The following is a 72089-nucleotide window of genomic DNA, read 5'->3' on the forward strand; positions in this document are numbered from 1 at the left end:
ACGAGGGTCCGGGGGCAGCGGGGTCTAGGGGTGGCAGCCCCTAGCAGGGTCCAAGGGGCAGAGCCCCTGGCTGGGGTCGAGCTTAGAACTTAGAAGGATGAGACTTTTTCTTCTGCTTACCACGGTATTTACTGACAAAGAGTGTCTTATCTTGAAAGCGGGATACGTGATTCCCAAGGACATGGTTGTCATGCGATCACCACGATCAAATGATATTTATGTCTTAAATATGAATTCTAAAGTATCAACGTCTATCGAAACATGTTTTGTCTCCAAAGCAATCGAGAAGGACTCTATTCTATGGCATCATAGAATGGGTCACATATAAGTTCGCAAGATGAATTATTTAATGGCTAATGACTTAGTTGAGGGTGTCTCGTTGAAGAATTTTAAGTTATCCGATCACTACGTTGCATGCAAGAAGGGCAAGCAGAAGAAAAAGTCTCATCCTTCTAAGTTATTTAATTTCCATTAACTATCGTAACACATTTTCCATTAGGATTTTAAATTATTACTATTATTATTTAATTCGCTAACTCAACGTTCAAGGTCTTACTTGTAATTAATTCATTCTTTTCTAAGTCAAGGGACTGTTCTGTCATTCTTTCAAAGTTCTAATTCGCTATTCAGTCCTTAACGAATGGGAGTTCATAGCGAATTAAGCATTATAATGAATCAAGCATTATAACGAACTGATCCTTACACGAACCAGACCTTAGCGAAATGGGCTAGTTCGTTGTTCTTTTCCTTTAACTAATCTGGACGCGAACTAAGGTCAGTTCGCTATGCTTTCTTTAGCGAATCACTTGGCGAATCACCCCTGGTTCGTTAACGAAACAGGGTTAGGGTTTCTTTGACATTCTTAAAATACTCAGCCGCCTTTCCAGCGCCGTCTTTCCGGCGTCGCCGCCGGAAAACCGCCAACACGCCGGAAAAACGAGTTTTAACTCGTTTTTCACCGTTTTTCGCCCCGTTCGATCCAGATCCGAGCTAGGGTGACCCCTAAGCTCATCATAGGTTCGGTTTATACCCGATTCCACCAGGATCTCGTGACTTAAACGGTTTAACAGTGTCAACTCGTCGTTTCGTGACCATATCTAACGGGTTTAAGCTAAAACAACATCATACTGTCATTACCTTGGGTCGGTGCTCGGTTTCCTTCTTGGTTTCGGTTTAGATAGGGAGCGAACTAGAGAGAAAGCTTAAGTGTGTGTTTTGGTGGTGTAAGGGATATGTGTAGAAGTGAATTAAATGGGTGATTAATGGTTTATATAATTATGGATCATGGGCTTAAGCCCATGGTCTTTCCTTCTTTCTTTCATAACCCAAGTCCATAACCCATACCCATACCCATTTACCCAACACTAGTCCAACTCATATTCTATTTATCTAAACCGACAACGACCCACTATAAATTAGACGAAATTTATTTTATTAATATAACCAAAAGTAGGATGTTACATTTGAGTTTGATAAATCATGGCTATAAGTTTTGAACCTTGGATCCAATGACTTATGAGGAGTTGCATGTACAATTGGATGAAGAGGCAGAGGATTTGAAGAAGAAAAGAGAGAAACAAAACAGAGACAATCAAAAGTTACTCAACTACCTAAGACTTCATGGTTTCTCATAAAAACAGCTGAGTCACATGAAGTTCGAGCAACTAGAGAGTGTCAGTAATTCAATAAAAGAGAGAATTGAAAAGGAGGAGTTTGAGAATATGAAAAGGAGAGAAAGAGATCAAGAGGACAAGATTGAAAAACTTTACAAGAAGTATGGTGGTAAATGCAAAAATCTGATTGATCATGGAATAGAGATTAATGTGGTAAAAAGTTCAAGCAAGAAAGATGTTGAAACACATTTTAAAAGGATCTCAAGGAGAGTACAGTTTGAAACATTCACCAGTACAAAGAAACCAAGACTAATGACTTTGACTGAGAAAGAAAAGAAGGCATGGGAGGATGAACAAGTGAAGTTATTTGACAGGTTTATGGAGGCAAGGGGTAAAGGAGAAGAAACAAAGAATTTGAGCAGAAAAGAAAAACTTACTATGTATTAGTCTGAGAATGCTAAGTTTGATCAAGAAAAATCTAAATCTTCTAAGGCTCCTCCCTTGATGACTGTGAAAATAAAATCAAGACCTTAAAAGGTTTGATGTTGAGTAAAGGCATGGCTGAAGGGGTGTTTGGCAACTTGGGTAAAATCCAATTAAAAGACTTATTTTATTCTGAAAAAGTTGAGTGGAAAAAGTTGGAAGCTGAGGAGAGGATGCTACTGAAGTTTCAGTGTGGACCAAGGGGTGAACCTATTCAAGCACAAAGATCTGTCCATGTTGGTCAAACTGATGATGAAGTAATGGTCATGATCACTACTATGGCCAAAGAAGGAGAAAATTATCTACAGCTGGTCATGTTGCCAAAAGAGAAGATCATTGAAATGTTTGAAAAGTATGGGCATGTGAGAAGGCCAATTTCAAAAAAAAAAGTATACTTCTAGGCCTTCCACTGTAAGTGTCCCAATCTCAACCACTAGAGCCTCTCATCAATGTCAACAAAGGACACCAACTGAAGTGGACCTACCCAAGAGGCTATACTTTGATGCAAGAACAGATTCTTTGAAAGTCATAATGAATAGTGGTGAACTGAGACACATAGTATTCAAAGATGATTTCCTGGACTTTAAAAAGGAACAATTGGAGGAGATGGCAACTCTGAGCTTGTATGACTACCAAAACAGGTAGAGTTTTGCATGAAAACAACAAAATGAATTATCCAAACATTTGAGAGATCAATCAAGGAAGGGGTTTCCTATGCTAAACAAGAAGAGGAAGTTGGAACTTTCCGAATTTGAAAAGAAGAAGAGGCAAAGAAGGATGATGGACATAATGCTTACTGAAGCTTCTTACAAGCAGAAGACAAAGTACACAAATCCTCTGGCCAACCTAAAGGAATGTTTGAATATGAGGCGGCAGATGACAAGGCCAAATCATGAAGTCCAGAAGAATGGAATGATTACCAATATTGTTTTTGAACCACATGATCAATCCGTCATTCTTAGAAACTCAGATGGACTAGCCCTAGGCATCATACAACACGATACTAATCTTGAATTTCTCCATGTGGAGGATCTGGAAGATATAATCAGATGGACTCTGCCCTTCCAGCATCCCCACCACAGGGAGATCTTCCTATTTAAAGAAAAGGCCGCGACAATAAGATTGGACAAAAGCAGGGAAGCCTCAAGCTCTAGAAGATGAAGATTCTATTTATAGATTAGGCTTGATGTGTAATGTCCTTGAGACAGAACTATAAGTTGTATGATATGCAATTTTATCTTTTGAAAATTTGATGTGTATTTTTGATAAGTGTATGCAACCTGATAGGTGTTTTGGTACAGCTGAGGATGTTCCAATCTAGGGGAGATTGTTGGGATGAGAAAAAGACTAAGGAAGATTGGAATCTTCTCAACCTCCCTGAAAATGGCTAAGTATGGAAACCGAGCAAACTTAGGCCTCCCAGCAAGCTTTTACTTGGTCTAGCAAGGTATTTTGCTATCCCATCAAGGTTATCTTCTGGAATTCCTCTTAAGTGATAGAACGAGCAAGGTTCACTTTGTCTAGAAAGGTTGTTCTTCAAAGTCAAGCAAGGTTTATTTCATAGTAAACTCTTGACTAAACCAAGCTAAAAACCAAGTCTTTTGGTGGATCTAGCAAGGTTCATTTATAATAAGCAGTGGTCCCAGCATGCTTGAAGGAAGTTGATAAAGAAATTACTTAAGGACTTATATCAAGCTAGGTTCAACTCAGAGCAGGCTACAGTATCACCATCACACTTGGGTTTGTTCAAATAAGTTAACAAAAGGTTGAAAGGATCTCTGAAGAACAAGTTTGCTCGTAGGACTTTATCGAGCAAAGTTTGATATGGTCAAGAGGAATGAAGTCTGCTAGATGAATATTTTCTAAGGAAAATATTCTAAGTAAAGATTGCCCGGAGAACTGTTCCCCAGCACACTTAATGGTTACCAGGTCTGCTCGCTAAAGACAAAAGCTGCAAAGCTTGCCCGAAGACCTGTTTACACTTAGAATGTTTTGTAATACGTTTGAATATGTTTTATATCAATCATTAGGGTTTCTAAAAAGGGAATGTCAGGAGTCAGGGCATGCCTATAAAAGGAAACTTTTAGGGCACGCCTATGACAACAACGGACCAGAGAGAATGTCGTGATTTGACGGCTGTCTCCCTCCTGTACGGAAAGCTGCCGTAAATCCTGATATTTCACATTTAAACCCTAATTGATTTTCATTGTATCCTTCACAATATATATGGAAATCTTTTGAGTTATTGTGTGTGTTTTTTACTTTCATGTCCGTTAAGCAACATTTAGAGTATTATTGATTTCGCCTTTAATATTCTATTGTTCTTCCCAAATATAGTAAGTCGTAACCTTCTTGTCAACACTTATGTGTGGGTTACGACAGTGAGTGATTGAGCTAGTGAGTGAGCTATTATGAGACCGACAGCCATCAACATAACTAAATAAATTGTTTGTTACTAGAACCGGTTCTAGTAAAGCCTTCCAGTAGCCTTAGTTGGTTGGAGACAATGTGAATCCAAGCTTGTGGGAGTTATGAGTGGTCTTGTCGATTTGAGAGAAGGCTGCAATAAGAGCCATTGTTGTGTGATTATGATCAGGAAAAAAAATATAAAAAAAAAACAAGAAGAAAGAGTTGGGTATGTATGGCGGCTGTTTAGGGTTAGGTTATTATACCAAGTTAATCTTGGTCATCAGTATATTGTATTATTGTGTAATGATATTCAAGATACAAGGGACATAAATAAGAAACATATTTACACTCTAGACCCCCTATTATAACATAACATAAATATAGTCTAATAAAGCGAGAACACGAACAATCTTTATGATTTTCTTTTTCGAGTTTATAGATAGTTTTTTCACCCTAATATCAAATTCCACCAGTTCACATATAAGTCATTCATTCAAGTTACCGGCCTAGCATCAATACCTTCGAGTTTCAGGTTCGGTTACTTAATTGTAAGACTTAATTCATGATAACAATGTTTAATCATCTACATAGACATAGGTTAAATTGTTCGTGTCGCCAACCTAGAGCACGCCATATACTAGCACACCAATCGTCTGATCTAACTAAACTAACTTGGGTAGCCGGACATGATCAACTGAAAATCAATAACATCAAAACAAATACAAATCGCATGCCTACACCATTAATACACAATAAATATCACTCAAGTAAGCTGGACACTCGATATGCATTGTAAGTATTCGATTAGTTAATGGTTACATAGATAACTTATATTGATTGACTAAAATCATACAACTTGTCTTTTCCCAAATTAAAAGCCAAGTATGTTGAACTAAAACTGCATAACATATTATAACTCATTCGTCAGTTTTCACAAACACGACACAATAATCATCTTAAAATATTATTAAAGCAATACAATGTTCCACATGACATTCAACTAGGGTGTCCACATCAATACCACATCATTGCCAAGTCACTTATTTCCTTTCTTATTATTGCCAAATCATCTCAAAACCTTTTTCTATTAAATCAAAAATACTTGACGAAGACGGGATTCGAACTTAGGTGTGAAACCAAGATAAATGTTTTAAGAAAATTCCCTCTAGCCATTCCACCAGGCTCTATTGATGTCTTTCTTCTAGAAAAATAAACATATATATTTAGACATACGGTGTGGTATACACGTGCTATAAATGAAAAACTGAAATTAATCATAAAAAAATTAATCCAATTTATTCAATGCTTCAAAATCAATAAAATACAAAATCTTGAGAAAATAATAAACAAATGTATATCAACCCAGAAAAGAAAAAACTCATATTATATATAAAAATTTGTTTTATATTTATATATATATATATATATACACACACACTATTATTTATTACGTCATCCGGGTCAATATCCGGTCCGTCCTCCATGGTCAGTCCGACCTGTGACGTGGTAAGAAGTCCGAGTCGACATCCGGTCCAGGTTTAGAAACATTGCATACACCATATTTAAACCTTAAGATTTTTCAACCCTAATAATTTTAATCTCTCTCTCTCTTTCTCTCTCTCTCTCTCTCTCTCTCTCTCTCTTTCGGCTTATTACCTCCACCATCTCCTATATTCCGGTAATGTAAATGAGGATTAATCGTTTCTCGGTAAAGTTATTTTTTATACTCTAATGGCCAACAATGTTACATGATTTACCTGTAAGGTTATATCTTTTTCTGGTAAGGTTTTATATTTATTTTAAGTGTTATATGATTTTGCTATAATCTCTTTAGGTTGTATATCAAAATCCAAGATTGAATTGATATTTTGAAGTTATTACGTTTTTCCAGTAAGGTTTTATTTGCTACTCTAATGTCCGATTATCATATTTTTTCTTATTTCATTTACAATTGTTTTTTTTTCGTTTTTGTTTGTATTTATATTAATTATTATATGGTTTTCTTGTAAACTCTTTAGGTTCTATATCAAAATCAAAGATACAATAGAGATTTTTCCAATTTCGTTTTTCCGGTAATGCGATTCAAATATTCTAGTTATCAATTAGAACATCAATTTTACATTTGTTTACATAATTCAGATCTTCCACAATTGAAAATTAAGTTATTATGCGATATTAATATTAATATTTAATTTTCGCATATTTCAGGTTATGTCCCCAATTTGATATAGCTAATTTCATGGATTAATGATTTGTTAATAAGATTTCTTATTTTTTGTTTAATATTGATGTATATTTTTGTTATTATTCATATATTTATGTATTTTTTACAATTCATGTAATTTATTTGATTTTTATATAATCAGTCATATATTGTTGTCGGTCAAACTCCATTTAATATATTTTAATCATTTTGATTCATTTGAAATTTAATATCATAGCCAATTAATTCACCGATGTCAACGCAATTTAAAACATTATTATACTTTTCAATATTATCGTACTTTACATTTTAAAATAATACATATTTAATATGACATTTTAGAAACCGATTTTCACCATTCAAATTCGGATTCTCACCATTTATATGAAGTTTACAAAAATATGTTATATAGTTTGACTTTCACCAGTTATTCAAAAACCAAATTTTAATATTTGACCATTTCATAATTGTTCAATATTCATGACTTAAATAAAAAAATTAATTTTAATAACCATTTCTAAATATTTAAAGTTATTATAATTATCTATATATTAGTTTAATTATAATTAATTAGTGAAATTAGTATAATAAAAATTTATTGCTTCGATTAACTTAATACATTTAACTAAAATGTTATTGAATCGTATAAAATAAAAGTATAATTAAAAGTAATTTATAATAAAATATACCTTTATATATCTATTTATTTATTTATGTTGAAATAAAACTCATGTTATTTCAATCAATAATTAAAAAAGACATTTATTTGGCTCGAATGTCAGTCGTATGTTTATCAGTGACTACTTTTTTCTTCCTATATATTTGTTTCGGTCAAAAAATAAAAACTAACTTTTGATCAAATTAGTGCGTGAGGCTAGGTGCTAAATGGTAAAAATATTGAACACGAGGATATGATCACGAGGGAAAAAACCCTTGATTATAATAGTCTTCGTTTCGGTCAAGAGTTTACAACTTAATCCTTAGTCGAATTTGCTTCGGTTAAGGATTATGAACGTAACTTTTGGTCGAATTAACGCTTGATTAATATGATCGCCGGCACAAAAAACCCCCCGGACGGTAAAAACTATCATTGTCAAGTTTATTAATATCAAAAATGGGTGATTACAGAGGTTGGAGCTGATAAGTGATCGAATACTAAGTGTTACAGAGATTGCTAGTAAGCTAGATCGTGAAAAGTGTGTGTGACCTACTGATATTATCAGCTCAATATATAACAAAAGATTACAACTGTTATCCCGAAAAAATTCGGAAACCCTAGACTAAGTCTTCAACAAGCCGTTAGCTTCCACATTTGTCGGTTGACGAAGTTCAAGTTATATTCCGTTGCAATCCACGTTCTCATAAACATATTTAACACGTTATCTTATCTGCAAAACAGTTAGATAATATAGGATAATTGAATTAGTCAACGTACCTTCCTCAGAATAACCGCTTGAGTCAACATCCTTAAGTTAAGCTCAATTCCGAGGATAAAAATCCACACCCAACAATTGCCCCCAATTTTTACTGCGTGACAGCTGTAAAAATTTTAAATTTCAAAAATAATGATATCTCTGATATGTGAAATGACGTGCGCGGGAATCGAGGAGACTCTACAGCCGTCCTTCTAGGTTATAATTAAAGCCATTTCCCAAATTCTTCACCATAATCCTCTTCCACCGATATCAAATTCAGGTTAGTTCTCATCTCCGTCTTTTTAATTTCTTGAAATTCTTCTTTCGATCTTGACAAAAATTATGAGGAAAAGAACCCCTCGAGCGCTCAAACCTTTTCCTTTCAAAACCTCGGAAGATTTCGTTGATCAAGCCCTAATTTCGGCCACCGACAAAGATCAATGCCTTTTTAAAGATCCTGACATTAGGTCTCTAAAAGATTCATGTCTGTTGCCCGTTGACGCCGTCATCAGACCTTACGACTCTCGAGTCAAGGCTGACTTTTCTTCAAAAACCTGGGTTTGCTTTTTCTATTACCCCTTTTCGATTGGCCTTTCGTATCCGTTTCCCCCACTTATCCAAGAGTTCTTCGATGTAACCGGCTTCTCGTATTCACAAGTCATGCCAATGGTGTGGAGGGTTTTGACAACAGTTGACTGTCTGAACAAAACCCGTGGACTATCTATTGGTGTGCCTGAGCTTACCGCAACTTACAACCTTCGAACCCACGGATCCTTTCGCTATTGTCTTCAATCCAAGTCCAACTGTGTTTATATGATTCCCAAGGTGTCCGGTAGTGACCCTGATTGGAAAAAATACTTCTTTTTCGTTCACCGGGATTCTATTCCTGACGGGAACTTGCCTACCAAATGGGTTCATAAGGGTAGGAAAACTGTAGGTTAGAACTTCTTTTTGTAAACGATTTACTCTAACATGGTTTTTTTTTACAGTGGTTTTTGAGGATTTGATAAAGCTCAGGAAGGATACAGAGAAATGGCTTAAGGCGTTGTTCAAGGTTCCGGCAGAGGAAAGGGAATTTTGGTTAGAGGAAGAAACAGGAGAAACAAGCGCGGTTGCTGAGAAACCTGCTGAGAGTATGACCTCTCGTAAGTGTTTTGGGGATTTTAGGTTTTCCAGGAATTTTGTTATCTTGAACATAACTTGATGAATCATTGTGTAGGGATGACGAAGCCAAAGTCTTTTAGCTTGGTGGATTTGGATGATTTTATTGAAGATAGGCCTGTGGTGAAGCAAGAACATTCTAAGACGCTTTCCCCTTCGGTGAGAATCCCAACTACTCGCCAAAAAAGTGTTGCACAAAAGAAGAGGAAAGCCAACACTTCGGCTGAAACTGAGCCCTTTGCTGATATGACCACTTCCGATGTTGTAGAAAAGCTTCAAGCTCTTGCTAACTTTCTTGGAACAGTAAGTAATTTTTGCTTATCCTGAAAATAGTAATCTGCAGAAAAACTAACATTAATCTGGGAATAACAGAAAACTGAAAGTTACCGTCAGATGTCTCAAGATGCCGAATTGTCCAAGAAAGAGGCTGAAGCCAAGCTCGCCGATCTCCTGAAAGCTATTAGCATTAAGGACTTACTGCTCAAAAAGAAGGAAAAAGAGATTTCGGATCTCAGAGCCTCATTTGAGTCAGAGAAAAATGAGTTTCTTGAAGATGCTAAGAAGTGTGCAGCTGCTAGCATTCTGGAGTCTATGATCAAGATGTCTGAGGAGGTACAAGCGAAGGGTCATGTGATGGCGTCTTGTAATTCTGGAGCTTGGAAGAAGAAACTCAAGGTGCTAAGGGGGGAGAATATTGAAGAGGATGAGACGGCTGGGACTTCCGGAGTGATCAAGGATGATGGAACTGGCGAAGGTATGAAGGAGACTAAGGCTGGGGAGACAAAGGATTTGGAGAAGAAGGAAGGTGATCATGCTGAGGGAGGAAAGGCTTGAACCTGGTTTCCAGGTGGTTTTTATGTGTTTTGAATGTTTGTTTTGAACAATTTCTGTTATGGTCATGTAAGGATAATGACGTATGCTCAGGATAGTGGTTTGGGTGGAGGGATCCTGGTTCAGGGCGAAGCCCAAACTGTCTTTTACTTTTCTGCATTAAAAACAATTATGATAGTTCCGGTGGATGGGCTCTGTTTTGAGTGAAACCCGGAGTATCTTTTTTCTGCATAATAATATTAGTATAACTTTTTATGACTTATATCAGATGCTTTTTACTTTTTCTGTTTTTAGAAAAATCTAAGTGTCATGAAAAATCTCTTAGTAATAGTTTAAGTTTTATTAGCAAACCAATATTAAGTCATAAACTTTAAATAATATGAAAGATAAAATTCTTGCAAATAGTAAATCATACCAGAACCGTGCATCAACTAATTTGAAAATTGTCCAGACCGTCTTATCCTTGCAATAAGACCACCGTTTAGGATATTCTCCTAATCCTGAGGATATAGCAATAGGATTGTGACATGAGCATTATCCTGAAAAATATTTTTAGAAATTCTGGCGACAAGGCCTAAATAATCTGGCGACAAGGCCTAAATAAACTGGCCCAAGGCCTAAATAAACTGGCGACAAAGCCCTTCAGAAGAGATGTAAATCTCTTAAACCTTAAGTAAGAACTGGCGACGAGGCCCTTTAGAAGAGATGTAAATCTCTTTAACCTTAGATTATGGTACGTCTACCATAAACTTGTGATTCAAACCAATAGCCGAGGATAACGAGGTAACAAGTCACTATATTTCATGTGCTGGCCCCGCCTCTCAAACTAAGGCCGAATAAATCGTGCGCTACAGGCGTCTTAAGAAGAGATGAAGATCCCTTAAACCTCAAGATTCAAACCAATAGCCGAGGATAACGAGGTAACAAGTCACTATATTTCATGTGCTGGCCCCGCCTCCTAAACTAAGGCTGAATAAACGTGCGTTACGAGCGACCTTAAGAAGAGATGAAAATCCCTTAAACCTTAGAAGAGGTGAAAACCTCTCAAACCTTAGCAATAAGCTGGCGACAGGGCCCTTAGAAACTGGCGACGAAGGCCTTGTTAACTTTATTCCATATGAGAATCACTCATATCTACAAAACAGTCAACTCTAAGTGAGGGGTGGGTGTTAGCCTTGCTAACACCCCTCCGATGCTTAAGTCGGTACTTTGTTTGAAGAATAATAATATTAAAAGTGAATAAAAGTATAAGTTTGAGTACATACCTTGACTGTTTAGTTTAACAGTTATCCTCGGGATAGAAATCTTACATAAAATATTTTTTGATATGTATAGCATTCCAAGCCCTTGGTAGTAAGTCACCATCCAAAGTAGACAACTTGTATGCCCCCTTTCCTGCTTCCGAATCGATCAGATAAGGACCTTCCCACTTTGGTGCGAGCTTCCCATCCGTAGGATTGATAGTATTTTGAAAAGCTTTTCGGAGAACCAAATCCCCTTCTTGAAACCTTCGAACTCTGATATTCTTGTTATAGGACTTTGCTATCTTCTGTTGATATGAAGCCATTCTGATCTTTGCCAACTCTTGGAGTTCTTCTACTGCCTCTAAATCTTCAAGTAGGCTACGAGTGTTATCTTCAGGATTTTGATGAGTGACTCTGGCTGTCGGGATAACCATCTCTGAGGGGATAACTGCTTCAGCTCCAAACACTAATGAGAAAGGAGTCTGACCAGTAGAATTCTTAGAAGTGGTTCTAGCTTCCCAAAGAACAAAAGGTAGTTCCTCGGCCCACTTTCCTTTCTTAGACCCCAACTTTTTCTTCAGGTTATTGATAATGATTTTGTTTCTTGATTCGGCCTGTCCATTAGCCTGAGGGTGGACAGGTGTTGATGTGATCATCTTGATTCCCCAACTGGCACAGAAGTTAGTTGTTCTCTTGCCGATGAATTGCAAACCATTGTCACATACTATCTATGCCGGGATCCCAAATCTGGTCAGGATATTGCGCTTGATGAATGATATAACTTCTTTCTCTCTGACTTGAACAAAGGCTTCCGCTTCGATCCACTTCGAGAAATAATCTGTCATAGCCAACATAAAGACTTTTCCTCCTGGAGCTCTTGGTAATTTCCCCACGATATCCATCCCCCACTTCATGAAAGGCCAAGGGGATATAATAGGATATAATGGTTCTGCTGGCTGGTTCAAAATGTTGCTATGTCTTTGGCATACATCACATTTCTGAGAATAATTCATAGCATCCCTCTTCATCGTTGGCTAGAAATACCCCGTCCTCAGGATTTTGGAGAATAGAGCTCTGCCCCCAGTGTGGTTCCCACAATCTCCATCATGGATATCTTGAAGAACTTCTTAAGCTTCTGCCTTCTCCAAGCACCTAAGATATGGTCCTGCAAGAGATTTTCTGTATAATATATCATTCATTATAGTATACGGGATTACCTTTGTGCGAAAAGCTCTTGGGTTTTCACCCTTGGGGATAACTCCATCCTGAATATATTTCCTGATTGGGATAACCCAAGAATCTTCATTATCCTCAGGATTCTTGACTCCCACATCTTCGTTATCTTTTGATATTTCATTGACACCTTGCTCTTCTATTGCTGGGCTCAGGATGTGTACGATAGGGATCTTGACACCTTCTGGTATCCTGAAGGATGAGGCTAAATATTCCAGGGCGTCTGCTTCAACATTCTCTTCCCTAGGTACCTGCGAAATATCAAATATTTCGAAACACTTTGCTAGTTTTTTGACTAGCTCTAGATATTTCATTAGTCTTTTCCTCTAACAGTATATGAACCATTAAAATGATTAGTTAATAATAATGAATCAACATGTACTTGAATAAACCTGATTTTCATGTCGATTGCTAGTTGTAATCCTGCTATCAAAGCTTCATATTCTGCCTCATTATTTGTGGCTTGAAATCCGCAAGATATGGATTGAGGTATAATGTCCCCCTGTGGCGATTTCAGCAAAATCCCGAGACCTGTTCCTCTAACATTTAAAGCACCATCAGAGTATAGAGTCCACTTATCTTTTGTTTCTTCAAGTTGTTGGACTTCCAAGTCTGCCTTTTCTTTAAGCTCACTGGTGAAATCAGCCACAAAATCTGCTAATGCTTGGGATTTGATAGCAGTCCTAGGTTCATATGTTATATCATATGCACTTAGCTTTACTGCCCATTTTGCCATTCTACCTGACATTTCTGGTTTTCTCAAAACAGACTTAATAGGATAGTTAGTTTTAACACATATAGGGTGAGTTTCAAAATAATGTCTAAGTTTAGTAGATGCCATAATAAGGGCTAAAATTAATTTCTCAAGATAAGAATACCTGGTTTCAGCATCCAAAAGAATTTTACTTACATAATATATGGGGTGTTGTTGACCTTCGAGATCCTTAGCCAAAACTGTACTTATAGCATTATTTGATACAGCAAGATATAGAGATAGAGATTCACCTTCCTCGGGTTTTACCAGTAGAGAAGCAGAAGAAAGATAAGATTTTAAGGATGCTAAAGCTTCCTCATGCTTACTGGTCCACTCGAACTTCTTGTTTTTCTTCAGGATATCATAAAATTCTTTGCACTTTTCTAAGGATTTGGATATGAATCTGTTGAGTGCCGCTATCCTGCCGGTCAGCCTTTGAACATCCTTAACTAATTCTGGGGATTTTAGATTCAGGATAGCTTGTATCTGTTCCAGACTCGCCTCTATCCCCCTTTTGGTGACCATGTATCCCAAAAATTTGCCAGCCTTCACTCCGAAATGGCATTTCGAAGGATTCAGCTTCATGTTGTATTTGTCGAGAGTATCAAATGCTGTCTTGAGATCTTGAAGGTGATCTTCAGATTTCTTGGACTTCACCACCATATCATCAATATAGACCTCCATTGTGTCCCCCAGTTGCTCTTTGAACATCATGTTAACTATCCTCTGATAGGTTGCACCTGCATTTCTAAGTCCAAAGGGCATAGAAATATAACAATAAATACCTGTGGGAGTCATGAAGGCCGTATCTTCTTGATCTGAGGGCTCCATCTGGATTTGCTGAAATCCTGAGGATGCGTCCATAAATGTCAGCATCTCATGACCAGCTGTAGCATACACCATTGAATCAATGTGTGGTAGAGGGAATGGATCTTTAGGACAAGCCTTATTCAAGTCTGTGAAATCTACGCAAACTCTCCATTTGCCTTCATTTTCTGTACAACCACCACATTTGCTAACCATCGGGGATATTGAACTTCCATAATCATTTTTGCCTTCAAGAGTCTTTCTACTTCCTCTTGAATGATTATGTTTCTTTCAGGTGCAAACTTTCTTCTCTTTTGATGGATTGGCCTGAAAGAGTTATCAATTCCAAGTTTATGTGTTATAATATCTTTGGAAATACCTGTCATATCTTCATGTTTCCATGCAAATGTTGATAGCCTTGACTTGAGGAAATCGAGCAATTTTGACTCAATATCCTCGGGAATGCTAGTTCCTATCAGAACTTTGGCTTCAGGATCCTCGGGATAAAGAGGTACTTCTTTAATTTCTTTTTCCCTGGCCTCCATTACGCCTCATGCTGGCTTCTGTAATAGCTACGCCTGCTGGGGTTTGGCAGTACACTTCATGGAAGAGGTGTAGAAATTCTTGGCGTCTTGTTGGTCACTCATGATTTTGATAACTCCCCACGGACTTGGGAGTTTTACACATTGGTGATAAGTGGGGGGAACTGCTTTCATATCATGTATCCAGGGCCTGCCTAATATAATATTGCAACAAGATAAACAGTCAATAACACAAAATTTTTGCATTTTATTTACCCCTTCGACATATATTGGGAGCTTAATCTCCCCAATAGTGTTTTTAGTTTCTCCACTGAATCCAACCAATACTGAGGAACTAGGGACGATCTCATCATCAGGAATATTCATCTTTTTCAGCACATCTAATTGAATAATGTTGACAGAGCTTCCGCCATCTATGAGGATCATGCGTACATAATGGTTAGTCACACATAAAGTTATTACCAAACTATCATGATGAGGATCCTGAACATCGGCTTTATCACTTTCATCGAAGGATACAATCCTCTCTTGAGTAAGAATAAATGTCTTTGTTGGCCTGTCAGCCACTTCTAATTTTCTTTGGTCAGCATTTCTCTTTGCAGCAGAATAAGAGGTTCCACAGATGTCGGATCCTCCGGATATAAACATGATTGTTCTTGCATCCATTGGTGGAGGAGTTGGCTTTTCAGGAATTTTCTCGGGATCTTGCTCTCTTCCCTTCTTCTTGCCTAGTAGTTCTTTCAGGTGGCCCTTGCTGAGAAGATTGCTGATCTCCCTTCTGAGTGCAATGCAATCATCAGTCAAGTGCCCAAAGTCTTCGTGGAAGGCACACCATTTTGATTTGTCTTTCCATGCTCCTGGTTTCTCCATCTTCCTTGGCCACCTGGCTTTTTCACCTAAATCCTGCATGGCACACATTAATCCACCAATATCAACAGAAAAACAATATTCAGAGATTTTAGGATATTCTTCGTCATCTTCTTCATCTACTGCATTAATCCTGGGGTTATCAGGCTTGTGGTAAGGCTTTGCTCGAAAAGACTTTCCCGGGGATTCGAATTTCCTGTTCGTCTGATCATACTTCGGGATATCGACCTTAGAATTTTGTCTTCTTCTAGCCTGATAAACCTCAGAGCTCTGCTTCTTGCTTCATCTAATGACCTGCATAGAGTCATAACGAGATCATCATAGAAAGAGGAGCCCTTTTCTAACCCCAACTTGAGAGCTTCCACTGCTGAAGCTGGGTTTAGGTTCGGGATTTCCAGCGACTCCTTACTAAACCTGGTAATAAAATCTCTCAAGGATTCCCCAGGATTCTGGGTAACCCTATAAAGATCACCTGTCATTTTCTCAAAAGTTCTACTGCAAGAAAACTGGTTATTAAACATGTTAACTAAATGAGAAAATGAATTGATAGTGTTAGGGGGAATACTCAGTAGCCATTTCATGGCTGCTCCGGTCAAGGTAGACCCAAACCCTTTGCAAAGAAATGCTTCCTTGATTTCCATAGGGATTGGATTGATCTCCATACGTTCTCTGTATTGTGCGACGTGTTCCTCAGGATCCGTCGAGCCATCATACAGTTTCATATTTGGGGTTTGAAACCGTTTTGGGATCTGCACGTCGCTAATCGATGGCACGAACCAGGATATCTTGTGGCTATCAGTAGGAACTTCAGCTATAGGACGGATTACACCAGGAACATTTGATATCATGTCCTTGAGCTTCTGTAGCTCTCGGGCTAAACTTGTACTTATGCCTGCATCCTGCAAAAATCCCTGATTAGCATTAAAAGGAATTGTATTGAAAGTGTTACCCTGATTGATATTCTGAGGAACGGTTTGGGTGTTGTAGCTGGTATTCCCGAACATAGTATTTCCTGGAGTGACAAATGGAGTGGTCGAGGTGTTAGCCTGCATCGGGATGAAGTCTCCCTGGTGCACCTCGGAGGACCCTGCAAATTGCTGAGTCTGAGCATATGGCTGCTGAGGATTGAAGAATCCTGATGGAGGTACTCCTGAGAATCCTGCCTGCTGTGGAAATCCTGAGGATACCACCCGCTGGTAAGGTCCTGAAGATCCTCCCTGCTGCGCCAATTCTGAGGATAACGCCTGTTGATAAGGACCTGAGGATCCTCCCTGTTGTTCCAATCCTGAGGATAACGCCTGTTGATAAGGACCTGAGGATCCTCCCTGCTGCGCCAATCCTGAGGATAACGCCTGTTGATAAGGACCTGAGGATCCTCCCTGCTGCGACAATCCTGAGGATCCTGCATGTTGAAACGGCCCAGCAATGGATGCATGCAAGTATCCTTGGGATCCGGATGAGTACAATCCCGTGGACCCTGAGTGTTGGAAAAGCGAGGATCCATGGTTGTACATCGTGGTTGACTCCGGACGCACCAATCCTGAGGATCCTGGAGGAGTGAAATCCAGAGATCTCGGGATTAATGGCGTGAATTCTTCCGCCGGCTTCTTGGCTTTCCTGATATCTTCTAGTTCCTTCACAAGCATCTGGTTGGTCTTGTTCTAGCGATCCATTTGTTCCTGTAATCGCTTATAAATAGACAAAAGTTCATTATTAGATACCATAACAGGATCCTGGGGGGATGGTCTCGATCCCGAAAATACTGGAGTAGCAGTTTTCTTCTGAATGTTGTCAGGTTTCTTTGGGATAACAGCAACAGAAGGAGGAGGAGGCATGGAAGGTTTCGCTGAGGATTCTGAGGCTGCGGCAGAAGATGAAACAATCTTGGGCTGTGAAGACATGTTGTGGATATTGAGAGTAGGGTTTCGTTTGAGAATGAATAATGATCAAAGCACCGTTTGCCCCACAGTGGGCGCCAAATTGTTTCGGTCAAAAATTAATAACTAACTTTTGATCAAATTAGTGCGTGAGGCTAGGTGCTAAATGGTAAAGAGATTGAACACGAGGATATGATCACGAGGGAAAAAACCCTTGATTATAATAGTCTTCGTTTCGGTCAAGAGTTTACAACTTAATCCTTAGTCAAATTTGCTTCGGTTAAGGATTATGAACGTAACTTTTGGTCGAATTAACGCTTGATTATTATGATCGCCGACACAAAAAACCCCCGGACGGTGAAAACTATCACCGTCAAGTTTATTAATATCAAAAATGGGTGATTACAGAGGTTGGAGCTGATAAGTGATCGAATACTAAGTGTTACAGAAATTGCTAGTAAGCTAGATCGTGAAAAGTGTGTGTGACCTACTGATATTATCAGCTCAATATATAACAAAAGATTACAACTGTTATCCCGAAAAAATCCGGAAACCCTAGACTAAGTCTTCAACAAGCCGTTAGCTTCCACATTTGTCGGTTGACGAAGTTCAAGTTATATTCCGTTGCAATCCACGTTCTCATAAACATATTTAACACGTGATCTTATCTGCAAAACAGTTAGATAATATAGGATAATTGAATTAGTCAACGTACCTTCCTCAGAATAACCGCTTGAGTCAATATCCTTAAGTTAAGCTCAATTCCGAGGATAAAAATCCACACCCAACAATATTTTTATTAATATTTTTGAATATGTTGTTTTTATTTAATAGTAATATTTGTCATTTGCAGTTTGTTTGGATTGCTAAATGGTAATGATTTGAAAATTCACAGACCAATTCCATTGAAGTTGTTGTCATCTCTTGATGAAGAGTTTTTGAAAGTAACATCTTTTTATAATATTTGCGAGATTTGCACAATAATCTTGGTAACTTGCTGGTTATATTTTTTATAGTTTCCTATTGATCTCTTATACCCTGTTGTATAAAGATTGATTAGTTTATTACTTTTGCCAGCCGAAAAGTATCATTTTGCTCGGAACATATTTGTGTTGGTTGAATATGTTATTTATATTTATATGGTTTGTTGATATGTTTTTCCACCCATGTGTTACACGGGCTATATCCTAGTAAGAATATATACGAACGCAATTGTAACAATTGAATACTAAAACAACCATACCGTAGTCTTGATGATGGTCACAACCTAATTATAAAACAGCCATACCGTAGTCTTGATGATGGTCACAACCTAATTATAAAACAGCCATACCGTAGTATCGATGATGGTCACAAGAAACAAACTAGCGGAGTATCACATAGAAAGATGTAAACGCTCGTTTTGACAGCCCTTTGCTTTTTTCCTCCCGAATCCAACCCTTGAAAACTCTGCTGATAACTCTGCTTTTTCCTGCCCATTTGAATTTCCCTTTTTTATTTAATCTATTATCAGCCCATTTAGGTCTAGTAGCAGCCCAATTTGTTTTTGAATTTTGTTTTTCTATACATCCGCAACTCACAAGTACTTTGCAGTTTGCACTTGAATAATGATCTCTAAAATAAATTTACTCTTAAAGACTCCATCTATTTTTTTTCTTAGCTAGATGTACGCTCATTTTCTCGTGGCTTATACCAGATACAAAAACAAATAGAAGTAATGTATTTTGCAAATATATCGGCGTATTTATTGACTAATTAAAGTATGATATAAGATTAATTAAAATGCACCGGTCAGACCCATCTTGGGGCATTGCTCCAAACCCCCACTCCCATAAACCGCGGGTTTGTTGGCTCTGAAATTCTGATAGTCTCGAACAAGTGTCTAAGCCCACACCTTGTAACTTATATCTATTTATGTTGTAATTTTACTTTGATCATATTTAAATCCATTCATGATAAATGATTTTATAACACTAAAACATCAACAAATAACTCAGTATTATATCCTCATTTTGTAAATTATAAGTTGTAACTACTCATGATAATGGACAACGTAAAATCCCGTTGCTAATCAGGCCCGAGAAAACGAGCCCAAGTTAAAGAATATCCCTGGGATGTGAAAGTTTGAAATCTTTCTCAATATCATAGTAAATTTGTAGTTATATTTGATCTTTAAATTAAAATCAGATTACAATCAAAAGAAGCATATAAAGTTGGCAAAGGGAAAAACAATTAGTCATGATGGATATCCTGAGTGACATTCACATCAGTACTTGTTAACATATTTGCAATCAACACGAATCTCTCCATCGTCTTGAGAAGTATAGTCAAGAATGCTAGAAAGCTTCACCATCGATACGCCGAATTGGTTCTTAAACAGCGAGGAATCATAAGACAAGCCATTGGCGATGGGTTTAGTCCTCGAGTCCGAGTAGAGCAATTGGTCAGTCGACAACAAGCCCGTGTTCTTCTTGAGGTTGTGGTAGTATTGCGTATCAAATGTTTTCGGTGTTTCACCATCAAGATTCACGTTTTCGGATGCCCATCTACACTTTCTCCTCAAATAGTTCAAATATTTTGGGTCCAATGACGGGTCGGGCTTCTTGGTTCCTTTGTAGTCGTATAACCGATGTTGCACTGACTCGCATGTAGCCCGGCCAATTGAGTGTGCGCCCGAAAGGACAACTAGATCGATAACGTTGAGTCCCTTGGATTGGAAAAACTCAATAAGATTAGTAACACTTTCCGATCCTTTGGGGACTATCGCGGCCTCTTTGGCAAGTGAAACTCGACCGTCTTTCCTACCATAAGGGACCATCCAGTACGGTCCACCCGCTAAAACCATGGCGTCTCGAGCCGCAGCGGTTAGAATATCAGCACAAGACACGGTTTTGGGGCAATGCTTCTCGATCTCGGCTTTTATGTCATCGATCACTTCAAACCCTCTTAACGACTTGCTAGCATTCGCTGTTTTCTCGCTTCCTTCGTGATCCAAAAGAATGGACGCGTCACATCCCTATAACAAAACATGATTGTCATCAACTTATTTTAAAGAATTTAAAAGAACTGAAAAAACTATGATGAATAATATTTTTTATGTATTAAATAACCAAAACTTATATAAATCTTTACAACTATTGTTATAGCTAACTAACCAAAGATGACAAAACCTTATATTTAAACTACAGATAGAATAACGGGTAACAAACAAACTTAAGGACAAACAATAAATCAAATAACACTAATATTAATAGATATACCCGAACGACACAATCATGATATTGGAGCCTTAGGAGACTAGGAGCAAGCGTCGGATCTTTGTGAACCCATTCTTTGACCTTTCTGTAGATGATGCCTTCAACGTCGTGACATCTTTCGTGGTAGAATGTATAAGTGAGATCGTCTTCTAGACCAGAGAGGTCTTCAAGGGATGGTACCTTAAGAGCCATTGATGAGTAATCATAGGCGAGAACCGACACGGAAAGCGAGAATATAATGATGGTGATGATGAAGCTAGAAATGATCTTCATGGTGTACGAGTTGCGGATTAAGTTGAATGTAATGGATATTAGGTGAGTTTTGTGAATACATATATATACTTGTAGACATTGAGATGATAAATATTGATTTGTAACAAAGTTGGTGAAATGGTGCTACGTGAGGCGCACTCCCATTTCATACAACGTGCAAGACGCATAATTAAGATTCTATTGGTTCCAATATCATACAACAAACTTATAATAACTTATTTCAACTAGATACATCGCATTGAAGGTATTTTTTGGTTCGTGGATGATGCTATTTTCAATGCTAGCCTTTTGTAAGATTGCAATGGCAATGAAGTCAACATTTGATAAGTAGTTTGGTAGCTTATCAAAAATGAATTAATTGCTTTATTTTCGCTTTGGATATAGACCCAAGGAACATAGTTAAGTATTTGGATATACTATTTAAGGATTGTTAATGAGCAAAAAGTGGCGGAAGAGAAGTATATTCATTATGGATGCTATGTACGAATCCATTAGCTGAATCTATTAGGTTATGTGTAGTGGAGGGGCTATAAATTGGGACGAATTGTGACACATGACGCCAGTCAGCAAGTAGTAGAAATATGTTTTTGGGGTGTAATGGTGTAGGGCTACAAATTGGGCTCACAGTATCTTTATTTATTAGTTTTTTTTTGTAATTAAAACAAACAAATAAAAACCATTTTATTTAAATAATTAAATAAAATGCATTAAAATTAAAAGGAAATACAAAAAAAATACATAACTAAAAAAAACATAACTAAAAAAATACTAATATCCATAATATTCGCGCATTTTTTCGACTCGTCGTCGTTGCAACAATGCGGCCTCTTCGTGTGACCCGGCCGCTTTGAGGGATTCGTATTCTTTACTCATCTCCCGCAACTCCATCATAGCGGCAATCTTTTCGTGTTGTTTGTTGGTTTCTCTCATGGTATCGTTGAGTTCCTCGACAAACTTTTCGTGTTTTTTGATCATATCTGTCATGATAGCAGTGAGTTCCACGGGTTTTAGTTGGTTCGGGTTGTTTGTAGGATTCATTTTGCTAGATTTTTTGAAGAATTTGGGTATGAATTGTGTATGAAATGGAGAAGAAGGTGTATGTTTATATATATATATATATATATATATGGGATGGATCTTGCGAGAAGTGATATTACAACGAGAAGTGCGAAAAGTGAATGTATAACTCCATTGATCCCCAATCTCACTCCCTTTCATATGATATTACATACATATATGTAGATTGGTTGTATTTATGTTAATTACACATTCAAACCAACCTACAAACAATAAATGTACCGAGCCATATTCAAACCTATGTACCTACACACATACAAATGTACATACACATATACAAACATACGTACCTACACACATACATATGCACCTACACAACGCACCTACATATAAGTAAGGGAGTGAAATTAGAGATTAATGGAGTTACCCCTTCACTTCTCGCACTTCTCGCTGTAAAAAAACTTCTGAAATGATCCAATACACATATATATATATATATATATATATATATATATATATATATATATATATATTGTTTTAATTAATTAATTAATTATTTTTTTTTTATTTGTGACCGTTGAAAACGGTCAAATAATAAAATAATAATACTTTTAAACCCAACTCGGCGATAATAACACCCCGCCCCCGCCCCATTTCGCCCACATATCGCCCCGGGGGCGGTGTTAGCGTCCAATGTAGCCCCAAATCGCCCCTAACCCACGCCCACTACGCATAGCCTTAGTGAGTGAGATAAATTTATGAAGGGCGTGTCAAAGAGGATTTAAAGATCTTCCCTGTTTTAAAATAATGGAAAGTTAATAGCTCGAGATTCATATTTCTATCATTTCTATTCTTAATGGTTGGACTCGTTTACGAGTTCTTTAACTCTTACGATTGTTGAGAGCCTAATTTGCACCCAATACTGGGTTCTGGACAGTTTAATCATCTAAAGCAACAAACTAACTGGTGAAAAAGTTTGAAAGTTTTTTTTTTTTTCAAACGGTGACTTGCGCAGTTAAGATATATCACACTCCTCGGTCCAACATGATGAGGAGCCTCAGGGCCGGTTTTGGGCTTGTGCAAGTTGTGCAGCTGCACAAGGCCCAATTCTGGTAGGGGCCCATGATATTTTAAATAGCAGCCCACATTCAAAAGCCTAATAAACAAACCTATATAATACTTTGGTTGGGCTTGGCCCAAACGTAAAATGGCTGGAAGAATGGGGGTTCTGAACACTCTGACGGTTGACCCACATATTCAAAATACTTCGTTATTTCTACTTTAAAAAAAATTTACATGTACAGTGAAAACTATACCTTCTATAAAATAAATAATTTGCTATAATATATTATTTGTAAGCTTACCGTTAGAGCTCTACAAAATTGATATACTTTCGGGAGTATCTTTAATAATTATGTATCTTAACTTCTCACTTTTATAGATGTTATTTATTATCTATACTATATATAATACACCAATGATGGGTAAATTAAAACTCTTTTTTAAGTAATTTACAATATATAATGCATGAGTTACAACAATAACTAGGGGCAAACATGTCATTATAACATCAAATATAACGTGCATTTGCAATTTTTTAAAATAATTACAAGTTTCATCCCTTTAAATTACAATAATGGTCCGTAGTCTTTTACATATATATTATTTTATTTCACTTTTAACCCAACTACCCTCACGATTTTTAAACGGTCATAACTTTTTCGTACGCTAATATTTTTAAAATAAATGGCATCATAAAAACGAGCATTTTATTATCTTTAATTTGAGTATGATATTGCTATAGTTTTCGAAATAAAAAAAAGTATTCAAAAGTGTTTGCGGTTTGCTTTTGATGGTTTTAATTAAACCATGAGCCAACGTTACACGTTTTTTGTCTTCGAAAACCGAAACTAAACTGTTTCTAATTAAAGCCCAACTAAACCGAACCATTACCAACGATTAGGTTTCGATATAGTTTGTACTTCGATAAAAGAATTGAGTTTAAAATTTAAAACAAGAATTATTAATCAGCATATACCTTCACTTCAAACTAAGTATCAACTAATACGTTATTAAGAGAATCATACTATGAACAAAGATAACATTGGTCACACAAATAATAAACTTTATTAGAATAAATAGAAGGCAAAATCATAGCAAGAACAAAGATTATAAAAAAAAACACTGGAAATTTAGCTAAATTAAAGTTGTAATAGACGAATTTGCTCGTATTAAATAAAACTTCGGTTAACTATATTTTAACTATGTCTAATATATATTATATCTAATACTAAATAAGTAAATAATTAACATTTCAATATGTACGACTAGCTCCGGTTTGAACCGTGAAACCAAACTGGTGAACGGTCTCACAGTTTCAAACGAAATAATGAACACCCAAAATTTGTTACATGATTATCAAAGTATTTGTTTCCAGTTTTTCGCTGCATCGCGCGGGCACTTTTCTAGTACTAATAAATGAATGTCTATGTAAATAAGGAACTTATATTTAATTCTTTCACTTATGCCTTTTATTAAGAAAATGTAATCCTATACATTTATTTTAACTATACGTTTCTATTAACAATAATTGATAACATTATTTTATTAAATATGGTTTTGAAAGATGATAAAATATAACCATTATTTAAATATTTAAGATGCAATGATCTATAAAATAGTGTCTTAAATTCAAAACATTCAATGTGGGTCAGAGTCTCATAATTTCCGTAACTATTTAAAAATAAGCTATTTTGTTACAATACTAGTGTTGTTTTGTTTAATGTTTTTATTTTATCTTATCGTTCTAATATTGATTGTGTGAGTGTGTATAAGTTTATATCAGGGCCCATTCTTGTACCCGTAGAGGGTCTATGAAGAATAACGTTTTCTCATAGACGGCCCTGAGGAGCCCCGCCATCCCACTCGGGCCAGAATATGTTGACATAATCGTGATCCAGGCTGGCATCCGAGTTTTGCTTGGCCGTTCCTGGTAAAACCCAGTTGGCTCACCCCGCCCGAAGGCACGACAGTTGTTTTTGCTCTGAGAAAATTCGGTCGGAATCAGGACTCAAACCCGGGACATCGGGTCATCCATCATGTTCCTGGTCATTGGGGCAAGCCCCGCTGGTTAAAAAAAAAAGATTGAAAAAGTTTGAGAGTTAATTCTAAAGAAGAATAAAGGTATTTTATTATCAATATTTTTTTTATGTTTAATCATTTAATCATGTTATATCTAATTATTTTAATGTTTGATGTATTTGACTTTTCTTAAAATGTTAATAGCAATGTAAATGGTCGAACAAACATGAAGGTGTCGTCTATTAATGTCAATTGTGAAGAGTGAAGACTTGTTTAGAAATTTATCTTTTTTATTCTTCTATTGATACCTTGTAACCAGAGAGAAATAAAGCGTGATTTCATTGATTAATTAAAATTCAAACCATAACTGATATATATATTTACATAGATACAGCTTAACAAACTAACAAAAAGTCAAAAACAACTAACAACCATTAACGAAGACTATTATCTCACATCCCCTCTCAAGTTGGAGACACAAAAAAAGCCCAACTTGGACAATAACGAATGAAATTATGGACTTTGCAAGCTTTTTCTAAAAATATTAGCTAGCTGATCACATGTATGCGTATGCACCAAAGTAAGCAATCCTTCTTGTAATTTTTCACAAACAAAATGACAATTCAATTCAATGTGTTTAGTCCTCTTGTGAAACACATGATTTTTGACAATATAAATTACAGCTTGACTATCACATTTTCACATAACAGGAGTAATAGTAGGGGCTTATAACTCTAACATCAGCCTAGTTATTGAAAATCCTTGTGAAAAGGTACCTTTCACATAAGAAAGAGTATGAATTGCAGTGATGTGGTCCAGATTATATATAAATTATATAGATATTTTCTACACTGTTGATAGTTTTTTTTTTGGAGTTAAGTGTCATTTTAGTACCTGTGGTTTGGCCAACTACGCAACTTTAGTACTTATTCTTTATTTTGTGCAAATGGCTACCTCAGTTTTAAAAACTTGTATTTTTAGTACTTTTTTTCTAACTCCGTCTTTTTTTGGGTTAAGTTAAGGAGAATTTGATAACTTCGTTATTTTGTTTGTTTTTTTCTTTTCTTTTTAACGCTTATATCTTGTAAGCCCTAAATCCTCAAATCATAACATCAAAATCCAAATCCTAAATCTCCAAATATCGTAAAAATTCAAACCCTAAGATGATATGGAGAAAGGGTTTGGGGATTTAGGATTTGGATTTTGATGTTATGATTTGTGGATTTCGTGTTTACAAGATATAAGCGTTTAGAAGTAAAGAAAAAAACAAAGAAAATAACGAAGTTACCAAATTATCCCTAACTTAACGGAAAAAATAGACGAGGTTAGAAAAATGTACTAAAATGCAAGTTTTTTGAAACTGGGGTAGCCATTTGCACAAAATAAAGAATAGGTACTAAAGTTACGTAGTTGACCAAACCACATGTACTAAAATGACACTTAACTCTTTTTTTTGTTAGCTTTTGTTTATTATTACTCCTAATTGACTTATATTTGGATTGTTAATGTTTCATGACTAAAGAAGCTAAAATGGAACACTTTTACTAGATTTGAGATGAGCTCGCTTAAAACAAGTTTTATACATATTGATTTTTATTTGAACTTAACATAATTGAATAATTTTTGTGATATGCTTCATAAAAATATATAAAAGATCCATATTCAAATCTATTAATTTTAGTTTATATGTTATGGGTGATGTAGGCCACATGAAGATATAAGTCAAGTTCACATGAATATATTATTATACTCACACCAAATCTGGTCTCATGCTACGAAACCCATTATATTGGTAAAAAAAGGTTCATAACGAAAAAAAAGGAGAACACATGCTTCGGTTATGTTAAATTCGTAATTATATTGGGCCATGAGGACAATTGAAGGGTGCAATCCACTCAAATGTTATGGTGGGGAATAAACAAGCCCACGAGGGGTATTTGTTTTGTCGGCTACAACATATACAAATTATCCTTTTTATTGAGAAAACCTACAGCCGCACCAAGGAAAACTTACACAGAATTATTATTATTTCTTTCTGAAACTGTGCGTTCGAGCAAGGAAAAAAGAGAAGGAAGCAATCAAGTGTTCATTAATTAGAGAGCGTTCGAGTTTCACATCTACTCATTTAAAGGCAGTTCTTTTGGTTTGATTTTATAATTAACTCCATTATTGAACATATATATTTTATGCTTTTAAACATGATTATTGGCTAAAACCTTTCTAGTTACCTAGGTTTTGAATAAATATTTGTTGAGTTTTGGATTACTTGTTGGTTTATTGGTGACTTGTGTTCGACTAATATTATTGTAACCAACTTAACTGATGTTTTAAAAGATGAGTATGCATGCTTATTTTTAATTTACTTCTATTTAATCGTTCCATATGTGTCTTTATGAATGTCTTTCATATGTAGATACATATTAGGTAACCTACCGTGTGTTCGTAACTAGTTTATGGTTTATAGTTGACATAATCCATAGGAACTATTGTTTGAGGGTTTAGAGAAATTAAGTGTTCTACCTATCTTGAGACTGAGAGATAATAGATAGTTGGGTTGTCTTGTTCATTAGGTGGTTTGGGTATAGATTACACGATAGTGAATTTTCCCTTATTGCCTTTTGATTTTTGCTATCCCAAGTCTTTTTGAGCATCTTTAGGTTACTCCTTATGTCCCTTACACTCCTGAATGTATTGCAATTAGTGATACTGAGAGGCGATCTAGTCATTAGAGTACTTTAATATTGTTGGAGAGACTGAGAGGTAATTTAACCAACCGGCTTGCGTCATTTGTCCCTTAGTGTTTCCTTTTAGGTCAAGGATCCACTAGGTTTCCTATAGGTGTCGTATCTTTAGATCCCGGTTCTATCACAGTTCCCATAGCCGATAAGCGTCCAAGATTCACAAATAGGATTTCAAGCCTAGGTAACACCTTTCTCATTATTGTTTTCGTCTAAGTTTTAGAGTTTTAATTTGTTTTTCCTAGTTTAATTACTCCCTCCGTCCCAATTTAAATGTCCTATTTTGACTTTTCAAGTCTTTCTTTTGCAACTTTGACCGTAAATATTTTTGTTCGTGTCATATAATACTTGATGAAAATTATATCAATGTAAAATACATTTAAAACCCAATCCATTCATATAATTTTCATCAAGTATTATACGACACGAACATATTTACGGTCAAAGTTGTAAAAGAAATACTTGAAAAATCAAACTAGGACATTTAAATTGGGACGGAGGGAGTAATTATTAGTTTTAAAATAAAATTAAAAAAATCTAAAAATAATCATTTCTTAATTATGAATATTAATTAGCTTTTAGAACTAGTCTCGTTAATTTAATAAGTGTCTCTAGGGTTCGATATTCCCGGTCTTCCCATAGCTATTCTACATCCGATAGGTTCACTTGCTTGTTGCTAGTGATTTGGTTTAGGGTATTCTAGGTTTTTATTACTCGTTGTGCTCGGTTGATTATTTACTAAATTTTATATACCACTTTACGCACAACATGTTGCATTCCAACGAGGAAGCTTGGAATCTTGTATGAATTGGCTAAGGAACTGGACAACAAATGCAAGATCCAGTCTAGAATGAGTGAGATATCTAGGTTTTCCCTCTATTTTTCTATATATATAACAAAGGATCTTCAAACAAAACTCCCTCGTTAGCTTTTAACTGCAAATGATGAGGTAAATTGAGATTGGAAGATCCGTATTATAAAGTTCAGACAATATAAATCCATAGCAAACTTTAATTGACACATGATAACACCTTTCTCAGTTTGCAAAAGTTCCATACCCACAAAATGATTGAGAGTACCAAGATCTCTAATTTAAAATTTAAGTTTAAAGATAGAATCTAAGAATATCTTAAGATTGTTAATCTCTTCTAGAATGTTGCCAACCAATATGTCATCAACATAAATAGCCACATGAACAACTTATGAAACCACTAACTTTCTTAACAAAGAACGATAATTAATTAAGAACCTATAGAACCCGAGTAACTCAACTTGAACTAACTTATTATCATTACCTGACACTCGATCAACCTATATAACATTGAGTTGGTTTGCCATTTGATTTTCTTCAAGCCAAAACCCGAACAATCGGAAACCCAGTAAATTACCCGAATGAAACCACCATTTGTAACCCAATATGAAGTCCAATCCAGTATAGTGTCATTACTATCATACTTTTTTGTTTAGAGGTGACCAAAGTCACTTACAAGCCTAAAAATACTTTATTTTGAATACAACTTTGTTTTCATTCAAAGTTATATCGCAATGTTAACAAAAAAATAACCATGTAATTATATTTTTAAACAAGTTCACGAGCACATAATGTTAAAACTTAAAAGAAAGAACATAAACCAATAATAATATTACAAAAAAATATAGTAGTGTACGTGTGTTAATAGCATGTTATCTATCTATATATAATGGAGATAGGCAAGGCTGGCCGATATTTTTTATTTTTTGACGGTACTGGGAAGGCCAGACTGGTGTTTTTGTTGGTACCGAGTCTTTCCTTGAGCTCTCTCATGCTCACACGTCTACTCTTGGGTTACTTAACTTTAGTTAAGTGTTCAATTGTATGTCATTATTTTTATAAATATAAAAGAAACTTGAAATTAAGTGAGAAACGAAATATATACCAACACTTCTAGCGTTATTTAATAATATTTTAGTGAGAATTCAGAAAAGGAAGAAAAAAAAACTTTTGAGTGAGAGGTATTAAAAAATAAATTACTATTGGATAAAACTTTTCCATCTTTGAAAACACAAACATTTGCTCTAATAAAATGACTTAATGAATGTTTTATGCATATTACTATTGAACACACGAAGATGCGTTTCTTTCACTAATTAAAATTATACATTTCCTTCATCTAAACAGATAATTCTTCCTAGTTCACATATGTGTGAAATAAAGACTTTTAAGACGTTGGCTAGATCAAATCATGCCTAAGTTTCAGGTCTTGTACTTGTTGATTCCTACCCTACTCAACCACCACCCTGACCCTCACCGCAGGTTAACTTCTACCAAGTGAAGGTTTGTATTTTCAACTCTCCATTATATAAATAATATTAATGTTACAAGATCATTCAACTTCAAAATCTTCTGATTTTTTAATGTATTCCCACGAAGTAGTGAAGCAGAGTAGATCTAAAGCCAGCAAAGTTCTTTTTGGAAAGCATAACTGAGAAGGCTCAAACAAGACCGGAAACGTTTAAACATAAAAAAAGAACATAACTTGGGCTATAGGTTGATATACGAGCCCCTATATATGACGGAAATGTTTTGACGAGCCGATTCATGTAGCAAACGCCATAGGCAGCTTGGCCCAGTTGTTGAACCCGAATTATATCAATTAGAGCTCCATTTTTGTCACTTAATATTTTCTTCCAAATTTGGTGATTTTAAGACATTCTTATATTAGTGTAAAGGACATAAATCACTGATCGTCTTAATTGAAGTGTTTATTTACATCTTGAGAATTTTGTGTGTTTATCTTTTGTGATTCCTACCTACGTCAAATAGTGAACAAATTATGTGTTTGTTGAGTTTATGCAAAACTACAACATATTTATCTTATGAGAAAAACATAAATATTTAGATGTTTTGGCAACAAGTACTGATATATATAACGTTGATGGGATCATATACAAACGGTGGTCCATGGTGACTAAGATCGATGACTAAGGGTAACATGCATACATATGCATTTAGAGTAGCAAGATCAACCATTTTCTATCTACTTTGATTCTCGTTTCTATATATGATTCAACTCCTCTTCTTTTCTGTTATCAGTCACATGCATCTTAATTTCATCTATTGTTGAGGTCAAATCTACAAGCTAGTACGTAAGCTAATTATGATTCTGATTTCTGACCATCGGATCCGGCCAAAGCTATGTAACAATATTTAAATGTCTAGTGTAAAATGACAAAAGAATTGTTTAGATAAAATAGTTTGACAAATTGGTTGCACTAGATAAAACATTGTGTCCCATGCATGAACTGGAGCTATCTGCCTCCAAATATTATATATGCAAACAGCCCAGTGAATATCTAGATATAATACATTACATAATCAATTTAACATTGCTTCAACTATCATAAAAAACGATTATTGGTTCCTTTTCTCTTTCATAATTGATAACAAATACTATATAAAAGCGTTTAATTATATAGTTCTTGTTGTTCTCAATCTATATTAAACTCATTATGTATTGAATCCGCACATACGACATACATATGTGTTTGTTCAAATGAGAACAACTAGATATTTAGAATTAGTATATTTATAGAAACATCAACCAGTAAATAAAATGGTTTTTAATGGTTCCTAATATTTAGCAAGTATTATTGAAACCTACCTTTATTTATGTATAAGACTATTGAGAGGCATCCATAGTACATAACCACTTATTTCTTAACCTACAATGCGCTCAAAGCCAGCAAGATTCGAAACCTGGCCTTGGGACGAGACCTGCTCGCGCCATAATTAATCACAAAGTTAATATAATCATGCAACCTATGTTATAATTACGCACACATATAGTTGTGCAACTTATATAAATAGTTAAATAACTTATGTTATACGATAATTATGTAACCTATTTGGTATAATTACATATATACCAAATAGGGTGTTACATGAATTTTTTAAATATATAGAAAAATCATCGTATATTTCCTCTCATTCACTCACAACACTCTCAATCACTCCTTGTATTATAAAAATTTCACTCACATATATAATATGGTAGATGGATTAAGAATGCTCGATGTTAGGGGTGTTCACGTTCCTGTTTTTGCAGTTTTTGAGTCAAACCATAAACCAAACCGTTGTTAACGGTTTTTATTATTGTAAACCAAAAACCGAACCGTAGAACTCTTAAACCGAACCGAACCAAATCGTTAGTAAAAGTTTGGTTTCGGTTTGGGCTTGTTGGATTTTTGTACAAGATGTCCAAATTAATGCATGGTATATTTTTAGTAAAACTGTCATAAATTTATATAAGTTAACAAGTATAAACATGTCATTAAGAAATATACAAAACACGAGTTTAAGCCATAAACTGGCAGTAGAAAACTTGTATGGATTTGGGCTTTGCCCATCTTTTTCTTAACCATACTATTCTATATAGTAATACATATCTTAAAAACTTTAAATTAATTATGTATATTAACAACTTCGAACATATATATATATATATAAAGTATAAATATTTAAAAGCTTAAAAAAATTTAATCACGTGGCCTGGTTCGGTTTTATACAGTTGGTACTCATTATAAACCATAAACCAAACCGTTCGTTAGGTTTGAGTTTTTTGTAACCGGTCAATCGATAGTTATTGAAAAAACCAACCGTGAAACTAAACCGATGACCAGTTTGGACGGTTTTACGGTTTTGAACCAAACCATGAATATCCCTTGCTCGATGTAAAGATGTTTTAACTCTCTTTATAATTTAAGGATGGAGAAGAAAATAGGAAAGGGGATGTGAGCATGCTTATTAGTTATTGGTTTATAATTGTAGATTATGGTTAGTTTTGTAAGAGGTGGATTGAAGAATTAAAATACGGTAGATTATTGTCCAGCTTATTGTCCTATTCATTTGGAGTGCGGGTAAAGGTATCATATTTTTTCCTTATTTAATCATTCGAATAAACGATACAATTATTTTATAAAAAAATGCATAATTGAAACGAGTGTCAGTTTTAACATTTTGTGGTATGTAATGTATTTTTCAATTTTGAAACATGCATAGTCACCAAGTGTTTGCTATAGTCATCTTTTTAGTTACGATCATAACTCGTGAACAAGTCATTTGAATATTTGTCCTTTTCTGGAGCATTTGCTCTCAATTATTGGCTTGAGAGAACAAAGTACGTAAAGCATATCTATAAGCATCAAGTGATTTTTATCCGTAAAGGTATCATAGGTTTCTTACAAATGGATTGTATTATGGTTAAGAAATTAGATACTTTTTTATCTTTTCAAATTATTAAATTTGAATGAATCATATCATACATTTAGTTATGTAACTTATACATTATTTATACAAACTAGAAAGAATATGTTGGTAATTAGCATGGGATAAAGGAAACGAAATAAATTAAATTAAAGCATGAAATTTTGGAATTTTGGGCATGAGTCAATGATGTTTAAAAAGGACAAGGATTTGTTGGCTCAACCCCAATAACTCATTTTGTACCAAATCGACTTTAATAATTTTATTTCTTCTTTTTCCCCTAAACTAGTCTTTATCTAACCAACTAATCATGTACATAAAGGACTCCAATAAAAAAAAACACACATACATACTCATTTGACTATATGACATTGTTGAAGGAATAAAATAAAATAGGTTCAAATGAATGAAACTTCTCTTGTTCATAATTCTTATAATAATCATAAATTATACAACTCTATAAGATGGATTTTTATAAGTGAATACATGTTTATGGAGAGCTTATACTGTTTGATTTTGTATAAATCTTATGGTTCATTAATTATCCAATTTCACTCTAGATCTCACAATCCCCACATGATCTCTTTCCCTTGACGTTCTTTTACTCTAGATCTCGGCATCCATCTAGACTAAATTACACGAGTGGTCCATGTGGTATGTATGCTTTAGATTTGTTCCCAACTCTTAATGAATTACGAATTTGACTGAAAGTTGGTAACATGTTTTGTCTCAAACATGAATTAAGGGTTAAAGTGGATGTTACAAATATGAAAGAACCATTTATCCATACTATTAGAAAACAATAGCCACAAATGGATAATAATAAAGTGATTGTGAGTAGATGAGAGAGAAATATAATAATAAAGGTATAAAATATATTATTCAATTGAACGGGAGAGGGAATATGCAATGATTTTTAGTGTTATTATGATATAGATGGATATACGGTAGTGAATGGGCTAGGAATGCTCTTACATTAACCACCAATCCGATTATGTTCTCTACCACCAATGATAAAACGAAGATAACGTCAATCAATGATTATTACAAATTCATATATATAATCACTATCTCTTAAATTAACCCACAAATAATAAGATGTTTAGTAATACCAACATCAAATAACCTTCTTTTTTACACCTAAAGACCTTATTTAAACGGGGGGAGTTTTGAGTTCAAATTTCATCGGTGACAAATATGAGTTCCAATTTGGGCCATGAGATTTTCTCATTTATGGTGGGTTTTCCCCTGATGATGGTCTCCTATTCTGAGGTTGTCAAGAAATGAAAATGATCGGTTGGGCTATTAACACGTCAGTGATCCAAATAACCTTTAAAAATATATAACCATTTTTTAAGACTATAAAACACTTGGTTGTATATGTATATGGTGCTTCTAATGCTTAAATCAGGTCAAATCACAGGCTACTCCATTGATCATAGTCTCAGAGAGAATGTAAACGAACAAAAAAAGTGGACCCAATTTTGACTTTATAAACTGTCCCAATTTAAAGTAACACTGAACCACAACCAATCAATGTCTAACCCTTTTAACCAAAACAATCCATACTCACTCCTCTTCCTTCTTCCTCCTCCTCAACCTTCAACTGCTGCAATAATAGTTGACCTTCAACCCGAGTCTAAAAAACCCATTTAACTCTCAACCTTCTTCCATTAATGCTTCCTCTGACACCTCAACTCCCTCCAACTTCCCAAAGCCTTACACGTAAACCATAATAATAATATATACATGCACCGTTTTCATTTCATCACCTTCTTTTATAACTTTATTATATATACATTATATATATTCTTCCATAAACCTATAATCCCATAAACCATGTCGCAGTTTCTTACATATTTCATTGCTTTTGTTATAATATTATTATTCGTGCACGTTGAGTGTGGTAACTTAGACTCGGCAACGAGTTTAAAACTTCTGTTACAAGTGAAACAAGCATTTACCGACGACCCACAAAATGTTTTACAAGACTGGTCTCAGAAGAACCGGGTTTACTGCAACTGGACCGGTGTCACCTGCGCCGGAAAGCTGTCTCAAGTGGTCGGACTTAATCTCTCCGGTTCCTCTCTATCCGGCTCAATCTCACCGTCCATTTCACTTTTAACAAACCTGCTCCATATTGATCTTTCATCCAATCAGCTTGTGGGTCCCATCCCTCCTAATATCTCTACTCTAACCAACTTGTCCTCTCTTGTCCTTTTTTCCAACCAACTTTCCGGTCACATTCCGGTTGACCTTGGTAAGCTTACCGCACTTCGGGTTCTCCGTATAGGCGATAACCGACTCACCGGGCCCATCCCGCCTTCGCTCGGGGAGTTACAAAACTTGGAGGTGCTCGGTTTGGCCTCGTGTTATCTCTCCGGGCCCATCCCGCCACAACTCGGTAAACTCACCCGGCTCGAGAAACTGGTTATAGAAGATAACGAATTGACCGGGCCCATCCCGCCTGATATCGGGAACTGCTCGAGCCTCGTTTCGTTTACCGCAGCGGTTAATAACCTTAACGGGTCAATCCCGGATGAACTATGTGGTCTTAAAAGCCTCCAAACTTTAAATTTGGCTAATAATAGTTTGTCCGGGGCGATACCGAGTAGGATCGGTGAGTTGAGTCAGCTGGAGTATATGAATCTGCTTGGGAATCAGCTTGAAGGGAAGATTCCGGTTTCTGTTACGGAACTAGAAAATCTATGGAATCTTGATTTGTCATCAAATAAGTTAACTGGTGAGGTTCCAGGAGAATTGGGGAACATGGGTCAGTTGCTTTACCTCGTACTGTCAAACAACAGTCTTTCTGGTACGATTCCTAAAACCATATGTTCTAACAGTAACACAACATTGGAGCATCTGATGATTTCACAGAACTCGTTATCTGGTGAAATACCTAAAGAATTAGGAGACTGTGTGTCGTTGAAGCAGCTCGATTTGTCAAATAATACACTCAACGGGTCGATTCCGATCGAGCTTTTTAGTTTAACCGGTTTGACGGATATTGTGCTCAATAACAATACGTTAACTGGTTCGATTCCTCCTGCGATTGGGAACCTCAGCAGTTTGGAGACATTAACATTGTTTCAAAACGAGTTGAGCGGTGAACTACCGAAAGAAATCGGGAGGCTTCAGAATCTTCAGATTCTGTATTTGTATGAGAATCAGTTAACTGGAAAGATCCCGTTGGAGATCGGGAACTGCTCGGGCTTACAAATGATTGATTTCTACGGGAATCATTTTAGCGGGGAGATCCCGGATACCGTTGGAAGACTCGGCCAGTTAAGCCTTGTTCACCTGAGACAAAACGACCTCTCGGGCGAGATTCCAGCGACTTTAGGGAAATGCAGCCAGCTCACAATCATAGACCTGGCGGACAACCTTCTCAGCGGTGGGATTCCAGCGACATTCGGGTACCTGAGGTCGTTAGGGCAGTTAATGCTCTACAATAATTCTCTACAAGGCAATCTCCCCAAAGAGCTAACAAACATTGCCAATTTAACGAGAATAAACTTCTCGAATAACAAACTGAATGGTAGCATTGATCCGTTGTGCAGCTCGGGCTCGTTTCTCTCATTTGATGTTACCAACAACGAGTTTGATGGCGAGATTCCGGCCCGGCTCGGGAACTCACCGTCTCTTCAGAGGTTAAGGCTCGGAAGAAACAGGTTCACTGGGAAGATCCCGTCCGCTCTTGGGAGAATAAGGGAATTGTCATTATTGGATTTGTCGAGTAATTTGTTAACCGGTCCTTTGCCAAAAGAGGTCTCAAATTGCACCGGATTAACTCATATTGATCTCAATAATAACCTTCTTTCGGGCTCAATCCCCTCTTGGCTCGGGGACTTGCCATTATTGGGTGAGTTAAAGCTGTCGTTTAATAAGTTTACGGGCTCGCTTCCGTTAAACTTATTCAACTGTTCAACGCTTTTAGTGCTTTCACTCGATGCCAATTCGATCAGCGGTAACCTCCCTAAAGAAATCAGCAAGCTTTCATCTATCAATGTTTTCAGGTTGAACAAGAATCAACTCTCAGGGCAGATCCCAGAAACTATCGGGAAGTTGAGCAAAGTGTATGAGATTCAGCTATCGAGCAACAATTTCAGCGGTGAGATCCCGAGTCAAATCGGTCAACTCAAGAATCTTCAGAGTGTTTTAGACCTTAGTTACAATAATCTGACTGGCAGCATCCCGGTATCCATCGGGACATTATCAAAGCTCGAGGTGTTAGACCTTTCTCATAACGCGTTAACAGGCCCCATTCCACGAGAACTCAGTCAGATGAGTAGTTTGGGCAGGCTTAATCTCTCTTACAACAATCTTGAAGGGAAATTAGATGATGGGTACTCGGATTTACCGGTTGACTCGTTTGTCGGGAATCTTGGTCTTTGTGGGCCTCCTCTTGATCGTTGTCGAGACTCCAAAAAACGGGGACGAAATGGGCTGAGTCAAGGATCAGTTATTGCAATCTCAGCTGTATCTACCATAGCTACAATTGGAATGATGTTTCTCATGGCCCTCTTATTTTCCAGAAGAAAGAGGTCAGGCTTTGTAAGAGCCGAAGACGGGTCAAGCACCGATTATTCTTCAACGCTTTCATCCCGAGCACAAAGACGGCCGCTCTTTTTCAAACGGGGTTCAGCCCGAAGTGATTTCAGATGGGAAGACATAATGGAAGCTACAAACAATCTAAGTGACAAGTACATAATCGGGTCCGGTGGGTCGGGAACAGTTTACCGAGCAGAACTTCTAACCGGTGAGATAGTCGCCATTAAACGAATACCATGGAAAGATGACATGTTTCTTGATAAAAGCTTTGCACGAGAAGTGAATACAATTGGTCGGATCAAACACACACGGTTAGTGAAGTTACTCGGGTACTGTAGCAACAAGGGGGCAGGGTCGAACCTGTTGATATACGAGTACATGGATAACGGGAGTGTGTACGATTGGTTGCACCAAGAACCAGAAAACATCAAGAAAAAGAAAACCCTTGATTGGGAAGCTAGGCTAAAGGTTGCGCTTGGATTAGCCCAAGGTGTCGAGTACCTTCACCATGATTGTGTGCCAAAGATCATTCATCGGGATATCAAGTCGGCAAATATTCTTCTGGATATAAATATGGAAGCGCATTTGGGTGATTTCGGGCTAGCAAAAGCCATCACCGAGTATCACGACTCGTTGACTAGCAACTCTAATATGTGGTTCGCTGGGTCGTACGGCTACATCGCTCCAGGTACACATTCAATGATATAAAACAAATGAATTTTATGTATGTCATTAACTCATAAAACTGTGTGTTTGAAACAGAATATGCGTATTCATTTAAGCCGACTGAGAAGAGTGATATATATAGTATGGGGATTGTGTTGATGGAATTGGTTACCGGGAGGATGCCGACAGATGGAGATTTTGGTGAAAATGTGGATATGGTGAGATGGATCGAGTCACGTATTGAAATGCAAGGACTAGAGCGCGAAGAACTGATAGATCCGGGGCTAAAACCATTATTACCTCATGAAGAAACTGCTGCTTTTCAAGTTCTTGAAATTGGGCTTCAATGTGCCAAAACCATTCCGGCTGAAAGACCGTCTGCTAGACATGTGTGTGATCGTCTCAGGCATGTAATGAAAGATGCATCGTCAAATGCTGAGAAGATGAGACAAGATCCATATGCATAGCTAAAGATGTATCTAAGATTCTAAGATCCATATTGTTTGACTTAAATCATTTTTCAGCAATATAACTTTGTGACTCGTGTATTAGAAGCTGCAGCTTTTCATGAATATCGTTATATAAAAGATCCGATAGTCCGAGATATATTAATTTATTGTTGTACAGTCACATACGCATCAAGAGCATAAGATTTGAAACAGTCTTACAAAAAGTAGGGAATTAAGTTGAACAGAAGAATGTCGTGAATTACATGAAAATTTGAATGAAACTGCATTCTCTAGACACTGGATTGCAACTTGTCTTTATTGTGTTGTTACTCGTCATCTTCATCTGCATTTTAAAGTTCAAAATAAACCATGTTTACAATTATGATAGTAACAGTAATCAGATAAGAGTGAGAATTGAGAAGCTAAAAACCAAAGAGTACAGGTTAATCTCACTTTTAATGTTCATAGTACCACACTACCACCAGATTCCACTTATTTTCAACTATATTTCCTCAGTGTCCCTATAGTTATAAGTTAACCCTAAAAATAACTGTTGACATACAAATAAAATGAATATTGTGCCTTTAACATGATGATGCCTTCGTTTTGGAATTTCGATCATCTCTGAGCTTTTAGGAACCTTTTGCTCAGTCTACGGACAGCATGTTTTGAAAAAGATTTTGTGCGTCTTTCCATAAGATAAAAGATTTAATACAAATTCTACAATCTGCATTAGTGGTTTCTATGGGTGGCAATTAGAGAATGGGTTGATTTGGGCAATACTAAATTGTATGTGCGTTTATTTAGGACATCTCAAATTAGTCAATTGGTCAAAACGGGCAATATTGTAACACACTTAAAAAGGGTCCAAATGGGTTAACAACACCCATGACCATTGTTTGTCTCTGCTACTTGTTGTCGCTGGCACTCCATCTACACCGCCGCCACTCCACCAGCACCGCAACTGCCGCCGCCATGGTCATTCCACCACCAATACCGTTGCCATATTCAAAGAAAACATTCAGTTTCTGATGTTCACACTTTGAAAGTGAGTTTTGGCCCTTAACCCAAACCCGCTGGAAGACCTAGCGGTTCATAAGATAGGTTAGATAGTAATCCTTGTGCTTTATAGTTTGACAGCTAGGCATGTTAGTCAAAAAGAAGCTTTTATACCAGGCTTTAATAATCAGACCTGATTTGAAGGCATAGCCATGTGGACCGACGAACAGTTAACAATCTGCACAAGATAATATCTTAGCCACATTTGCTATCTTGGGTTGACCCAAAGGAAAAAAGAAAAGTCCTTTTCTAAGAAGTTATTTTGATTGGTTAATTAACAATCTTTGTAAGATAACGTTGAGATTAATAATGATCTACAAGTTTCCTCAACTCTTTCAGTCTGTCGTGTTAAAAAGCATTTCGATATTTGATCATTGTTCAAAGAATCTTATTTAACAGTTTGCACAAGTCGAATGCTGTCTTTCTCTGAGATAGAGGGTGAGTGGGAGTGGTCGGTGAAGTGTTAGCAAATTATTTGCAAAACTAGCAACTCAGAGGCCAACAATTTACAAATGATTTTGAATACATGCTTTAATCAATTAACCAAACTCCCAAACGTGCCTGTCAGCAAGTTTGCACCTATACAAAAACCCCTATGAATAATCATCTAAGTTATCGGCTTATTGGTACATGTTTGCTTTCTACATCTGTTTCTATAATCTTGTCACCAAAGAGCTAAATACATATTATATATCATAAGAAGCATGATAAATGACAACTTAAAAACTACGTTTGTGCATTACATTTCCAAAATTGAATGCAGAAAGGAAACAATAATCATATTACGAATTACAAAGATATGGTGTAATTAAACATATACTAGTTGGTAATCAGATATTTAATTTAGAATTAGAATTAGGGGTTAGGTTAGGGTTAATAATACATACCGAAGTAACGGCGTTCATTACCCAGAACATGCTCCCACGGATCTGTAGGAAGTAACAAATTCAATTAACAAGGACAATAATAAAGAGAGATAGATTACGGCGCATGTATGGGAGTTTGCGGAGGGCGTTGGAATACATCTGGATGCCCAAACCCAGTAGTGCTCCGATCATCGTCGCTGACGCCGGCATCTTTCCGTTATGTTCTACCTCTCGGTTTACAATGTATTTAGTTTACCACTTACTTTTGTCAAAAACCCCCTCTAATATTTAAAAACATCCAAAGGAACCTCGACACAAAAATAGAAAGAAAAAAAGTTTTATTGGATTTAATAATCCCAAGTTTGACCTATTGGGCGCAACCAAGCCCAACTTAATACATAATTTTGTACAGTGCCAACTTTCAACTTATGTTCCTCCAACAATCCCGCACCAACTAAAAGCTAACATTGTTAGTTTTTTTTATTATATGGCGTGCTTATATGACAAAAAAGAGTGACTTGGCTACTTGCGTGGATGATTACATCATAAAAGAATGTTTTTTAATTTTTAATAATAATAAAAAAACATTTAATAAATAATCAAAATGCAATTTAACAATATATTTATCGGACATTATTAATACAAAGTCATTGTACAATACAGTTTACAACAATTTAAAATAAATCAATTAGTTGATTAGTTAACATTATTTGTTGTGTTTCTTTGAGACTATAGTAGTTTTTTTAAATCGTAACAAAAAAATACTGTTATATATAAAAGTTTACATGCATGTGACTAGCCAAAATGGCCGCATGCCTTAAAGGCTTATTTAATTCTCTCGACAAGCAAAACATCTTCGGTTTTGTAGTTCGAGTATCCATTGACGTAAAATCAATTGGTTAAAAATTGGTGTCTTTAAAATGAAAAGCATGAGATTATCGATGTAAGACACAACTTATAATACAATGGAGTTTTTTCAAGTGGTATTAGTTAAATATGAAGAAACGTACATCTTCTGTAGTGGATGTGATAACCCTATGATATTTTATTGGCCTCGTAGTCTCATAACAACTTAAGACAAAACTTATGGATGTTGTCACCTCGCAATTGTACGGGACTAGGGGTGTGCATGTAACCGTAAAAACCGATTCAAAACCGAAAAACCAAACCGAATAAGAAACCGGCGGTTCGGTTTTGAGTTTTATTAAAATCGCAATATTGGTTTTGGTGCAATTTTGTGTTTTGTGAATAACCAAAAAACCGAACCGAAATAACCAAAAAACTGAAAAAACTGTAATAACTGAACCTAACCGTAATCATTATAACCAAACCGACCTTATATAACTATTGTTTAATTCTTCATGTAATTAATAATAATAATAATAATAAACAAACCATATTACTCTATTGATTTAATTGTGCATCGTTTATGTTGAATTACTTTTTAATTGAATCGTCTATGTTTTATTCACTTGAATAATTTTTTTTATATTTAACGTTTGCTATTGAATTTATGACATTTTATTTATATTTTGAATGTAGGCATCCCTTTTAACTCTTAATATTCTATGCACAAATAAACAATACTTTGTTAATCATTATTTCTTTTTTTAAATATTAAGTCCAATTCAATATCTTGGGTTAAAACATTTTTGGTCCAAAATACGAGTAGAAAAACCGAATTCAAAACCGAAAACCAAACGGTTTTGAAAAACCGAATATTTGGTTTTCGGTTCGGCTTTAGCCCAAAACTGCACCAAACCGCACCATGCCCGCTCCTATATGGGACATTGAAATGGCAATTACGTAAAAATCCCTAAAAGATTAAAATTCTTGAAGCATTAAAAACATACATCATGATGTTTATTATAAATACAGTAAAGTTCTAAATCATCCCCGTGTTTTGGTTAATTATGCGACTTTCGTCCAATTTTTTTTTTCGTATAACTGGACCATCAAGGTTTCCCATTTCTTGTCAATAACGTCCAAATCGTCAACTCCATTTAATTCCATTGTTAAGTCAAAGGTAAAACTGACTATTCACTAAGGTATGCAAGGTCATTTTAATCTTTTGCATAAAAGATTATATTAAAATTGACAACAAGTGGGAAACCTTGATGGTCTAGTTGAAAATATGTAACATTATGAACGAAAGTCGCATAATTGATCAAACCTCAAGGACGATTTTGGCATTTTACTCTTATAATATCAAGAAAACTAGACCTATGTGGTACAATCTATTTAGTAAATACTTTAAAAAGATATATATATATATATATATATATATATATATATATATATATAAGTTTAATAAAAATCAACCACGTCCACTTATCAAAACTTTGCACATTGTTTATATGATCGCAGTTTGCAATATTGATTTAAATATCATCGATATAAATTGACAATCTATTAAAGGCATAATTTTGAAATGAAAAACTTGAACATGGATAAATTATTTCTCAAATGGAAGGTTGAGTGTGTTTGTATTTATCAAAATTGTCACTCTAAAGTTCACTAAATTGGCAGTATACATTGATGATCTAAACATCATTGAGAGAAAACTATCGAACTTCTAGTGAGAGATTTTGAAAGACCTTTGACACAACGTAATTATACTTCGACTTAGAGTTCGAGGATACGTATAATTGTATATCTACTCATTAGTCAAACTACATTAAGATGTTAACACATTTTAAGCACAAAATTCATTCACTACGCATAGTCATGATTGCATAATCGCTAAACATACACAATTCTTACCATCCCATAAAAACTTCAAAGACTTATTTGGTCCAAAAGTGCATCAGTAAAACGTGATCATTGCACTAATATATCAAAAATGATATTGCGACTCCTAGACTCTTAGTACATGTGCACATGGAATATAGTTTAAACCCAACACGCATATAATGAAAACTAGAGTAAAACACATATTTCAACATATTTGATATATCAATCGGACATAATTTTTATGTCTCATTTAAAATGAAAATGATAAGTCTCGTATAGTTTGGATTTAATATGATGGGTAATTGGGTATGTATATATTATATAAACATAAAAGATGACCTCAATTTGGCTACAAATTCGCATACATTGACACAACAATTACTTTGAGGTCGATAATATGAACTAAACAACAACAATATAAAATGAAGGCAAACTTACATCAATATGTTGGCAACCAAGTTCAGTGACAGATACAAGATGTATGCTAAGAAGTATCAATTCATAAATATTGAAGTAGGAGCCGACAGTTATCTTTGAATACAATGTAACTTACTTAATGCGTATAAGAAAAAACTACGCCAAAGATGAAGTCAAATCACTCATCATAGAAGATCAGATTGCACATATTGAAAGACGTGAATTTATTTGAGGAATTAAGGTGGGAGCATTATACACGTTCCACTATTTTTCCAATTGACTTAAGTTTTATCTCACTAGGTTTTGTTAGTAAGGTTTTAAATAAAGTGTCAAAATCATCCATGTGGTTTGATAAGTTATGTGAGTTTCATCCAAAAAGTTTATTTTGTGCAACTGGAATATCGAGGTTTACTTTCTATTGTCAATTACCTCCAAATAGCCAACTTAGTTAGAATTTTAACGTTAAGTGCTTTTCAGTTTATTTATTATTTTATTATATTTTACCACCACACCCCCATCAAACCCAGTTCATCAATTCATTATCTACTGTAACATCCTGCTTTCGGAAAAGAATTAATAAAATAAATTTTGTTTATTTAATAGTGTGTTGTTAATCGGTTTAGATAAATAAACTAATAGAAGGTGGGCTTGGACATATAAAGATGGAATGAAGGATGCAATGAGCCTTAGGTCCATGGGCTTAAGGGAGTATAAATACCCCTTAAACCCTAATCATTACCATTTCCATCAATCTCTACACCATAGCCTACACCTTCAAAACACACACAAACACCCTCCTATATCCTGAGCTTGATAGTGCTAGAACGTCATGACCAACACAACCTACATTAAGACTAGATCGTGTTCGTAAAACGACTCGTTTAAGGTACGTTCATTAACGATAATTTGTTTGACTCGTTTAGGATTACTAGATCTGTATACAAATGGTAAAAACGAATTAAACGTAATGAATCTTGTTGAAATTTGATAACAACTGTTGGGTTAATTAATCAAGGGTTTAGCCGTAGCTATATATCGACCAAATACACCTTTTAAACTCGATGTTTGGATGTTTGGTTGATTGGGGTTTGTAGGCGCTAGGTTTGCGAGTCTAATGATACATATGTCGTGTTATTACATCGTGAATCGAGGGTTAATTGCAAATCCAGTATCTGTTGACTAGCATTGTTCTTCGCGATTTTGACTTTGACCCCAGAGTCAAAGATTTGGATAAGAGTTGATGCTCATTCGTTATGATTGAACGAATCGCTGGTCATTCGTTAAGCAATCATAACGAATGAGAATGCAGGTGTGACGAATGATCCCTCATTCGTGATTCGTTCATTTGTCATGAGAAGACAACTAATGGAGCCATTCGTTATAGTTGCTCCTGTAATGAATGAGCCCTTCATTCATCTCAAAGAAAGCACGAATAGCCTACTCATTCGTTATACATTCATTCGTCCTGATGAGATAACAAATAGATCCATTCGTCATAAATGAGATAGCGAATGAGGCTTAACCAGAGAACCATTCATCATAACGAATGGGATAGCAAATGAGGCTCAACCAGAGACCATTCGTTATAAAGAGTAAGCTAGCAAATAAAATAATAAATTAAGAATTCTAATTAAATTGTGTTAAGGCAGTTAATGGACCCTGCTAGGAGTTGCCTCCCCTAGACCCTGTTGCCAGGGGTGCTGCCCCCGGACCCCCGTAGCTAGGGGTTACCATAACTTAGAAGTATGATATAGTTAATTGACACATATAATTGTCATACAGTTAGCCGTGCTCAATTAAAGAAGAGGATTACTATTAACTCTGAAAGGAACCAAGTTCAGGTGAGTTTCTAACCCCATTTCCTTGTTACGTTTTCGGGGCTGTGTGCATACTCAATGTGAATGTTAATACACTTACCTTAAGTGGTAAGTGTATGTCATAATGATAGATGTGATAGTTATAATTATGTTATGAATGAATGCTTGTCGGTACGTGAACCATCTTCGGATATTGCACGTATTGTCAAGGGAGGTAACGTGTAGTAAGTATGGAATGAGTATGTAAAGGAAAGTATGTATGAAGGTTATAATTATAAAGACAATGAAAGGTAAAGTATGGATATATGGAAGAAAGGGAAATGAACCCTAATAATATTCGAGGAAAGAGGGAACCGGACCCTAATAATATTCGAGGCAAGAGGGAACTGAACCCTACTAATATTCGAGGCAAGAGGGAACCGGGCCCTAATAATACTCGAGGAAAGTAGGGCGTAATGCTCTTTAAAACGTATAAGTATGTATATGAAAGAAAGAAAGTATGAAAGTATAATAGAATGAAAGTATGAAGGTATGAAAGTATAATATATGAACGAAAGTATGTATGCTGAATGATGTATAAATAAAGTAATATGTGTCTTCAGATACATATAAGTAAGGTAGTGAACGTATTGTATGATTAACCAGAACTCACTCACCGTAGCTGACTTTTAGTATGCACGCATGTGAGTAGGATGGGGCAGCTAGTTTGAGGAGGGCACATGGTAGAAGAATAAGAAGTTGGCATTCGAAGAATTATGATATGTTTATGATTGACGTTCTATTATGAAGACAAAGGATGTTTGTTTAAGACAAGTTTTGAAATGATATGAAATGTTTATGGAAAGTTTTTATATTCCGCAAAAGTTTTAATTAACTCTGATATTTAGAACTATGTTTATGAGTAAATCCAACGTCTGTTGTAGGGCACTGGGAACAGGGCCTTACATCTACCCACCCTAACCCGCCACCACACCACCACCACTCCGACCACGCTCCACCACCCAAAAAATCAAGCCAGGCATATGAACCATCACCATCGCCTGAACCGCCATATTTAAAACACCTCATTGTTTACTAGGTTCTAATCATCATCTTCCCAAATAGATCCTAAAATTTCCACTTGGTATTAAATGAAATTTTTATGTTCGTTCATTTCTTTTAAAACTTGAAACCTTAGGGCTTTTATAAGGTGTATAGAGTAGATTGGCGTAGACTTATCTTAAATGATGCTAGATACGATAGCCAACGATAGTGGCTGGGAATTAGAAGGTAGATTGCAACATAATTAGTTGATGTATCCAACCTAGAAACCCACGCCACTATCGAAACATGATGTGAGTGAGGAAGACGATCAAAAGTGATCCATTGACAGCGGTTTATGCGGTGGTAGCAGTGGTTCCAAAGACGTGGAGGCATCAAGTGAGTATGGTAGTGTGAGGTTTGTGATGGCGGAGAAATAAACGAAGAAGAAGGTCTTGTTCACAACTCAACGTTAAGAGGTTTTGGTTTGGTATACATAATAGAATTTAAAAAAATGAATAAAATAATGACTATATACATTAAAAAAGACAAGTATACCCTTGACTTGACGTTAAAAATCTAATAGAGTTCGCGATTTGGATGTGGGGAAACCTCCATTGTCCAGTTGTAAAAAATAAACTTTTTGGATTAAAGTCACATAATTGACTAAACATTGGGTACGATTTTGACACTTTACTCTAAGGTTTTCAATGAGGCAACATAATTGTACCAACAATATTTGTTTATTTTCCTGGTCTTGAAAACGTAACATCATCCTGAAGTATGTTATTGTGTATACTGAATGGTATATTTCTAAGGGGAGTGTTATGAATGATTATAAATACAATCATTATGCACGTTCATTTCGTCCTTATTATGGCATTACTGTTTCACATCCAACACCTAGTATATATACACGTATGTGTTCCTTTGTATTTTTAAACATGAATGAACTATTTTTCTTTTCTTTTTTCTCTCTGGTATATAACAAAATCTATCTCTACCTATATTCAAATAAAGTAAAATAATTGTGACACGTGTCAGTTTGTGGTTAATCCTCATAATTTTTTTTCCTTCAAAACTAATATATGTCATATATCAATAATTATTCAATTTTCTTTTACACTTCATTTATATTATATTTATAACATGATTAAATTATTTATTTTTCTTTAATCTCTATTTATATTATATATATACACTTTTATAAAAAACCATTTACATATTATACTTCTATACATTGATAGAATATATTTCACAACATAATTGATGAAATCCAAAAATTAACAACATACTGTGGTTGTTAAATATTGAAAAAATATAATTTTAAATGTTATCATTAACAGTTTATACTATGTTTATTATTGAAGATTGTAAAAAAAAAAAGTAAAACAAAATTCTAATATGCTTTCAATTTACGTAGTAATTTTTTTAATAATTAAATTATAAATATATGCTTAAAAGTTGATCCATGTTTTAAAAATAAATCCATTTATCTATTTTTTTTTTGTAGATTATCATATAAATTTATAAATTATAAATATATAATTTAAATCTATCTTCTATCTATTGGTTTTTTATACAATGTCATATAAATTTATAAGTTATATATATATATATATATATATATGATTTAAATCTATCTATTTATTTTTTGGTTAATTTAGTAAACTATACAAATATGTGTTCAATTGTAAAGATAGTATATACCAATTACTTTCAAATATAATAAAATATGTGTTAAATTGTAAGGATACTATATACCCATTACTTTCAAATATAATAAAGTTTATCATATTTAGTTTCTTAGGTTTTTTTATCAAGGATTGCTTGGGGTTTTTTGTGAAACTTAAATTTAATGTTACGGGTTAAAAGTTGGTAAATAGATCGCTTGGTACAAATTAACTACATTTGACTCAAATTTGTTATGGGTAAAATAGAGGTAATCTGAATATTTTTAAAAATTTGAGAGTGCAAATAAATATATTTATCGTCAAACTTGTTACGGGTTCAAAGTTTTGACTTGAAAATGTAAAACAAATGAAAGTTAGAATTTTAATTGTGATTGGGTTTCAAATTTATTTTTAATGATATTTTGGAAATAGTCAAAAGATTCGTGATTTTGCACATTGAGTATTTTTCCCATAACTATTAAAATTAAGAAAAAAAGACAAACACTTCCGAAATGTTAGCTCTAGACCTATCAGTTCTTCTAACTTTTATCAAATTAGAAACATCTATGTCAACACTGCCTATTCCTTGAATAGTGATAAGAATGTTGTATGTGAAACATGTCGTACAAAATTATGCTCAAATGATATAAAAACATTCACAAAATTGAACGAGTTAACATGTTATTTTTTTTGTTAATTGGAAAAGTCGAGAAACCTCTCAAACTTATTAAAATTTTTTTTATAGTGTATCTCAAAAATATTATTATATGAGAAGTATTTTCAAAAATTGGTTCGTAAACAAATTTCTTTCAAGTATACATATGAAATTAAGAATAAATTTTCAATAGATGAAGTGTTTTTTGGTATGTTTTACAGGTGCAGTATTTTTTTATTAAGTTTATTTTCTTTTTGGAAAAAATCATTTTTTGATATAAATAAAATCAATCTATATATAATGATACATGCATGGATGTAATACATTTTTTCATGTATATTATGTATTGCTTTATTTGTAAATTAATTAGTTTGATCATCTCGTGTGCTACACAGACTCTAAAGCTAGTTTTAATAATAACTGATAATTCGATAACTAATGATAATAATAAGAAATTTCAAGTGATAAAAACAATTAATTGTAACGTTTGCCAACTAAGATTTGTTGCAAAAATTAATTACCTCAAGTGATAAAAACAACTCATTACACATAACTAATAAATATTTTTCCTTTCGGGTTGCCAACTAAGATTTGTTACAAATTAATTCGTCCCTCTGGGTTAGGGAATACGGGGCGAAGCTTGTGAACAACCTGAATTCATATGAGACAAAAACATGTTTTCCTTTTGAGGTTTACCAACCTGAGGTTCGGAACAACAGACCACCAAAAATGACCACAAAATATCTTATTATCTTAATATCCGCCGTATAAAACACACACGTTCAAGTCAAAAACCTACTCATCCCTTTCTTTTCTATTAAGCAAAAACTGTTTTGTAAAGACATGAAACGAGCAGAGGTAGCAATAATCGCCGCACCCACCATGGGCAACCTTCTCCCCGCGGTTGAGTTCGCAACCCACTTAACCAACCACCATCTCCACCGCATCTCCGTCACCATCCTCACCATCTCTATGCCTCAGTGGCCACTCATCAACAACTATATCCAATCTCACACATCCACTGACCACATCCGGTTCATCCAACTCCCACCTGCTGACTCACCACCCCCAAATCAATACAACTCCAACATCGGCTTTGTTTCACTCTACATACAAAACCATAAACCCATAGTCAAACACACACTCAAAAAAATCACCGGGTTGTTCGTGGACATGTTCTGTACGTCAATGATTGACGTGGCGAAAGATCTAAACATTCCGTGTTATCTATACTTCTCGTCTCCCGCGGCTTATCTTGGCTTTGTACTCCATTTAACAACCTTGGATGACACCGAGTCTTTGGACTCGGGAAGCGAGATGACGGTACCGAGTTTCCTGAACCCTGTACCGTCAACCGCACTTCCAATATTTTGTATCAACAAAAACGAACGTGGTTACTCGTGGTTTGTAAACCATGCGCGTAGGTATAAAGAGACCAAGGGTATAGTCATAAATACGTTCCTAGAGCTTGAACCATATGCAATTGAGTCTTTGTGTTCTAAATACATGGGTTTGCCACCGGTTTACCCGGTTGGACCGATGATTGATCATGTTGGGCCGGCTAGGTGGCATCCTAATCGGTCTGGCCATGAAAAGGCTATTCAATGGTTGGATCAGCAGCCAGATTGTTCGGTTGTGTTTTTGTGTTTTGGTAGCATGGGGAGTATGAACCGGGTTCAGGTGAGGGAGATAGCAACCGGTTTGGAGCGAGCTGGGTATCGGTTTTTATGGTCGTTACGTGAACCGGCTAAGACGAGTCAAGAGCTTCCAAATGATTATGAAAATATTGAAGAGAGTTTGTTTCCGGATGGGTTTATTGATAGGACGGTCGAACGAGGGTTTGTGTGCGGGTGGGTGTCTCAGGTGAGTGTGTTGGCACACAAAGCAATTGGTGGGTTCGTGTCACACTGTGGGTGGAACTCGATCTTAGAGAGTGTATATTATGGTGTGCCGATTGCCACATGGCCTTTGTATGGAGAGCAACATTTGAATGCCTTTGAGATGGTCAAAGAGCTTGAATTAAGTGTGGAGATAAGGTTGGATAATGATAATAATTTGGTGTTGGCGAATGAGGTGGAGAAAGGTGTGAGGGAGTTGATGTACGGTGGTGATGGTGAGTCAAGGAAAAAGGTCAAAGAAAAGAGTGTGAAGAGCAAAAAGGCTTTGATGGAAAATGGGTCTTCATTTCAAGCTCTAGAGAATTTGTTGAATGTTCTATCCAAAGTTTAAGACTCGGTTCGTTTGATTGTATGGGTTGGTCTACTGTTGGCTTTGTTATTAAGCTAATGCGATCAGTCGTTACATTCAATAATTGCTAGATATGAAAAAGGATATCATCATTGGGTTGTTTTTAAGAATGTTGAAATTTTCTAATAGTGGTTTATCTGTTTGATTGATGGGTAAAACAATTTATGTAGTTGTTTTTAACTGTGACCGAGTAGAAAAAAATACGATGATGTTTGGTGTATCCTCTCTCACAAACCTTGTGCAATTGTGTGTCCACCCTCATTAAATATTTTACTAGGTAACAAAACTCGTCTTGTTGCAGGAACTTATCAATGTAGATTTGTTTGGTATTGTTTAGGTACGTTAGTCATCACACTAACGGCAATAAACCCAAAAAAGTAAACACTTAAAATATAACTGACACTCGTATAGGCATAACTTATGATAAAAAAACTATTTTAAAACGACGTGTCATCGATTGATAAAACCTGCGTGGTGCGGCTATGAGTTAACGTGAATTTGGTCAATATTGTGTTACGACACTCGAACTAAAAAAATAAACTTCTTAACACCCAAGTATAACAATTTAACATATTTAAAACAAAAACAAACATAATCCGTGCGTTGCAGCGGCGAACTGATATGCTTAAATTACACATATTTATTGCTCTATTTTATCCGGTATCATGCATGTTTATTGGAAATATCACAAGATTATACTATTTATTGATTTGTGAATTTATACGACTTTGGATGTTATGTGAAAATTTGGATGTTATGTGAAGAACAAAATGAAAATGAGCCTTTATGCAAAGCATGATCATGTTCATATACAAGCGTGACACATTTTACATTTCACACATGACCACACCTTTGTATGGACATGATCATGTCACTCCTTACAAGCGTGATCACCATGTCACATTTTACATTCACACATGATCATGTCTTTGTATGGACTTGATCATGTCACTCCTTTCTTTAGAGCTAGATCTAATTTAAATTGTGCCTCAACAAAGAAAAGCCGTGTATGCCCGTCTTCCTCATAAGACGAGGTTTCCAAATTAGCTTAGGCCAGTTGTGTATACTCTTATAACACTCCATTGTTCCTTAGGCTACATGCAATAAACAATCTTGGAGACTGAAGAACCAATGGGATGCTTGATTTGGTATTTGCTTAAACATGATCATGCCCTGCTCCAAACATGACCATGTCTCTCTTTTTCATATAAAACTACTAGCTTCCAGAAAGAAGTGGGGAGTCCCATGGAAGTTTTGAACCAATTGTTTAACTTCCAAACCTTAGTGATTTTCATTTTCAAGCATTTTTGAAAGATTTCAACATCAAGAGAAGCATCATTCTACATCATATAGCTTGGATTCTTGGTTTGGTTCTTCTTGATTTTACGATGATTTTTCTTAGTTCTCTAGCTTGTATGTTGTTCTTGATTTAGACAATTTGTTATCACTTTGATTTAGATGAAGTGTAGTTAATATTTGGTGATATTATAGATTATTGGCAATGATTATGTTAATGTTATAGTAATTTCATTATTATTCTTCAATGGTTTTGTGTATTTAAAGGTTTGTTATGTTAAGATACTCAAGACTTAGATTGTGTGCATCAGTTCAATGTAATTTTTTCCGTTCCCAGCATAGTCAGTATGCCACATCGACTTTCCATTCATTCTTTTCACATACGCTTTTTACCTACAATAATAACATATTCATTCTTCCCACATACAACCTCATAATTTCCACAACACCAATATTGGGGACCCACCAACCACCATTCTTCATCATCCATGAGAAATGATCTTCAAGGATGAATGACCTCCACCTCAACCTCCACAATACTTGCCTTTTCCATCCTTCTCACAAATCTACTCCACATAAGCCATGTATGCCATGATGCGGAAGGTATTATGGTTGTTTAGTTAAATGTTGAAAAACTTATGATTTAAGCATCCATTCATTGATTTGTATATTTTTATGCTAGCCTGTGGCTTCTGAACTAGAAATGGTGAATGAAGTCTTGATTATTGATATTTCAAGATAAACTCTTGAATATTCATCCTTATCTTATACTTATGTTTGGAAAGACAAAGTATTTGTTATGATTTTCATTTTAAGTGATATGTTTATCTATGGTTTATTGACATGAACCTCTAATTTATGTAAACTTTACATGAACATTATAAGTTGAAGAAGTGTATGATTATTGCTTAGTTTAACCAACTTTAGGTGGATTATGTGTTTGTCATTTTATCTTTCCAAAGAGTTGTAGGATTCATCACCCATGATAGGAAACTAGTCCATACCTCCGTAAAATATTGACATAATTGTATCACTCATCTTACTTGCATGCCTTTAGGTGGTTAGTTTGTATATTTCATTCTAACTTTCCAACAACTCATATGACTAGATATTTTTAACGAGATTCTAGTTACTAGCATTTGGTGATCTTTCCATTTATCCATAACTAGGTTACGTACCCGTGTGCAACACGAGTTGGAATAAATAAATTTATTCAAACGACAACATTATAAGAAATACAAAAAATGTGTTAAATTGTTTATATAAATAGATATTATACAGTATATTAAATTACATATTTAACAATATGAAAAAATATATACACATGTCGAAAATTCATAAATATCCAAATATTTCTTTTTGATTTTTGTTACAAATAAAATTCAACTTATTTAATATTTTAACCCATTTGAGATAAAAGCAGTGTTTAAAAACTGGATCCACAAATATAAGATAAAAGAGATAAGTGAAGGAAATTCCATCCCACATTGGTGGAGGAAAGAAATGGAGAAGGTACCACCATAGTATAAATATGTTTGTAAGTTCTTGTCCCACATCGCTAGATTAACAAACTAGTGAGCTCTTTATAAGAAAGAAAATTTATATGTTAATGTTCTTATAAGACATATCACACCCAGTGGTCCTAGCGGAGGGTGCGAAGCACCCGAACGCGCACGAGCCCGGGCTCGGGCGATGGGCGCACTTTGCACTTCGCACGCTCGCAGGGCCGCGTTTGTATTTTTGTCTCCCATCGCGATACACGACAAGTTTGGGTTAGCCTCATCACGTACTGCGATGATGTGTAACCTTATCCAAATATATGGCGGCGTAGTAATACACGATAGGCTGATATAGCTACCCATCGCATACCGCGACGTGGAGGTTACGCAGACGAGACACTTGGCAGGCCTAGGGCTGACTCGACATAGCAACAAGATTCTTCGCGATACGCGACGGCTTTCTATTTATGGCCATCGCGTACCGCGATGAGGTCCAAAATATGCTATAAATAGGAAGTGAACGGGGGCATTCAAATCTCGCACCAAAACTCTAAATCTCTCTCTGATTTCACACACATATACTTTTATATATTAAGATAACGGTATAATACCCGAGTATCGTAACGATATCCTATCGGATGAGATATACACGAATCCGAAAGCTTTGCCTGTTAAGGTATGACATTGTGCCATCGTGTAAAGTTTCTAATCTCGTGATTATCGTTATGATATTGGTTTTATACTAATCTAGGTATACTACATTGTGTTTATCCTAGGTGCATAATACCAAGAGGTGTTACTTAATTGTAAACTTGCAAGGTGAGACATTCGAGTTTTTGTACCACTCACATTTGTGTGAGACAACTGTTTTTCCGACACTGTCATGATGATTTCAAAACCTATAAAACTCATGGCGGATGGTCTAAATGTTTTCAAATATATTTTAAAAGTATTTTAAATACATTACAGTGATTAAGTCTCTGTAGACTTACGGGATGGTTACTACTGGTATTGTGGGGTTTTGTATACAAGGCCTGCCTACTAGGCTATTACACGTTACTTATTGGACAAGTGTTAGCCAATAAGTAATATGACCACAGTCATAGATACGGTCGAGTGACAAGTACCTTTCGGTAATTTGTAAGCAGGCAGATGTAAAAACATCTTAATGCTGTAACTGTAAAATGTGTCATTTACAAATGAATGTACTCACCAGTATTTCTTGCTGATTAAATATTTTAAACATGTTTCAGGTGACTTGTTAGAGACAAAGGAATGATGCCTGTGGGCTTCCAGCTTAAATAAGTGGCTTGTCACCAGAATAAAGAAACGTGTTTTGTAAATTAGAGTTTAACTCTATAAAACTTATGTTTGTATCAAAGGATTAAATTCCCGGTTTATCATAATAATAATCATGGTGTTTTTATAACTCTAATCATTTTTCCTAACTACGGTTCTGATGAAATTTTCCGCTGTAAAATAATTTAATAAACACCGATACCACCAATCAATGTTCACGGCTCCCCTCCCGGGGTATAGGGGTCGGGGGCTGTGACAGCTGAAGTTGTATCATAGCCACTGGTTTAAGAAATATGGGTATTTTAATAATACCTATTCTTAAAATTTAGAGTTAGAAATACATGCATTAACCTATGTGCTAACCATAAAAATAAGATTTTAACCACACGTGAAAATAAGTACTATTCTCGTTTGGAGTTCGTTGTTTTATAATTTTTGATTAACAGCATGAGTGAGCTAGTTGATGCTTTTGAACACATATCCGTTAACTCCACGGATATAGAAGAAGGAGAATGTAGTCAACAACAACCTGAACCCATGATCTTTCAAGTCCAACCTGTAGAATAACCAAAGCCTAAAAGAAGAAGAAGGCTCAAAGACTGGCAACGAGGATTAAGAAAAAATAAGAAAGGAAAAACCACAGTCAAACAACCAACTCAATCACAACTCGAACAACCAACCCAACCACAACCTGAACAACCAACTCAACCACAACCAATAGAACCACCACCCATGTCAACAATACCACTGCAAGAGAGACTAGGCAGATGCCTAGATGAATGTGAAATCTTCCAACCAATATTCAACGATATAGGTGCAGGAAGCTCCAGCAACCCTAATATGTTATCCCAGGATCCAAATAATACCATGTTCCCTGATGACATCATCAGTCAAGCTCAAATGGAAGAATGGTGGACGAACGATTGGCAATATCAAACAATGATGTCAAATCCTTATGCACCATTCCAGACTGAAACCGCAAACTAACCCACCATGACGCCGGAAATGACGATAGAGCTCCGTCACTATGTGGATGAATTGGTGGATACCGCCAATAGACCGAGGAATATTGGGGAAACCCTACTCTGGAAGTACTATGACCGAGAGCCTTATATATAAAGCTATATATATATATAATATTTATATGTTCATTATCGTAATTTCTTTTAAGTAAAAAAAAGTGTTTAGTGACGTGTATATATATATATATATATATATATGTAAAGTGTGTAGATGTAAAATATAGTGATGCATATATATAAAAGAGTAAATGTCGCAAAGATCGACGATTTTGACATATTCTGTGCCTATGTGTCATTTTATGCTTATGTGCTATTAATATCTTGCTACCTTATTATTTGATTACGATATTAATAATTCTTTCTTATATGAAATTCAGATGTCGAATGAGCACAATCGTGAAAATGAGCACAATCGCGAAAATGAGCACAATCACGAAAATGAGCATAGTCACGTAAATGAGCACAATCACGGAAACGGGCATAATCATGAAATTCATAATCAAGAAACTCATCTGAATATGAATGCTATTGAAAATATGATAGCTCTGAAAATCACTGAAGCAATTCCTTTAATTGCTGATGCTATTAGGCAACCTGTTTCTGTAATTAGGCATAAGACCGAGAGTAATAAACATAAGTCTAACAATGAGGCTAGTCATAGCGTGAATGGAGGAAATAGCAACCCATTACCCAAAAAGTCAAAAGTTCATGGTTGTACTTACAAAGATTTCTTAGCTTGTAAACCAACCGAATTCTCTGGAAAAGAAGGACCTATTTCAGCACTACGTTGGTTAGAAAAGACAGAAGCTGTTATAAGAATCAGTAAATGTGCTAAAGAAGATAAAATATTATATGCTTCTAACCTTTTTATTAATGAAGCAATGGAATGGTGGAACACGATTCTCCAATGAAAAGGAAGCCACATAGTCTATACTATGATCTGGGAAGAGTTTAAGGAAATAGTAGAAAGGAAATTTTATCCTCCTCATGAAAGAGAAAAGATTGCTACTATGTTCTTAAACCACAAGATGGAAGGTGTGAAGTGTTGTGAGTATACGACAAAATTCTTCGAATATGCAAGATTGGTACCGGCTTTGGCTTCGCCAGAATCAGTACTAATTTCTCGTTATATTTGGGGATTAGTAAGTGAAATTCGCGATCTGGTAAAGTCAGCTAGACCTCATACTATTGAAGAAACAGTTGAACTAGTGAATACCCTGACAGACGGATTAGTCCGAACTCAGGAAGAAAACAAAAAGAAAGATCTAGCCCAAAAGATTACCCAAAAGTTTCAGAAGAAAGGAATAGGGCAATCCTATGCTCATCCTTTTTGTAGAACTTGTAGAAAAAGGCATTCAGGGAGATGCTCTTTTAAGAAAACTAAGTATTGCAATTATTGCAAAATGGCTAGACATAAAGATGAAGAATGTAGGAGAAAAGAAATCCGTGTTTGCTATAACTGCGGAGAACCTGGCCACATCCGTCCCGAATGTCCAAAGCTGATAAAGGTGCCTGATAACAAAGCAAAGAACACAGATGGACCTAAGAAGAACGCACGAGGTTTTCAGCTTACTGCACAAGAAGCAACAATGATTCCAGACGTCATTGCGGGTACGTTTCTTATCAATAACGTTTACGCTAAAGTATTGTTTGATTCCGGAGCAAATCAAAGTTTTATAAACACGAAGTTTTGCCAAGCCTTAAATCAACCATTAACCAAACTCCATCAAGTCTGCACGGTAGAGACGGCAGATGGAAATTCCATTCATATTCATGAAGTACTCGAAGAAGAAAACATAAACTTACTAGGCCACCAGTTTAAAGCAAATTTACTCCCAATGAATCTGGCTGGATTCGATGTTATATTAGGAATGGACTGGTTAGCAGCCAATCATGCTCGAATCCTATGTAATACAAATTCTGTTGAAATTCGCTCGTCAACAGGAGAAATTATTACAATTCAAGAAGAAAAGATGCTCAAGCCCAGAAAGTTCATATCAGTAATGAAAGCGGCAAGCTATCTAAAGAAACAAGGCGTAGCATATATGATTTCTGTAATCATTAGTGCCAAAGGAAAAGAGCTAAAAGAAATTCCTGTAGTATCGGAATATCCTGATGTCTTTCCAGAAGATTTACCTGGACAACCACCTGATCATGAAGTTGAATTTAGAATTCATATAATACCAGGAGTAGCGCCAGTTGCTAAAGCACCATATCGATTAGCGCCAACAGAAATGTTAGAATTAAAGAAGCAACTAGATGAATTGCTAGAAAAAGGTTTTATACGACCTAGCTCATCACCCTGGGGAGCACCAGTACTGTTTTTCAAAAAGAAAGATGGGTCAATGCGTATGTGTATCGATTATAGAGAATTGAATAAAGTCACAATTAAGAATCGGTATCCTTTACCAAGAATTGATTATTTATTTGATCAACTCCAAGGAGCTCGATATTTTTCTAAAATCGATTTACACTCAGGATACCATCAATTAAAAGTGCAAGAAGAAGATGTTCCTAAAACAGCTTTTAGGACAAGATATGGTTATTATGAGTTTACAGTCATGCCATTTGGTTTAACTAATGCACCAGCTGCATTTATGGATATGATGAACCGAATATGTAAACCATATTTGGATAAATTTGTAATCGTTTTTATAGACGATATACTTATTTACTCCAAAACCAGTGAAGATCATGTCAAACATCTTCATACACTTTTGACTCTATTGAGAAAAGAGAAGCTTTACGCTAAATTCTCAAAGTGTGAGTTTTGGTTACAGGAAGTACAGTTTCTAGGACACTTGATCAACCATGAAGGTATTCACGTGGACCCTTCCAAAATAGAAGCTATTAATAATTGGGAAATTCCTAAAACTCCTACAGAAATTCGAAGTTTCTTTGGATTAGCAGGATATTATAGACGCTTCATTCAAAATTTTTTCCTAATAGTAGTTCTGTTAACCAAGTTAACGTGTAAGAATGTCAAGTTTGAATGGGGACGTAAGCAAGAAGAAGCTTTTATAACTTTGAAGCAAAAGTTAACAAATGCCCCAATACTTGCACTACCAGAAGGAACTGAAGATTTTACAGTCTGTTGTGATGCTTCTAAATCAGGATTGGGAAGTGTATTAATGCAACGTGAAAAAGTCATTTCTTACGCATCTAGACAATTAAAGAAGCATGAAGAGAATTATACAACACATGATTTAGAATTGGGAGCAATAATTTTTGCCCTAAAGATCTGGAGACACTATTTATATGGTAGCACTACGTGAAAATTGACCTTCGGCCACACGAAAAAAGTATGGCCGTAGGCCTTTAGCCACACACATTTGGTTCAGGTCATATGTGGCCAAAGGTCGCGACACCGTGGGTATGATATGGCCACACATAGTTTTTGGTGGCCTTATGTGGTAATAAGTGTGGCTAAAGGGTACAGGCATTAGTTGCTGGCCATCAAGAAGCCTCTCCAATAAGTGTGGCTAAACGGTAGAAAATGGCCACATGAATATTTACTATGAGTGACCATTGCACGTATATAGCCACATGAATTAATGTTTCAGCCACATGAATTTTATAATAATGTGGCTAATAGGGTTGTGTTAAGCGTGCATTGTGACCTATACCGTGTGGATATAGCAAAGCAATGGCCACTTAAATTTAATAATAGTGTGGCTAATTTTATTATAAAGACACTGGATATTACATTAAAAGTGGCTAAATATATTTACTTGCCAGTCAAAAACTCCTTTCTAGATTATAGTGTGGCCATTGTCTTACCGTTTGTCACACAAAATGTTTTTCCTAATATAAAGTGTGGCTATTGTAAAACTTTTCATCACACATATGAAGTACTGTGTGGCTAATCATAACTTATAGACACTGGAGGTTATTGTAAATGTGGCTAAAAATGTGAACTTGCTAGTCAAAGACTCTTTTGTAGTTTGTGGTGTGGCTATTGTCTTACCGTTTGTCACACATAATGCTTTTCCTAATTTAAAGTGTGGCTATTGTCAAACTTTTCGTCACACATAGTGAGGTACTGTGTGGCTAATAATATCATATAGACACTAAAGGTTGTTGTCAATGTGGCTAAAAATGTGAAGTTGCCACTCAAACACTCTTTTGTGGTGTGGCCATTGTCTTACCGTTTGTCACACATAATGCTTTTCCTAATTTAAAGTATGGCTATTATCAAACTTTTCGTCACACATAGTGAGGTACTGTGTGGCTAATAATATCATATAGACACCGGAGGTTGTTGTCAATGTGGCTAAAAATGTGAAGTTGCCACTCAAACACTCTTTTGTTGTTTGTGGTGTGGCCATTGTCTTTACCGTTTGTCACACATAATGCTTTTCCTAATTTAAAGTGTAGCTATTGTCAAACTTTTCGTCACACATAGTGAGGTACTGTGTGGCTAATAATATCATACAGACACTGGAGGTTGTTGTCAATGTGGCTAAAAATGTGAAGTTGCCACTCAAACACTCTTTTGTTGTTTGTGGTGTGGCCATTGTCTTTACCGTTTGTCACACATAATGCTTTTAAAGTGTGGCTATTATCATACTTTTCGTCATACAAAAATGTTTATGTTGTGGCTAATGGTCATTTATAGACTCTAATTTTTGTAATTTCAGGTACTTTTGGCCACACCTATTTAATGTGTTCTATGTGGCCAAATTGTGTATAATTAGGCAATATATAATTATTTTTATTTTTTGTGCAGTAATATAAAACAGCTATAAGCAAGCATGACAAAACAAAATTAGAAACAAATTATATTAACAATAATATTCACTTAAGCAAATGTATATGCAAAATATCTTACAAAATACAAAAATAACGACTACCTAAGGCGTCGGTTTTTTGGCACTGCTCCTTGTCTTCTGTTTGGTCACCCTGTCTATCGTTGTGTACTTTGCCTTTGGCTTCTTGCTAGCTCTGTCTGGTTCTTTTGAGGATGGGAGTGGTGGTAGCTGGAACAACAGAATATGAAAAACAAATATGTATAATTAATGTCGTATTTTGTAATTGAATAGAACAAAATAGTAGGCCTGCAGACGAACCGAACGTTCGTTTAACTGTTCGTGAACCTTTCGGCTGGAAGTTCGTTTATGTTCGTTTATCTTTGTTCAAATACGTTAGTTTAGATTATAAACAAACGAACATAAACGAACACAAGTGTTCATTTTTTAAACTAATTGAAAATGAACATAGATATTTGTTCGGTTAAGTTAAAAGGGAACAAACCTCCTTGTCACATAAGATTAGGTGTTCTGGCCAAGCAACAAAAGAACCACGTGCGTTGCCAACAGTCATAATTTCACCTGCCTCACAAGGAATAATTGCTTGTTCCTTTATGACTTCATTAATACTAACTTTATAGCAACCCTCCGGGATTGCTTTTCCATGCAACTGTTATGGAAATGGTGACCAATAAACTTTACCATTTGCCACCTTGTTACGCTTGTCATGCACACACAAACGACACTCATACACCTATAAACCAGCATGCGAAATTAAGATGGCTTAGTTGAAGTCAATATATAAGTACATACTCATGTTGGTGGGAAATTAATAATGTTTCGCGCAGTACATACCTTTATTTCAGCATGTGGGGAAGCTACATCCATAGATACATCAACTTTTCTTTTACGGCTTCTCCGTTTTACCTAAAAACCATTCAATGAATCAATCAACAATTAAAGGAAAAACTGAAATTGCCAAATACTTACTGATGGTTTTTCGAGCCGTTACTATCCGGAGTGTGGTGTAGTTGTGTTGGTGCTTGGTCAACATTGTTCTCTACAGGCTTCATTGGTAATATAACAGAAATTGGAATTGTTAGGACTTATTAGGTTATAAAATATAAAAACTGAAACTGCCAAATACAAACTGATGTCGCACTATGGGGATCGACTACCATTTGGTCAACACTTTTTTCCACAGACTTGGCCTGCAATTCGGTAAATAGAAAATGAGCACACTCACATTGGAAACGAATTATAAAAAGTACTGAAATTGTCAAATGCTTACTGATTTCGCGAATGGGGAGCGGGTACCGTTTGGTCAACACTTTTTTCCACAAACTTGGCCTGCAATTCGGTAATAGAAAATGAGCACACTCACATTGGAAACGAATTATAAAAAGTATTGAAATTGTCAAATAAGTACTGATGTCGCGATATGAGGAGCGGGTACCATTTCGACAACTATTTTATCCGCAGACTTGGGCTACAATTAACTTATGCAAAATCAGCACACTCACATGGAAAGTTAATTATTAAAACAAAATCAATCAAACTGTCAAATGGTTACCCGAGAAGCGGATTCTTGTTGCACAACCTCACCTGAAGTTAAGATGTTTCCCACAGAACTGGCCTACAAATCAATTTATTAGGTTATGGAAAATGAAAAATCACATGGAAAGTTGTAATAAGCAAAGAAACTGTCAGATACTTACTGGTGCTGGCATTTTATTTTGCGCCACAACACTAGTACTTTGGTTAGAACCAACCTGGTTGGGAACAAGATTTACCTACGAATTGTGTCAAAAACAGTGCCAATTATGTATGTCGAATGCATTAATAATATGTAGCATACGTCACTTACTTGACTTGCTAACATTTGCGGCAACAATCCTTCGAGATGTCTGAACCTGGCCTCAAATGCTAACTGTTCCTTCTCACGGCTTGCTAGCATAGCACTCGTGGATTCAAGTAGAGTCGTCAACCTGTTCACCACTTCATTTCTCTGCACCGCCTCATACTCAAGTTGGGCAATCCGTCGCTTAAACGAGCCTTTTACCCGAGTCACACCCCAATATTTACTTGTTGTCAATCCGCACCCAATCCCTTTTAAAAACCCACCTTTCTCTTTGCCAAGCACTAAGGTGATGACATCTGTGCACGGTTCAAGTGCCAGGGCTCCGGAGGCGATCTTCTTCTCATGCTGAGCCAACAAGAAAACAAATATTATAATACACTTGTAACATGCTTATGTATCCACATAAAGTGTTAAGACAAGTTATACAGACTCAAGTTTTTTTTGACACCAATATAAGGCAATGAATTGACTTTAACATGATTTAAAAAGTTTAATACTAAAACATACTAATTTGGTTGCCACGCCTTCGACAACAGCATTCTTGTATGCACCATCTTTGTCCTCCCTTCCTTTCATCCACATTAATTCACGGCAGGGGATCTCATCCGGTCCAATTTCCTTCTTTTTGACATTGAAAAATATTCAAGAGAAAGCAGCTGACGGTCATAGCGTTAGACACATAACCAACAAATCATTGAACTAGAGAGAAAGCAGCTAACGGTGATTACCAGTTTCTCTCGAAGGTAGGTATAACCCCCTCGTCCCATGTGATGATCAAAAACATTCTTTGCTCGAGCTCCCTTTGATGAAGCCGATTTTTTCTTCAACCACAAATTATAATCATTTCACTATATTTAAACAAAAAACATAAACCATATATAGTCGATCAATCTACATTTGCAGAGTAGAGGATTTATACCAGAAACAGCTCTGATTGTGTGTACTCAACGAAGCGATCCTAGTCTTCTTGCGTAATCATCGTCCTGTGTCCCTTGGGTATCGCCTTTAGCTTAAGAGGTTTACCAATGTTTGACATAATGTATTTGGCATACATTTTTCTTCTGAAATCCCGAAGAAGGTGTCCGAGCCGATTCATCACAGAAGGCCTGTGAGACGCCTCAATCTCAAAATATTTCTGCATAATATAATACAATAAAGGTAAATTACTTCTCAAAATATAAAATACACAAATAAAATTAAGAATAACCGTTATTTGTTCCCACAGTTTATCTCTAAGCTCCTTTGTGACCTCCCTCCAACTTAAATGTCTCAAGCCAAATATTTCCCTTACAACATCCCCTAAAAAACATGCAAACTTTGATCTGTTTTGGCCAGTGAACCTACCCAGATTATCAAACTCCACTGCCAGTTTGACACCACCAGAGTTTGCATATTGGGTACGCAGCTTAGGTAACCTCGTCAACCCCCTTGTAGGTTTTTTCGTAGTAGCAAAACTATTGAGGGGTTCGATATCCTCCAAACTGTTGAGGGGTTCGATAACCATCGTCCCTATAACCTCGTCTGCTTGACCGTTGTCGTCGTTGGCTTCCTCGCTGGAATAGCCTTCAATGTCATCTGATTGAGCATCGTCATCGTAGTTGGCTTCCTCATCGGAGTATAAAACATTTTCTTCTTCGATTCTTTCATCTATAAGCTTCATCTTCGATTGTTTTTTTAATAATTTGGAGTATAAATTACTGTCGACTGATTTGTGGAGTGGAAAATTTTTAATAATTTGGAGTGTAATTTGATTTTTGGAGTGTTAAATGTAATTTGGAGTTTTTGAATATTTGGAGCCAATATTTTGGAGCTTTTTGAGTTTTGCCTCCCTTTTAATTAAGAACCAATAGATTATTGGCATAGTTTTTACGGCAGAGAACCTGTGGCTGAAAATAGGCACTTTTACAGAAGATGGTTGGATAAGCGTGTATTGCGTATTAGGATATTTATATATGTTTATGTATATTAGCTTGTTACAAGCGTAATAGTGTTTTTTAACAAAGTGTTTTTTTGTTTTATTTTTAGATTTAACCATAATTACCATTCATTAAAAGTTTTCATACAAAAGGCACCATTACAATACATTCCATGAAACAAAATAAGAGTGAATAACAAAATAGATGATACAAGAAACTATAAATTTTTGAAACTAACAACGTAGCTTCATTGAAGTCATATTCAAATCTGCACTTATCACCAATATGTATTTCATTTTCCACCTTGAATTTTTTCCATTTTGGTAACCGATATCTGAATTTCAGGTCCGACAGTTCATCATGAAGTCTCATTTTTTTTACGACCTTCGGTATTGACCAAAGTGATTGGCATTCCATCATAGGAATCAATCTTGGTGGCAATGTGACGCGGAAGACGATGTGAAAAGAAAATTTCAAATATACTTGTAAATAAAAAAGAAATTTAAAAATTCAATTTACCAATTTCTTGGTGACATTCTGTAGGTTCCCAGCCGGATCTACACGAGATATCGCGTTCTACGTAGGTGCGGAATCCCTACGTAAGACGTTACGAGTATAGAAAACAATACGAGCTAACCCACGATACGATAATCAAACACACGTTGTATTCCAACCGTAAACACGTGATGCGATGATCACTGAATACAAAACTCTCTGACTCGAATACACGAATGAACTGGAATCTTAATGAATAAGCCGTAAACAACTGCTTATATAGACACGACAACTTCGCCTGGCATGTTCAGGTGAAGTTGTCCCTAACTTCGCTTGTCTAACAAGTTCGCCCATATCAGCGAACTTGTTAGCAACTTCGCTTACATACAAAACTCAAATCTAACTAACACGATTACAGACACTCGACACTGAACTACTGACATCATGCACCAACAGACTCCCCCTTGGCAGTAGCTTCATCTCTTTAGCTTCAAACACGTGTCTAGTAATCTTCAATCTTCTATCTTCAAGCATTCACTCCTTCTCGAACACAAACCGAGACAACTCTTTGATATTTCCTCGCTTCGTCTTTCCAAGCAGGAATATAAAATATCTTCTTATCATTCAACACCTGCAAATCAGCTTGCGATAAGTTTACCAAGTGCATCGGATCGTACACTCTAAGCACCTCTTGTTCATCCTCGTCTTCCATCACTGCCTCAGCTGTCTCACAATCTACATACCACCACTTCAGGTCTCTAAGCACATCCTTGGGCATTAGTTTCATCGGCACTTCTTTCAAACACCGGATCGGTTTATACTTCATAATCATCCAAGGCTTTCCATCTGCTCTCAAACCTCTATCCTTTTCTTCAACAAGTTTTCCCTTTTGTGGTTTCAACAGCTCAAATTTCTTCTCTTTTATACTCTCTTTCCACACAATCTTCCCAATGACTCTAGCCATATTATCGTCACTTCTGTTTATCAATCCCAATCTGGCAAAGTCTTTCACTTCACATTCTGGCAGTGTATTCAACGATCTCAACATCCTTCTAAAGTACTGAACACCGTCATACCTTTTAATCACAAAGAGCCTCAACTGTGTAAGGCCCCGTTACCGGTAATCCTACTTTCGTGTTGGATTTACTCATAAACACAGTTCTAAATATCAGAGTTAATTAAAACATTTACGCGGAATATAAAACTTTCATAAAACATTACAATATTTCATAACTTGTCTCAAAACATCCTTTGTCTTTCACATTAAAACATTAAAATTAAAACATCATAAGTCTTCAGATGCCAGACTCTTGTTCAGTGCCACGTGTCTCCTCAAGCAAGCTGCCTCAATCTACTCACCTGCGTGCATACTAAAAGTCAGCTACGCTGAGTGAGTTCTAGTTAATCACATAATCATACCATACACATAAAATTATATCCTTTCATTCATACTTTTATACTTTCATACTTTCATACTTTCTTACTTTCATACTTTCTTACTTTCATACTTTCTTACTTTCTTTTGTATTAACTTACTTTCATATCTTACGTTATAAAGAGCATTACGCCCTACATTCCTCGAGTATTATTAGGGCTCGGTACCCTCTTTCCTCGAGTATTATTAGGGCTCGGTACCCTCTTTCCTCGAGTATTATTAGGGCTCGGTACCCTCTTTCCTCGACTATTAGTAGGGTTCGGTTCCCTAGTTCTCGAATATTAGTAGGGTTCGATTCCCTCTTCGTTACCATACAACGATACATCATACCTCGAGTATTAGTAGGGCTCGGTACCCTTTTCGTAACCATACAACCATACATCATACCTCGAGTATTATTAGAGCTCGGTACCCTTTTCGTAACCATACAACCATACATTATCATTTCTTTCTTCTATTATCTCTATCATGTTCATACACATAAACATACATAACATACTTACCTTATACATAGCGTTACAACCTGACAGTACGTGCAATATCCGAAGATCGTTCACGTACCATCAAGCAATCATTCATACATTTCACATTATCCACATAAGGCATACACTTATCTCTTAGGATAAGTGTATTAACAAACATATTGAGTATGTACACAGCCCCGAAAACGTAACACATAAATGGGGCTAGAAACTCACCTGAACACGGTTACGTTCACCGTTAATCGTAATCCCTTTCTTCAGTTGTGCACGGCTGACTGAATAACAAGTATACGTATCAATTTAACTATCACTTCTCATAATGTATTTCTATCTTTATATGACCCACAACGAATGGGGGTCCGGGGGCAGGGCCCCTGGCAGCGGGGTCTAGGGGCGGCAGCCCCTAGCAGGGTCCAAGGGGCAGAGCCCCTGGCTGGGGTCGAGCTGCCAGGTCAGCTTGGAAAATTTTTATTTCCATTAACTGTCTTAACACATTTTTCATTAGATTTTTAATTTATTTTCTAATCGAACTTGACTTTAAGCGAAGTTAAACCTTAGGCGAACTTAGCTTTAGGCGAAGTTATCAGGTGAACTTGGCTTTAGGCGAAGTTAAACCTCAGGCGAACTTAGCTCTAGGCGAAGTTATCAGGCGAACTTAGCTTTACAGCGAAGTTGCCATCAGGCGAACTTAGCTTCAGGCGAAGTTGCCAGTTAGGCGAACTTAGCTTTACAGCGAAGTTGCCATCAGGCGAACTTAGCTTGCAGGCGAAGTTCATCAGGCGAACTTGGCTTGCAGGCGAAGTTCATCGCTTTGAAGGCGAAGTTGCCCAGATGAGGGCGAAGTTGCTCAGATAGCCGCTGTTTCGGTTTCTGTCCAACATTTCGAGCGATTTTAACACCCTTGTTACGGTCCAACATCACCCACTACGCTTCCCGACCATTTTCGGTCGTTTATACACTAAAAGCTCGGATCTTTAAACTTCAAAGATCAAGAATCATACCTTTTTGAGCTTGTTTGGGTCTTGTTTACTCGTTATCACAACTAATCTCTCTCTCTCTCCCTCGGATCTGCCGCCTTTCTCTCTTCCGGCCGGCCGGCGGTTGTAGTGTGTGGTGTGTGTGTGTTTTGGAAGTGTGAAAGGATAAGATGGAAATGAAGATATTTTGGGTTTAGGGGGTATTTATATCCCTTAAATCCCATTCTCATTTAACCCATCTCAATTAATCCAAGTCCATGGTTCGCTCCTTACCCGACCTTAATTAATTACGCGAAATCACTAAACATAACTTCCTTTATTCAACATTATAAATTTTAGGATGTTACAAACTGCTCATCATATATCCAGCATATAATCCCTTTCTTCGCTTCAGCATAACCTTTAATGTTGTAACTCTTCTTAAACATTGTAGGGACCGCCGGTTTCTTCGTTTTGACGAACCACTGAGCATAGCCTTCTTTCCATCTAGGCTACTCTTCCAATTCAGTCTCATCATTCCCAATCTCTTGACTCATATCTACGTTCTCGACTTGCGGTATCTCATGCTCCACATTCTCCTCTACTATCTCTCCCTCTTCAATATCATTATCAATAACTATCTGTTCACCAATCTTCTCTATCTCATCCACCGGTAGTACATCATCATCACCAACCAAACCATCATCCATCTCCTCTACGTCCACTACCACCACATCATCACCACCAGCTGCAGTTGTCGACTCCCCCTGAGTTGTGGAAGTTCCAAGAGCTTGATCAGTTCTTGGCAACTCACCACCTGCACCTTTCGATGCATTGGGATCATCGTCTCTATCATTTCGTCTCTTGGTCCTCAACTCATCGCCTTTACAGCTCGTCTCCCCCTGAGATGCAAAGAACTTCTTGAAAGCATCTATGATTTTTCCATGTTCTACCAGTAGGGACGACTGCATCTGATTCTCTGCAACTAGGCGCTGAATAGCCTGGGTCTGGATAAGATTAATCCTTGACTGCTCTGCCACGACCCGTTCAAGTGCTGCTATTCGTTCAGAGTCTGATAGGGTTGCATCGAAATCGAACCTCATATGTGATATATCTTGAGTGTACTGAGGAGGGATTTCCGATGTCACCGGGACCTCAGAAGTAGAAATAGACGTAACCTCAGGTGGTATCGTCACCGATAACCCTGCAGTGGCCACAACAGTCGACTCGATAAATTGTGCCACGACCTCCGATGGAGTAACAGTCGGAGGCGGCAATGAAACTATCTCAGGAGCCGAAAGTTGGAAAGTAGTGGGTGGGAGGCCAAATGTAGATGAGGTAGCCACCACGGGAACAACCGTAGCGCTTGGCCTTGTAACCTGTACTGATGAGGGAACCATTGTCATACCGGATAGTGCTGGTGGAATGAAACGTACCACCCTAGAGCTCTCACCGGCTCCCGATCCTGCACCTATCCGTTCCCTTCTTGACCTCCTTATCAACTGTTGTACCTCTTCCTCATAATCTGACTCGTTGTCATCAACAGTTCTCTTTCTCTTCCCATGTAGTCTTTCTCGAGTTACCATAATCCTTCTTGCCTCTGCCACTTCATCATCAGAATCAGAACCAGCCACCGTAGCAGCTGTCCTAGTAACATTCACATCAGAAGCACGTTCAACCGGGACCTGTACGTTCTCCTCTGGATCCACCCGATCCATATCAAAGAATCCCTGACCGCCAAACGCTGCGTCAAGGTCAACGGTCTCCTCCGGTGACACAACAGGTGCAGCAGGTATAGCTTGAGGTGCTCCCGCCTGTTGTGGTGCCGGGTCCCTAAACTCGTCCCCTCGAGCAGGTACATACCCAGGGTTGATTAAGTACCCAAACAGTGGAGTATGCCGAGGACGGAGCTCAGGTTTGCTCCTCGCACTGGAGGATCTACATTGGGCGAAGATCCGTTTATTTACACTCTCAACGTATCGGATCGGACGGCGCTGAGGAAGCGTTGGAGCAACATGATTCAAGATCATTTGAAGAAATCTTGGATACATGATAAATCGCTCACGCGCCATCGCTCTTCTTTGACGATCAATCTCATAAAAGACCATCTGACTAAAGCTGTATCGCTTGTTGTAAGTCAGAGCAGTCAACACTGACTGCATGGTCGCGCCCATGCCATCAGTGCCCGCCTTTCTCCCTGACATGCATACTATCATAACATGCATGAGAAAGCGCCACTGGTCAAGTAAAAATCCTTTCCTCCTTTGTGTATCCCCCAAGGGACCAGAGTATCCCATTCTCAAAAACACTCCATCACGGAAGGGAGCTACAAACTCTGTCGGGTCATCCCTTGTCTCATTCCCAAATCGTAAAGCCGCCCGGATTTGTTCAGAAGAGAACTGAACAATCTGATTGTTGACTGTTGCGCGCATCACTGGGGGCTCGACTCTACAGTCGTATTCCACGGTCTGCCAAAAATCCTCAATGTTGGGCAAGGATATCGGCAGAGTTGTTGTAATCGCGTGGAATATCCGCGAGCGTAACAGAAATGTGATGATTTTGCGGAAATCATCAACTCCGCTCGCCTCCGGGTCTAATGTTATGTACATGTTGTGACCCGGGAAGAACTGCCTCTGGTTATCACCTCCGTCATCACCGCCTGCCCCACCTGCTCCAGCAACAGCAGCCATATCTGCAACAAACAGGTTAAGTTAGATAAACGTCAATGCGAATCACAAGTTCGCCTGTTACCATGAGCGAAGTTGTGATCAATTCTGTATAGGCGAAGTTAAAGGTGGGGCGAAGTTGGGAAACAACTTCGCTTCAACTTGAACTTCGTCTGATAACTGTTAAGTAAAATGGTCCAGGCGAAGTTAATGATAACTTCGCCTAACCACAACATCGCCTCATAAACTGTTTTAAAAATTAATAATCAGGCGAAGTTAAACCTCAGGCGAAGTTACGGATAACTTCGCCTAAACTGTAACTTCGCCGTATTCGAATCGGCAACAAATAGGTTAATGGAACGACGTGTAGATGATGATTTTGGAGATCGAGGACTCCGTAACACATGATTTTATGAAGTTTTAGACGTTCAAGTAGTTTACTATCACGTAATAACAAGTTTGAAATCAGGTGTTTAAGGTTCGAAAGAACGAGGTCGTTTATCAAGTCGAAACGACCGATAATTAACCTCAATAGACAATGATAATATGATAATCGAACCCTACACACCTTGAATCAAGGATTGGAATCGAAATAAGAACACAGACGCTTTAGATCGATAAGTTCGCTAAGGTTGATAGTAAGTTCGCTGGTTTTTGGAAAATAATAAATCGTTTGACCTTAAAACTTCTTTATATAGGGTCAAAGTTAGTACAGGCGAAGTTATCGATAACTTCGCCTATTCCAGGCGAAGTTATGAACAAGTTCGCCGGTATTTACAAAACAAACCCCTATACTTTGAACAATTTTCAATAAAGGTTTAAAAACATCCTTTAAAGCGTTAAATGATACGATCAAGACCAAGTAACCAGGTATAAAATCAAACAATTACAAAAGTAACAAAAATTTGAAAAATTAAAGTACACGGGATCAAATTTCAGTCTCGACAGGGACTACCATGTTTTAGAAAAGATCCGAACAGGAATCATACTAATTACGTGACTGTCACACAGATCCGTGTTCAGCTGTATTATGACATAAAGAAACAGGTTGTAAACAGGTAAATGACTTAGAATGGTTTTCATTGTTTCTGTGATACGGGTTAGGTTCAATTAAGCTCAAAACTTAAGTGGGCAACAACTCAGAGATTATGATATCTCCTATCTATTCTCAAAGCGTATTTGGCTTTCCCCAAGTCACCCCGAATTGACCT

General features: G+C 36.3%; 3 protein-coding genes across 3 annotated transcripts; 2 read left to right on the forward strand and 1 right to left on the reverse strand.

Moving 5' to 3' along the window:
• Positions 1–19691: 19691 nt before the first annotated feature.
• Positions 19692–21180, reverse strand: LOC143586575 (peroxidase 7-like). The gene is made up of 2 exons (XM_077068094.1): positions 20700–21180; positions 19692–20455 (listed from the first exon to the last, which is right to left on the reverse strand). The coding sequence occupies exons 1-2, from the start codon at positions 20967–20969 to the stop codon at positions 19706–19708; spliced, it is 1020 nt and encodes a 339-aa protein (XP_076924209.1). The 5' UTR covers positions 20970–21180; the 3' UTR covers positions 19692–19705.
• Positions 21181–34886: 13706 nt separating this feature from the next.
• LOC143586571 (uncharacterized) lies at positions 34887–38743 on the forward strand. Its single transcript, XM_077068092.1, has 2 exons — positions 34887–38289; positions 38364–38743. The coding sequence occupies exons 1-2, from the start codon at positions 34887–34889 to the stop codon at positions 38732–38734; spliced, it is 3774 nt and encodes a 1257-aa protein (XP_076924207.1). The 3' UTR covers positions 38735–38743.
• Positions 38744–49621: 10878 nt separating this feature from the next.
• On the forward strand, positions 49622–51355 carry LOC143586576 (UDP-glycosyltransferase 43-like). The gene has a single exon (XM_077068095.1). It carries the CDS (start codon positions 49800–49802, stop codon positions 51183–51185), a length of 1386 nt encoding a protein of 461 aa, XP_076924210.1. The 5' UTR covers positions 49622–49799; the 3' UTR covers positions 51186–51355.
• Positions 51356–72089: the final 20734 nt, after the last annotated feature.

The sequence above is a fragment of the Bidens hawaiensis genome, unplaced genomic scaffold (genome assembly GCF_021521415.1).
Source record: "Bidens hawaiensis isolate Kalapana, Puna unplaced genomic scaffold, B.hawaiensis_p1.1 tig00034706_1, whole genome shotgun sequence".
Lineage (NCBI taxonomy): Eukaryota > Viridiplantae > Streptophyta > Magnoliopsida > Asterales > Asteraceae > Bidens > Bidens hawaiensis.

Coding starts and splice junctions, on each gene's coding strand:
- LOC143586575 (XM_077068094.1), bottom strand. CDS start 20,969: ATGAAGATCATTTCTAGCTTCATCATCACCATCATTATATTCTCGCTT. Junction 20,456..20,699: donor ATCATGATTGTGTCGTTCGG/GTATATCTATTA, acceptor GTTTTGTTATAG/GGATGTGACGCGTCCATTCT.
- LOC143586571 (XM_077068092.1), top strand. CDS start 34,887: ATGTCGCAGTTTCTTACATATTTCATTGCTTTTGTTATAATATTATTA. Junction 38,290..38,363: donor GTACGGCTACATCGCTCCAG/GTACACATTCAA, acceptor TGTTTGAAACAG/AATATGCGTATTCATTTAAG.
- LOC143586576 (XM_077068095.1), top strand. CDS start 49,800: ATGAAACGAGCAGAGGTAGCAATAATCGCCGCACCCACCATGGGCAAC.